The sequence below is a fragment of the Peromyscus maniculatus genome, chromosome X (genome assembly GCF_049852395.1).
Source record: "Peromyscus maniculatus bairdii isolate BWxNUB_F1_BW_parent chromosome X, HU_Pman_BW_mat_3.1, whole genome shotgun sequence".
In the NCBI taxonomy this organism is placed as follows: Eukaryota; Metazoa; Chordata; class Mammalia; order Rodentia; family Cricetidae; genus Peromyscus; species Peromyscus maniculatus.
In genome coordinates, this window is record NC_134875.1 from 83972135 (window position 1) to 84042887 (window position 70753).

Sequence of the window (70753 nt, forward strand, 5' to 3'; positions counted from 1 at the left end):
TCGAACCCCCCCCCCAAAAAAAAAATCAAAATGGAGGACTGTTAGTATTCTGCCCCGCCCCTTGGGACCCGCCCAGCATTCTGATGTCATCTTACATTAAAGGCCCCTTAAAAGGAAAAAAAAACCCGTTGAGCTCTCTCTCTCTCCCCCCCTCTCTCTCCTCTCTCTCTCTCTCCCCTTCTCCCTCACTCCTTTCCCTTTAATAACAAAACTTGCCACACAGATGTTGCTTCTGCCATGTGAGTAACTTGGCACTGCATGGCATATCTCACCTGCCCTGGGGCACCTTGGTCCAAACCCACCTTTTCACAACATTAACAATAGGTGCCCGCTCGAGCCTGGAAAGATGGCACCAGCACTGATGTCCCAGGAGCTTGGGGTGATGGCACACCAAATTGAGGAATAATGTGTTCTTCAGGAGTACCTGAGCCACCACATCTACTGTCTCTTTGGAGGTGGAGAATGCATCCATCCTGTAAAGTTGTCAATAAGAGTTAAGAAATAACAGAGCCTTTCTATTAGTGGGCATGTGGGTGAAATCAAGCTGCCAGTTGAGGTTGATGTCCTCAAAGCTGGTGCAGTGGCTGGCATATCTGGAGGGCCCCCTGTGGGTTGGCCTTGGCACATGTGTCTGGCAGGAGGACTGAACTGCAAAATACACTTGAAAATGGGTGGGAACAAATGAGGGCTCTGGAGACTGATAATAGTTTCCATCAGGCCGGATTTCTTGACACAGTAGCAGAGCTCTTTTCCCAGGAACCTGCAGGTATCTGTAAGACAGCTGGAATAGATTTACATCCTGTGCCATAGCAAAAGACTATGGCTTTGGGTTAAAAGGCATGAACATTTTTAGAAGACAACCAGAGGAAATTTGAAACACTAAACCTCCGAAGTTACATATGAAACCTGTTTATCCTGGACTCTGAAGTCTATGAACAAGGTACACCTGTCTGTACTTTTTTAACAGGAAACTTAGTTAATGAGCTACCGAGGTGCTTGTAGCCTTGGGGGTCAGAGGAGAGCTGTTAAACTGGTAAATCCAACAGTACCCTAGTCATCAAATATCATCAGATCTGAGAAGGATGAGTTTTTACCTGAGTGAGCAGAAGTGAGACAGCTTTCAGCCACCTAGGCTGTTATCCCAAGTCTCTCCATCATCTTTGGGGGACAGAAGTCCCAGAAGCAATGTTCTTCTGGAAGGTCCATCTCAAACCCCACCCCCACCCCCAGCATCCATATACCCAAAGAGTCTGGAATGTTCTGGTGGAAGCCCCACCTCAATTCCCCTCCCCCATCTCTCTCTCCCCAAACCCTGCCTCATCTCAGAGCCCGCCAAACATGTGTCCTCCCCGAGGGATGCTCAAGATCACTCCCACAGGGTATTTAATCTGCCTCTCCCCACCCGGAAACAGACATGTGGTTTTTTGGTCTCTCTTCCCCGTCTCTTTTGGGGGGGGGGGCAAAAAATCATCTAGGAGTGTTTTACCCATTAAACCTGGGTTTTTTCTTAATTTGGTTTGATTCAGTCTGATTTGGATTGCTGCATCAATGGAGAGGCTTTTCAGAGTGCAGAAACTTTTCAAGAATGTCTACTTTCTCCATCTGTTATGAGTGAAAGTTTTTCTGGTTTTATTAGTCTGGGCTGGCATCTGTGGTCTCTTAGAGTTTGCAGAACATCTGTCCAGACCCTCTGGCTTTTGGAGTCACCATTGAGAAGTCAGTTGTTATTTTAATAGGCCTGCTTTTATATGTTACTTGGTGTGGTGGTTTGAATAAAAATGCCCCCCATAGGCCCATAGAAAGTGGCACTATTAGGAGGCATAACCTTGTTGGAATAGGTGTGGTTTTGTTGGAGTAGGTGTGTAACTAGGGAATAGGCTTTGAGGTCTCAGAAGCTCAAGCCTGGCCAGGGTATCATTGTCACTTCCTGCTGCCTGCAGATCCAGATGTAAAACTTTCAACTACCTCTCCAACACCCTGCCTGCCTGCGTGCTGCCATGTTTCCTGCCATGATGATAATGGACTGAACCTCTGAACTGTAAGCCAGCCCCAATGAAATGTTTTCCTTTGGACTAGAGAGATGGCTTAGAGATTAAGAGCACTAGCTGCTCTTCCAAAGGACCTGAGTTCAATTGCCAGCAACCACGTGGTGGTTCACAACCTTATGTAATGAGATCTGGTGCCCTCTTCTGGTACGCAGGCATACATGCAGGCAGAATACTGTATATACAATAAATAATAAATCTTTTTTAAAAAAGTGTTTTCCTTTATAAAAGTTGCCATGGTCATGATGTCTCTTCATGGTGACAGAAACCCTAAGACACTGTCTTTTTCCCTTGTAGATTTTGATATTCTTTCTTTGCCTTGTACATTTAGTGTTTCAATTATTATGTCTTGAGGGGAATTTCTTTTCTTTTTTTTAAAATATCTTTTTTTAATTTATTATATATACAGTGTAATATCTGCATGTATCCTTGCAGGCCGGAAGAGGGCACCAGATCTCATTATAGATGATTGTGAGCCACCATGTGGTTGCTGGGAATTGAACTCAGGACCTCTGGAAGAACAGCCAGTGTTCTCAACTGCTGAGCCATCTCTCCAGCCCGGAATTTCTTTTCTAGGCCAGTCTATTTGGTGTTTTGTATGCTTCTTATACCTTGATAGGCATCTCCTTCTTTAAGATATTTTGTGCCAGGATTTTTATAGATTTAACATTTTCTTTGACTGAGATATCCATTTCTTCTATTGTGTCTTCAATGCCTGAGATTCTCTCTTCCATCTTTTGTATTCTGTTGGTGAGGCTTGTGTAGCCATAAGTTTCTCCAGTCCTATCTGGCCTCATGGTCCTGTGTTTCTCCAGTCCCAACCGGCCCCACGGTCCCTCAGCTGCTTATAAAATAATCATTCAATGCCGGGCGGTGGTGGCGCACGCCTTTAATCCCAGCACTCAGGAGGCAGAGCCAGGTGGATCTCTGTGAGTTCGAGGCCAACCTGGGCTACAGAGAGAGTTCCAGGAAAGGTGCAAAGCTATACAGAGAAACCCTGTCTCGAAAAAAAACAAAAAATAAAATAAAATAAAATAAATCATTCAAAAGCTTAATATTAATTGCAAATTGTATAGCCTATCAGTCACACTTCTTGCTAGCTGGTTCTTATAACTTAACCCCACCCATTTCTATTAATCTATATGTTGTTATATGGCCATGGCATTACCAATATGCTGGCATCTTGTTCCTTCGGCGGCAGGCTGGCATCTCCCTGACTCCACCCTTCTTCATCTTGTCTTTAGTTTGAATGTACCTCCTAACCTTATCCTGCCCTGCCATAGGCCAATGCAGCTTTATTTATCAACCAATCAGAGCAACACATATTCACAGCATACAGAAAGACATCCCACAGCAGGCTTGCAACTGAGGTTCTGATGAACCAGCCTAACTCCATCTTAAGGATGAAAGCTATTTTCTTACAAGGTCAGAACTAGTTCATTTCTGTTTGCTTTAATCTGTTTCTGGAATTTAACATGCTCCCCACTTAATGGAGTTTGACTCACACCTTGAATATACCTTGATAAGATAAGGTGTTTTGTCAAATAATTGTAAAGTGTTCACCCAAGTTCCTACATAATGAAAAATTCCTCTGGAAATCCCCAACCCTTGAAAAGCCCCTAGTCTTGCAGGGTTGTTGTTTTTTTTTTTTTTAAATAATATAAACCCTACCTTCTCCTGTGTTCGAGGCTATTTTTTTCCAAGCCCCACTTTAGGGAGATAGTCCTGTCTAACAGAATAAAGCTTGCTTAATTTGACTCGAGAATTTGGGTAACAGTTTACTCTCATTCAGTGGGATTAACAGTTCCTGTTCAAGTTCCTAAAGTTTTCATTTCCAGATTTCCCTCAGTTTGGGTCACCGTGATTGATTTTATTTCTACTTTCAGGTCTTGGACTGTTTTATTCATTTCCTTCTATTGTTTGTTTGTGTTTTCATAGATTTCTTTAAGGGATTTGTTCATATCCTCTTTAAGGACTTCCATTATATTCATAAAAGCTTTTTTAAGATCTTTAACCTGTACTTCAGCTATGTTGCAATTCTCAGGACCTGCCCCAGTCAGGGTTGCTGGGCTCTAGTGGAGACACATTGTCCTACTGTCATTGATTGTATTTTTATGCTGCCATCTAGGCATTTGGGTTTGGGAAGACTGTAATTGTAGGTGCTGATCTCTGGTCTTGACTTCACTGGATGGGTGTTTTGTTCCTTGATTTCTGTTGCTCTCTCTGGTTGTTAGTATGGTGTTTTGGCTGTGTGTTGCCTGGTATGGAATTCTTCTGGGATCCTGATAGGTGTGGCCACTGGGGGTTCCAGGTAGAATGTGTTCTAGGTATTGGGATCTGAAACTTAGGAATGGGATTTGATTGAAGGTACTGATGGGGTCCAGGAGGGAGGAAAGCAGGGTATTCCACAAGGAAATGCCTGGTCCTCTGGGAATGGGGACAGAGAATGAGGAGAAGACCAAACAATGTGCTACAGAGCTGGGGATGAGACTGGAGGATTGAATTGGGAGAGAGGAGGGAGAGTGAAAATCTAAAGCTTGTCTACCTACTTCACCAGCCTACTTGCTTCTCTGGCAGCCTTGGCTGGTGGGTTCCCAGGGAATGCCTGCTGGAGTTGGGGGCTGGGATAAGGCGATGGGGTGGGCTAAGAAGGTTGGAAGGGAAGATCTGTGCAGTCCACTGGAGCTGGGGGGAAGGGAGAGAGGAGACCACAGCAGGTGGTCTGCTACAGAGCTTAGGGTAAGATTGGAGACTGGATTTGGATGAGAGGAGGGAGAGGTAAAGGTCTGCAGTTAGTCTACCTGCTTGCCTGGCTGGAGTGACCTAATGGTTATAAATTTTACTTTTTCAAATGAAGATACTCTAGAGATTAGATACAGAATCTGAATATACTTAACATTACTGAACATGGAAAAATGGTTAAGATGATAATTCTTTGGTTTTAACAAATTTTCATTTAGCCTACAAACAAATGGCTTTGGTTGTAACATTTTCATTCATATAGATCATTACACAGTGTTCTTACAACCACACTACTGCCTTCCCCCATTCCCCTTCTCCTCCTTTCGCTGGTCCCTTCTCCCAAAATATCCCTTCTGTTTTCAGTTTTCATTACAACATATATACGCCATTACCCTCTCTTGCCCACCCCAAGAACTTTTCCTTTTCTCTAGTAGTCCTCTCTGTACTTCTTGTCCTACATACACACGCACACACATTTAAATACAGGTTCTTCATATGGCCCTGGCTTCCTTCAATCAATTTAAGAATCCTAAATTCTATCCATTTTCCTTCAAGTGACAGCATTTTACTCCCATTTGTATGGCTGAATAAAATTTGATTGTGTGTGAAGCTGAGTCTACTGACACATGCCTAGGATTCATCACTTGGGAGGCAAAGACAGAAGCATTGGAAGTTCAACATCATTGCAAAGCCAAGGCTAGCCTGGGCTACAGGAGACCCTGTCTTAAAACAAAACAAGATCTATTTTGTGTGCTGCTGTAGTAAAACACACCTGTAATTTCAGCACTCAAGAGTCAGAAGCAGGAGGATTGCCACAAGTTCTAGGCCAGCGTGGCCTACATAGTGAGACCCAGGCCAGCCAGGGATAGATAGGAAGACCCGAGTCAAAAGGTAAAAACAACCAACACCAACAACACCAAAGAAACGATCCATTGTCTCTGGCGTATGTTCACTTAGAATCGTTGGGGCATGTATCAAGGAGTTGTATGGCTAGCTCATGCGGTAGTTCTAGTTTTAGCAGAGCTGTTTGAGGGGAACTCTGTGCTGACTTCCACAGTGGCTGTACCAGCTGACTCCCACCAACAATGCATAAGTGATCTTCCATACATACCTGCCAGAATGTTTTCTTATATCACCCATTCATTCTGAGAGGGGTGAGATGAACTCTCAAATCAACTTAGTTTACATTTGTCTGAGAGGTAAGGATGTTGAACATTTTTTCATATCAACCATTTATATCTCTTAAGAACTGTCCATTCAGACAAGGAGACCCACACACATGTCCAGGGCGCCCTGGACACCGAGGGAAAAACATGATCAGGCACTTTTATGGTGAGCAAATGTATGGTGTAGTGTGGGAGACAGAGAGACAGAATGGTTCCTGTCCTGTGGACAGAGGCCGATCTGAAGAGGTGAAGGAGGTGAGGAGTGGCTGAGGTGGGTGGCTTCCTGCCAGCCAGGGCCATGGTGATGTGCAGGCCCGGGCTGCTGCCAAAGCCTGTGTCTGGGTCGATGGCCCTGCAGCAGCAGTGGTCTGTGTTGATGTCCATGGCTCCTAATACCACTGAAGGCAGATAGGATAGGACTGCATGGAGTGGGCCCCACCCCTCAGTGGCCTCAACACTGGGGAGAACTGGCCCTGCCCCTCACTGGCTGCAGCACTTGGAAGAGCAGGTCCTACACCTCACTTGGGCAGCTCAATAGAGCTGACTCTGTAGACAGAGGCACAGGTGAGTTGGCCCAGAGAATGTAAGCATGGGAGATCTGGTCCCACCCCTCATCTGCCATATGATGGCTTGGGCGAGGGAAAGATGCCCTCCCTCTGACACCTTGTCACCTGTGGCAGGTGGAAGAGCTGGCCCTGAGGTCATGAGAGTGGGAGAGTTGGCTCTGCCCCCCACTAGCTGCATCCCTCAGGAGAGCAGGCCCTGCAACTCGCCTGGGTAGTGCAGTAGAGCTGGCCCTGTTGGTGGGGGCATGAGTGAGCCAGCCCTAAGGGCGTGAAGTAGGGTAGTTGGTACCATCTGTTAGTATTCAGGCATTTGCACTGGCCTGCTCTTGTCAGGATACCTCATCAGCTACAGCTACACCCTGTGCACATGTACTACATCCCCTTATAAAAGGCAAGCCCCTCCTCTCTCTCTGTCTCCCTTTCCCTCCCTCTCTGTCTCCCCTCTCTCTCCTCCACTCTCACCCCCAGAGGTACTTCTGTGTCCCTTCCCCTCCCCCAGTAAACCTCTCATGTGAGTTCTGTTGTATGATGTGACTTCCCTTCTGCCACCTCCTTCATCTGCCATGTGGTGGTGAGGGCAAGGGAAAGATGCCCTCTTCCCCTCGTCCTGCCACCTGCAGCAGTCAAGGGAGCTGGCCCTCCCCCTCACCAGCTGCAGCACTCAGGAGAGCAGGCCCTGCACCTTGCCTAGGCAGCACAGTAGAGCTGTGCTGTGGGATGTCCTGTATGCTGTAAATATATGTTGCTATGATTGACTGATAAATAAAACACTGATTGGCCAGTGGCCAGGCAGGAAGGATAGGCAGGACTAGCAGAGAGAATTGGGGGATCAAGAAGGTGGAGTCAGAGAGACTTGGCCAGCCACCCTGAGGAGAAGCATGATGTAAGATACCGGTAAGCCACAAGCCACATGGCAAGGTATAGATTTATGGAAATGGGTTATTTTAAGATATAAGAACAGATAGCAAGAAGCCTGCCATGGCCATTCAGTTTATAAGTAATATAAGAGTCTGGGTGATTATTTTATAACTGGGCTGCAGGACTGTGGGGCTTGGCGGGACCTGGAGAGAAACTCTCCAGCTACAGAGCTGACCCTATTGGTAGGGGCATGGGTGAGCCAGCCCCAAGAATATGAGCATGGGAGATCTGGTCCTGACCTTCATCTGCCATATGGTGGCAAGGAAGAGATATACACCCACCCACACCCCTCAGTACCTGTAGCAGTTGGGAGAGTTGGCTCTAAGGTCATAAGAGCAGGAAAGCTGTCCCTGCCTCTCACAAACTGCTGCACTCAAGAGAGCGGGTCCTGCACTTCACCTGGGTGACACAGTAGAGCTGGCCCTGGTGGTGTGCACATGGGCGCCAGCCCTGAGGGCATGAAAGCAGGAGAACTGGCCCCTCCCCTTGCTCATTGCTGCATAGGGTGAACTAGCCAGAGCAACTCTGGAGAGCTCACCCTGGTGGTGAGGACAGGGAAGAGCTGGTGGGCTGACCAACCCTGCAACTACCCAGGTTATGAGTTGGCCCACCCCAGCATCCATCCCATCTATGATTTGCTGGAGCACATGAAGGGGCCGGTCCTGCAGATCTAAAGCTACAGAATTTCCATGACACAGGGCAACAACAGGATATCCAAGGGGAGCTGTTATTTATTTGTCGGTTGTTTACCAGGAGTGAGAGAACACGAAGTACAACAGAACCCACTATAAGAGTTTTTATTAGGGAAGGGAAAGACTAGGCATAAGTAGGCCTACTGGAGGGGGAACGTGCAGAGAGAAAGGGGGAGCAGGTGGAGTCTGCTTTTATAAGTCACCCCTCACATGTGCATATGGGCTTATGTAGCTACTCCATGCACATAGGTTATATAACCATGCTGTGCACAGATTACATAGGACGTGAGGCCCTGGAGTGACTAAGCATTTTGCCTGACTGCTGACAGTGCATGCACGGTCATGTGACTCCAGAAGTGACCAGGAATAATAACGTTCCACTCTTTTCGTTATTATAAAAAGTAAGGGGTTAGGGATGGTGGGTGAATGGAATGGGTGCTGCGTCTCTCAGAACTGCTTCTAGCTGACTTGGTGGGCATCAGTTAATTGGGGGGGAAGGGGGCTTTTCCTGAGGTAGACAGTCCTCTGAGGTAACTGGTTGTCTCTGCTGCTATTTTGAGCCCTGTGGAATCGTCCAGTGCTGTTTGGATCGTCCAGCTTGGTCCCGACAAGGTGCTGGCAAGGCAGAAGATGAAATTTAGAAAAAAAAATTCTCAGATCCTGGTACTTTTGGGAGGAAGGGGGAGATGAGATGGGGGCGGTCCCCCAGGGATCCCAGGATGAAAGAGGGGGGTCCCAGGACCAGGAGAGTTTGAATGATACTATCTGAAGTGGATCTGACCTGTTCGGATAGGTCTAAGCTGACTCCCTGGAGCTCAGAAGAATTTTTAAGTTTACGAAGGAGACAAGTTTTAGACATATTAAGAAGCAACCAACGGGAATTTAAAATCCTGAGCTGGTAGCTATGATATTATAGTGTTTAGTACTCTGCTATCAGAATTTTATTGGTTAGTGTTAAAGTTATCAAGTCATATAGCAAGAGAGGGAGAGTGAGAAATCTGGAACATGCCTTCTTTTTTTCTATTATTATCAGTTATGCTTCCTATCTTCACCTGAGACAAACCTTAAGGTACCTATTTCCTTTCATTACCATGGTATCATTTCAGCATCCAGGAGACACAGGGAATTTATCAGTAATAAACTGCTATATTAAAATCTGTTTTTGCAGAGTCCAGACCCTTTTGAGTCTGGGGGTTTGAATACCTCTGGAGTCTTACTGTTTCTTACCGCCTGGGTATATTTGTTGGTCCTTGTGCCTCCAGCGGTGGTCCTGTGATAGTCAACTGAGTAGTTAACTGGAGATTTGAATATGTTATTAGAGACACATAGAGAAACTGATGAAGCAGAATGTGATCAGTAGCAACAGGAGAACTTGGAGAAGGAATCAGGAAGAAAAATATATGGAACTGAGTAAGGTTGTGGGATGAAACCTCATTCCTCTGGAATTGGGGACAAGGCAGTTGATCTTGGTGTTCTCTGGAACTTAAGAGAGCAGGGCCCTGTTTGCATCACTGTGTATGAGGAGCAATTACCCTGAGGTGGGGGTGGGGTAAAAGGCTTCAGGTGAGACAGATGAATCCAGTGGGGAAAGCCCTCCAGCTTAGCAGCTGTGGGGGTTACAAGAATTACCTTGAAGGGTCCCTGACATTTAGGAGAAAGGGGTGAGGGGTGCTAGCCTGGAGGGGAAAGAATGACCTGATACCCAGGGGTTGTCACATGGCTGGGCTAGGGAATGGTCAGCAAAATTCCATAGAAGATAACTGAGGTAATAGAGGGGGGGGTGAGCAGGTGGTCAGGGAGAGGTGAAAGTTTGGATGGAAGGCTGGGAGTTAGAACTGGCCTCCCATACATGAGTTCAAACAGTGAGATTGAAAAGGGTTGCTTGGGAAGAGCCTGGAGCCTGAAAAGAGCCAGAGGCTATAGTTTTACCCAGTCAGGGTGAAGTTCCTGTGACATCTTAATAAGAATGTTTTTTTAAGGAGCATCAGTCCGATCTACCTTCCCTAAGAACTGAAGATGGTAAGGGATATGGAAATGCCAAGGGACGTTAAGAGCTTTAGATAGGGTTTGGAAAACCTGGGAGGTAAACTCCGGGCCATTATCAGACCAGAGAAAGGCAGGGATTCCAAATCGTGGGATGATCTCCTGGAGAAGGTCAGAGCCTGTCTGAGCCCATTTATAAGAAACCGGGAAAGTTTATAAGAAAGCTTGAGAAAAAATCCACAAGCACGAGAAAATATTTAACTCATCTTCTGATGGGCACATGGGTAAAATTGAGTTGCCAGTCAGTCCCTGGAAGGGAGCCCTTAGCCTGATGGGTGGGAAAAGGTTGGCTCTGATATTTGGAATTAGGGTCTGACTTTTGACAAATTTTACAAGAGGCAGTAATAGTTTTTAAGAACTGTAAGTCCTCAGAGGTAGGCTATAGGTGGGCTTTGACAAACTGAGACAGAGCCTGACTATTAGGGTGAAAGAGCTGGTGTAGATAAGACAGAACTTACAGAGTGTTAAGGGGTGACTGCGAGGATGTGGGTTATACTGTATAGATTCCCTGTGGTGGGTGCGGTGAGTCTGGGCCCTGGAGGGACGCTGTCCTGACTGCCTGGTCGGCCTAGTTATTTCCCTTAGAGATGATGGAGCTGTTGGTCTGATTAGACTGGCAGTGCATGTTTGCTATAGCCTTGGAGATGTGGGAAGCTTTTAACATGGCCATTATTTGGCCTGAGTTAGATATGGATCCTCCCTTTGCTAAAGGAGCCCACACTCTCTCCAAATAGCAGCATGGGACAGGAGGATATGGAAAGCATTTTTGGAGTCTGTATAAACTTTTAGGGATTGTCCCTGTGCCAATTGGAAGGCACGGGTGAGAGCTATCAGCTCAGCCTGTTGGTTAGTGGTGTGTGTGGGTAATGCCTGTGCTTCTATCACCTCAGTATCTGACACTATGGCATAACCCGCTTTACGGGTCCCTTCATGTAAGAAGGAGCTGCCATCTGTGTACCAGGTATGAGTGGTCTGAGGCGATGTGCCCTCCTGTATGTGTGAAGGATGAGGCAATAGTTCCTCTAAGGTTTCAGTGCAGGAAAGAGATGGAGAATAGTCAGCGTTAGGTCAAGGAAGGAGGCTTGAAATATTAAGAGGTGGACAAGACTGGAAAGTACATGTGCCATATTCCAGGAATGTCACCTGGAGAGAAAGAACTCGGGAAGGAGGTGGAGTCTGTAAGCCTTTGTAAGTTAAGAGATGGGGCAGGTTGTGGTGGGAGAAGATAGTGGTGGGTGACCCCAAGGTTAGCTGCTTTGATTCATGAACAAGGAGCTCAGCAGCTGCTAAAGCATGTATGCAAGGTGCCCTCCCTGAGTGGTGAGGTGTAGGTTTTTTTTTTTTGAGAGGTATGCTACAGATGTAAAGGAGGGTCCCAGCTGGTGCCCTAGGGTTCCAAGGGCATATCCCTCTCTTTCTATTACATAGAGGGAGAAGGGACAGGTTAGGTCTGGGAGGTGAAGTGCTGGGGCCTTATGAAGAGCCTGTTGTAGATTCTGGAAAGGTTTAATAATGGGGTGAATGAGGGGTTCATGTGGGGAGCCCAGAGCTGCCTCATAAAAGGGGCGAGCAAGGAGAGAAAAAGATGGAACCCAGGACCGCAAGAAGCCAGCTATTCCTAGAAAGGACAGAATCTCCTATTTAGTAGAGGGGCTACAAGAGACTGCATTAGATGCTTTCTGTCTACAGTAATAGCCTTCTGGGTTGGGGTAATGTTTAGACCCAAATAGGTGACCTGGGGAGTGGACAGCTGAACTTCAGAAGGGGATACCCTGTAACCTCAGCTGGATAAGAAATTTAGGAGAGCAGAGGTGTTAGTTTGGCTAACTTGTACTGACAGGATGCAGAGCAGAATGTCATCTACATACTGTATGAGTTTAGAGTCAGGGAGGACAAAGAGAGTAAGTCAGAGGCCAGAGCCTGACCAAATAGGCATGGGCTCTCCCTGAATCCCTGTGGCAAGACAGCCCAGGTTAGCTGTGTAGACAGGTGAGTCAGGGTCAGTCCAGATGGAAGTGAAGATATTTTGAGACTGAGGGCTAAGAGGAATAGAGAAGAAAGCCTCCTTGAGATCCAGAACTGAGAAATGGGAGGTTCCTGAAGGGATAGTGGAAAGGAGTGTATAAGGATTGGGGAACCACAGGATAGAGGGGGACCACTGCAAAATTACTGGCTTGGAGGTCTTGAGCCAGGTGGCTCCATTAGACTTCTTAACTGCAAGTATAGAAGTGTTAGAAGAAGAGGTTGGGTGAAGTAGTTTTTTCTTAGAAGGTCAGAGATGATAGGTTTAAGTCTCCTAAGGCTCTGGAGTGAGAGAAAGTACTGAGCTTGGGTGATGTACCAGATAGGGTCCTGTAACTGAATAACAATGGGGAAATGGTGCCTAGCAACAGAAGGGTTTTGAGAGTCCCAGACTTGGGGGTCCACCTGAGATGCTGGCAAGGGAAATGACATGTTAGAGCTAGTGGGGTGGGTAGCTAGGAGGAGGAGAGGAGCTTCTGAAAAGTCTAGGGTCAGGTGAATGGGGGGAGCAAATGAAATAGAAGCTCCTACCTTGGCTAAAGAAATCTCTTCCCTTTAGGGGCACAGGGCAGGTTGGCACGACCAAGAATGTGTGCATAAGAGAAATACCCCTGAAAATACAATTAAATTGTGGGGTCTAATGAGATAGGTAAGGCTGTCCCCCTATCCCAACAATAGGAAGATGAATAGAGGTGTGTCCCCAAAACTCCCTCAGGACCGAGTAAGTGGCCCCGTTGTCCATGAGGAAGGAAATGGATAGCCCCAATACTGTAATGGCTACCCAAGGCTCCCTGTGGGAGATGACTGTTGTCGGGTCAGAGCCTGGGCACCTTCAACTATCCATGGCCAAGCCTAGGAGATAGGATGGAGGGTGGTCTGTGTTTGATGTCCCCATACCACAAGGTGCATGGGGGCAGTCAGCTGACCAATGTCCCTCTTGGTGGCACTTTGGACATGGTCCAGGCAGCCCACATGGGGCAGGGCAAGTATGAGCCTAATGGCCTTCTTGACCACATTTAAAACAGGGACCTGGGGGCCCTCAGGCAGCTGGTCAGATGGCCTTGGCCAGCATTTGGCATTTTTATTTATGGGCTTTCTCATCTCTCCCATGGTACACCTTAAGAGTCAGCACTAAGACCTCTGCCTGTGGGGTCAGGGTCCCTCTCTTCAGATGCCTAAGTTTGGCCCTAATGTCAGGGAAGCTGTGTGAAAAGAAATGAGTCATAAGGAGCTGTCTGCTCTCTGGGCTCTCAGGATCTAGATTAGTATACTGTAAAAGGGCCTTTGTAAGTCGTTCTAGAAATTGAGACGATTTTCTTGTTTGTCCTGAACTATGTCTTGAAGCTTTTCATAGTTTACTGGCTTGAGGGCAGCCTTACAAAGAGAGGCTAGGAGGCAGATCATAAACTGATCCCTAGCTAGAGAGCCACCTGGGGTGTTCTAATCCCATGGTGTGCCCCAATTGGGGACTGCCTCAGCTCTGGGAGGATGTGCTGCATTAGTCTGATAGCCCTCATCTGCATGTATTCTAGCCTGTGCTCCTCAGGAAGGAGGCTGTTAGTTAGGATCATGCACACACACACACACATACACACACACACACACACACACACACACATACACACACACACACACACACACACACACACACACACACACACACACCATGAAAGGTGAGACTATAGGATTGGGTGATACATTGGAATTATTTAATAAAAAAAGGTGAGTTGGATGTATAAGAACCCAGTTTCTTTTCTGTCTGAGAGAGTTCTGCCAGTGAGAAAGGGACACGTACCTTAACCAGTCCATCCACCCTGGCTACCTCTCACAAAAGGAGAATGACTGCTGGGTTGGTTCGACTGGGATGGGGTTCCTTAGCAGCTCTAGAATATGTGACAGGAGGAGTTAAGGTGGAAGCCAGAGTCAGGTGCTTGGAGAGGCCCAGTAGCAGAGAGGAGGAAGGGGCTGGAGGAGCCAAAGGAAGAGTCGCTGGAGGAGAAGGAGCGGGAGGTCGGAAAGGCAGGGGTTCGTTAGCAGGGTCGAGAGTAGTAGTGAGAGGTCCCTCCGGTTCGGGTTGCACACCTAGGAGCTCGTGGGCAGGTGAGTAGGAGTCAAGGAGGGAGGATTTGGAGCGGAGATAGAAAAAGGCTTGGATATAAGGGAACTCTTTCCATTTGCTCACTTGCTGACAGAAGTTAGATAACTCCTATAAAATATCAGGGTCCAAGGAGCCATTATGTGGCCATTTTTATTGTTATCTAAGGGATATTTAGGCCATTTTTTAGTGCAGAGGTGGAGAAGCTTAGAAGTCTGTAAGTAGGGCATTAAGCTGAAAGGTTTGAGGGTTTCTAAAAGGCATCTCAGAGGAGATGTGGGGCTTATGGGATTGGAGGTCTTATTTCCCATGGCTGCAGCAGAGAGGAAAAAGAAAAAATAAAAGAATAAATGAGATCTAATGGCCATAATATCTCAGGTGTCCCAGAGATGAAGTGAGGATCAATAATGGCAGAAGTCGCTCAGTGTTCCGTCCAGCAAAGAGCGAGGGCTGGGGTGGTAGCCCAGGGATGAGGGTCGGAGAGGGCCTTCAGACTGCAGTTGTGGGGAATGGCCAGGGGTGATAGTCAGTGATGGGGGCCAACTGTAGCTTATAAAGACCATGAACAGGGGCACTCCCACTCCCAAGGACCCCAGAAGGATGTCAGATGATCAACAGCTGTGTCCACGGATCCAGGGAAGTGTTTTAGCTGACTGGTAAAGGGAAAACTCACCAATCAAAGTAGCCAGTATTGTGTGACGTGATCTGGTGGCTGGGCAAATGGAAAGTGGGCAGTTGTAGATGAAGCAACCTTGGTTCAGGATCCTAGCTTGGGAGCGCTGGGAGAGCCTGTTTGGTCATGGAACCATTATTATTTATTTGTCAGCATTGTTTACTGGACATGAAAGAACACAAGGTACAACAGAACCCACTACAAGAGATTTTATTAGGGAAGGGAAAGACTAGTGGTGAGTAGGCCTACTGGAGGGGGAACATGCAGAGGGAGGGGGAGGGAGTGGGGTCTGCTTTTACAAGTCACCTCGTGCATGCGCATATGGGCTTATGCAGTTACACCACACATGCACACAGATTACATGACCACACTTCTCACAGATTACATGACCATGCTGCGCATGGATTATGTAGGACATAAGGCCCTGAAGTGACTAAGCGTTTTGCCTCACTACTGAGGCGAATACATGGTCATTTGACTCCAGAAGAGGCTAGGAATAGTAACAGGAGCCCCATGAGGGTCTAGTATCTATCTATGGTGTAGCAGAAATCAGAGGCCTCAAACCAGACCAATGACTCTTTGCAATGGACACTTGCAAGTAAAGCTATATAGACAAAAGGGTATATTGTATCACATTATAGCTTCCGTGGTGAGATTTTTCTTTTTTCTCTCTCTATTTTTTTTAATTTTCTCCTAAGTTTCATTTCATTTCATTTTATTTTGAGGGTGAAGTTGAAGGGCAGAGGGCAGATACGAAGGGATAGGGAGATGAATGGGATCAAGATGCATGATGTAAAAGACACAAAGAATAAATAGAGAAAGTTTAAAAAAAAAAAGAACTGTCTTGTGGGGCCCACATAGAGCTAAGCTTGTGGCTTGTTTTCATCTTGGCTCAAGGTTAGAGTGTCCAAGCTTGTTTTCCCTGCAAGGCTGCATAATAGGATGTTTTGGCCAAAGGCATGGTTACCAGGTGTCTTATACTTCAAGGCCCAATTACAGGATGCTTTGCCATAAGGAGTGGTCACCAGATGTCTTGAGTACTAAGGAGGTGTTTACACTTGACTGTACTTTATACCTTGAACTGTGATGCCCTTGAAAGTCGGAGGTCTTTTTGCCCCCTGCCCCTTGCTTTGGGTATATAAAGGCTGTGAGTAATAAACTCAGAGGTCTGTGGTATTGACCCAGAGCCCTCCCGAAGCTGTCCTGTGTCTCTGTCCTTTTATTGATCTCCATCTATATTTCATAGCTATCATTTCCCAATTCCACACTCCCCTCTTCAGAACAGTTCGACAGGTCAAGCAGGACTCGGCACTATTCAGTTAGTTCATTAGTTCCTTATTCACAAACTTCTTACAGTCTTCATTAAATTCTTTACATTCCATTATGACCAACACAATATTTTATGGACACCTGTCTCTCAGCAGATGTCAAAATCTTGGATTAGACCAGCACATCTGAACCTGCGGGTCACAACCCCTTTGGCCTTTCACAGGGGTGTACTATGACCATCAGAAAACACAGATATTTACATTATGATTCATAGCAGTAGCAACATGCATTATGAAGGAGCAAGAAAATAATTACATGGTTGGTGGTCACCACAACCTAAGGAACTGTATTAAAGGATTGCAGCATTGGGGAGCTTAGGACTCACTGGATTAGACCATCAGAGGACACTGTGTCTTCCAGCAAGGTGCCAGGTGATATTTGTAAACGAGCTCAAAAATCCCTGACTTCCAGTCCCAGCAGGAGGGGACAAAGGTCCTAAGCTGAGTGGGGGGAGGGTCTCACACCAGAGAAAGCCACTGGTCAACACAAGGAAACAAAACTGTGTGTGTGTGTGTGTGTGTGTGTGTGTGAGAGAGAGAGAGAGAGAGAGAGAGAGAGAGAGAGAGAGAGAGAGAGAGAGAGAGAGGTGGAGGGGGGGAGAGAAGACAACCGGGGCAGCCACCACACAGTCACACACCTGACCAGACAGAGAGATCCAGTGATCCTCACATGGATCCAGACACTGGATCAACAGCTATGTCCCACCTCTCCTACGGGTCCAACCAGAAGTCCCCTTAACCAGACTCACCTCTGGAGGTGACAGACCAGGTGACTTTCAAATCTGTTTCCTTTTGGGGTGGAGGTGTCAGCTCCCTCTGAAACGTTAGGCAGCAACTGATCAAAGGGAACCCTGGGGACCTGGACCATCTCATGCTGCACACCCCCTAAGAGTCCCCTGACCATCACACTCTTCCTCACTCAAGGGGCTCTGAGAGTCTCCGTGTCTCGAGGTCTGATCTCTGGGGTCTGGGTGGGACCTCCAGAAATGTGGGGGTGTCCACCAGAGAAGACTACTTGGACGTGGTTTAAGCCTATAGGAAGTCTTTATTAGCTGGCTGGCAATTACACTTGGTGTTTGGGATCCCAGTGTAGCCCTGAGCCTTTCTCAGGGTGGGCTTTTAAGCACACAAACCATGTTCTGGGCAGACATACTTCAGTTAACAAGAACAGTTAGCCAGAAGCAGAACTACAGAAGCCAAAAAGCAAGGTTGGTACATTTAGAGACTTTCTCAGAACTACGGGCTTTGATGGACTAGGTCTTTATTTTAGTTTTGGCAGGTGGTGCTGTCCACATGCTGACTTGCACAGCCTGAATGGCACTCCTTCCACCATGGAAGTGTGCTAAGTCACTTGAGCTAAGGACTCAGGGCCTTCTAAGGTCTGGGGCGCTGTTACACTACCACACAGAGAGAAAAAAAAGAGAGCAGAGAACCAAAGCGGAAACTCATGTAGGGGAGCAGGCGGGGAGGAAGTTACTGTCGGTGACCCGGAGACAAGTTCAAAACACAAAGGAACTCGAGCACGTGTTGGCTGGTGTTTAAGTCTGGAATGGTGGCTCCTGCCTGTAACCCCAGAACTGGGGAGGCTGAGGCAGGAGGATTGCTGTGAAACACTGGGTCACCGAACACATACAAAGTAAGAAAGGAGAAGCTGGTTGCTTTGACAAAGAATGAAACTGGCAAAGGGTTTGGTGAGACACGGGAAGAAAACAGGCAAATGGGTGGGCATCTTAGAGCACATCTGTATCTCCGAACAGGGGAGGGAGGGCAGGGCATCAAAAGGTCAAGGATGGTCTGGGCTCCAGAGCAACTTTGAGGCCAGCTTAGGCTACATGAGACTCTGTCTTAAAACAACAACAAAACAAACACACAAACAAATACAATTTAAAAAGAAAAAGAAAACCAGAGCCAAAGGCAGTTTAGGATATCAATGGCCACAAAAAAAATAATTAGCACAAATCCTGCAGATATTGAAATCAACAGGATATCATGAGAGAACTGGATGTTTGTTCACACAGTATCTGTGCAAATGCAGTCGATGCATTTCTGAAGACAGAGGGAAACCAGTTCCTTCACAATGGAGTAAGCTGGCCATGCACCCTGACCACATGGGAAAAGTTGAGAATACCAGGCACCAGGCAAAATCCTGGTGTCAGGCAGGCTGGAGGAGAGCATGTTCTGCACATAGGAAGCCTGGCGAGAACATAACCCTGCTCATGACAGAGCAGTCACACTAACCCCAGGAGAGGCTCCCTGCAAAACAATCACAATCCGTCTGCACTGGGGTCCCAGTGCTGCAAGGCAGAGAAGTTATGGGCAGCTCTCTAGCTTAGAGGATCCTGAAGAGGCCGGTGGTCAGGCCAAACGCATGGCCTTGAATTGGAAAGAGGAGTTTTAGAAAGCTGCTATGAGGGGCATTACTGAGATGATGAGAAAATGTTTCCCGTGGCGATAGACGGGGCAACTGGACTGCCACAATGTTAAGTAGTAGTCCCTGTGATGCCTGCATCAGAAGTTCACGGGAAAGCATTCTTTTTCTTGGGAGATATATGCTGCCACATTTAGGAAGGATGTATCATAATGTCCTGGAGTAACAAAAATAACTCAATAGAATGACTAAATGTGCACACCCACACAGAGGCAGGGGGGGGGAGAGAGAGAGAGACCGAGAGAGAGATGAGACAGAGAGACAGAGAGGACACTAGGTACAGCAGCATTTACCTGTAGACAAAGTTACTTGGAAGGATGAGGGAAGAGCATCAGTACAGCCCAGGAGTTTGAGGTAAGATCCTCAAATCTAAAACAAATAGGATAAAATTAGATAAAATTAAAACAATAACAAAAAGTAGTGGCTGGAGTGTTAGCTCAGTGGTTAAGAGTACACACTGCCCTTGTAGAGGACCAGAGGTCAATTCCCAGCACTCACATCAGGTGGCTCACAATTGCCTGTAACTCCAGCTCCATGGCCATCGTCCAACAATTCTGGCCTCTGAGAAGGCATCGGCATTCATATGCGCACACACACACACACACACACACACACACACACACACACACACACACACACCCTCTAGGAACTATTGAAATTTTCTCCATTGAATTCTGACATATGACCTAGGAATAAATATGTTCACTTTGTACGAACTGCTGGAGACACTTGGAGGGGGGGGTCACTCCCCAGCTCAAGTTATCGGATGGGAATTACCAGGATCCAGAATGTGGGTGAGGGCAGTTTAAAAGAAAAAAGCCCCTAGCAATGTACACTAATGATACAGAAAAAAACATCCAAAGACTGGAGGCAACCTGAATCCTACCAGATTTGGCATGAGGGGAAAATCCTAACTGAACTGGATTCATTGCAGGAATATAAACCTCCTATGTTAGTTAGGGAAGAGACACCAGGACCATGGCAACCCTTACAAAGGAGAAACATTTCTCTGGGGTTGGCTTACACTTCAGAGGTTCAGTCCATTATCACCATGGCAGGGAGCATGGCAGCACGCAGACAGACATGGTGCTGGAGAAGGAGCTGAGAGTCCTCCATCTTGATCCACAGGCAGCAAAAGGAATCTGAGTACTGGGCATAACTTGAGCTTATATGAGACCTCACAGCCTGCCCCCACACTTCCTCCAACAAGGCCACACTTCCTAATAGTGCCAGTCCCTACGGGCCAAGCATTTAAACACATGAGTCTATGGGGGCATAGCTATTCAAACCACCACACCTTCCTTCAGAAAACAAGTATTTGTGCACATTTTCATGCTAGAAAAAACACACTCAGGGCTGGAGAGATGGATCAGTGGTTAAAAGAGCACTGGCTGTTCTTACAGAGGTCCTGAGTTCAATTCCCAGCCATATGGTGGCTCACAACCATCTATAATTAAGTCTGGTTCCCTCTTCTGGTCTGTAAACAGAACACTGCATACATAATAAATGAATAAAATATTAAAAAGAAAAGAAAAACAAAAAACCCACACTGTTCATATTCAGAAAATGTGAGTAGAACATTTCAATGTTCATTTAAGATTTATTGTTTACAGGTTTTTGCTAGGAAGTCGGAATGTGAAGGTAAAATTTGGTTACAGGTCGATGAGACTTTGACACTAAAAACTTTTATGTATATGTGTATGGGTGTTTTGTCTGCATGCATGTCTGTGTATACATGGGTGCCGTGTCCCCAGAGGCCAAAAGAAGGTGTTGAATGCCCTGGGACTAGAGTTAGAGACAATCCTGAGTTACCCTACGGGTGCCAGGGACTGAACCCAGGTCCTCTGAATGGTTGAGTCACCTCTTTACCTCCTGAAGGTTTTGGTTTTGTTTGCTACTTTTTAAAAGACAGACCTTATGTGCACAGGCTGCCTTGAAGTCACCCAATAACTGAGGATGACTTTGAACTTCTGATTCTTCTCTTCCTGAGTGCTGAGATTAGAGCTGTGTATCACTAAACTTGGTTTCTAAAGTTCTGGGAGACCAATCCAAGGCTTCCTTGTATGCAAGGCAAGCACTCTAGTAACTGAGTACCGCCTCAGCCCTGGAGTGCTTGTTTTGGAGTGAGTGTGTGTGTGTGTGTGTGTGTGTGTGTGTGTGTGTGTGTGTGTGTGTCTGTCTGTCTGTCTGTCTGTCTGTCTGTGTATCTTTGTGTGTGTGTGTGTGTGTGTGTGTGTGTGTGTGTTGCATGTATTCTGTGTGAATACTCCTGTGGAGGCTAGAATTTGATGTCAGGGTTTTCCATCAATCTTCTCCACTTTATTATTGTTTTACTAAAGAAGCTGAATCCTTTTAATGATTTTTTCTACTCTTAACTCTGTGTGTGTGTGTGTGTGTGTGTGTGTGTGTGTGTGTGTGTGTGTGTGTGTGCTCCCAGAAGCCAGATGCGACATATCCCTGGAGCTGGAGCTGCAGGCAGGTATGAGCTGCCTGATGTGGGTGCTGGAAACTGAACTGGGGTGCTATGCACCAGCAGTACTTGCTCTTAACCAATGAACCAGCTCTCCAGACCCTCCTCAGTGTTTTTCCGGCACTGCGTCTCTCACTGGACCTAGAGCTTGCTAACTAAGTTCGGCTAGTTGGCCAGAAAGCCCTGGAATCCATCTGTTTTCACCTACCTCCACCCCACACAGGGCTCCCAGATGTTTGTTGTCCACTCGTGGCTTTCACACCGGTCGGTGCTGGGATCCTAACTCAGCTCCTCATGCAGGCACAGTCCACACTTTATCACCGAGCCTTCGGCCCAGTCCACTTTGCATGATTTTAACAACAGCTCTTCTGCCTGGGATGCACTTCATTGGAGAGTGCTCACCAGCATTTGAGAAGCACTGGATTTGATTCCCAGCATTCAGTGGACTGGGCATGGGATCCTACCCATAAAAGTTCAGCACTCAGGATGGTCCAAAGTTCATGGTCGTCCTTAGGAAGTTCAACACCAGCCTGGGATCCGTGAGATACGGAACAAATAACTCAGAGTCTGGAGAGATGGTTTAGCAGTGAGGGGCACACACTCTCTTGGGGAGGATTTGAGTCCCAGTCCCAGTATTAGTGTATGGCTGTTCTCAACCTCTTATAACTCTAACGGCTCCTAGGGGATCAACCCCACCCCCACACCACGACCCAGGTCTCCAAAGGCACTTGCTTTCACAAGCAAATACCCACCTTCACATAACTTTAAAAAATTAGATAATCAATCAATCAATCATGATTTCACTTTATAGCTCAGACTGACCATGAAATCATAATCCTCCTGCCTCAGCTTCCTAAGTGCTGAGATTATGGACCTGCACTACCAACTCCATACAAGTCTGCAAGTTTTTAAAGCTCATACACTTAAAGAAATACCGTCACAGATGGGTGGTGGTGACACATGCCTTTAATCCCAGTACTCAGGCGCAGATACAGGTGGATCTCTGCCAGTTCCAGGCCAACATGATCTACACAGTGAGTTCCAGAACAGCCAAGGCTATACAAAGAACCTCCCCCCCAAAAAAAGAAAAGAAATATTGTCATGTTATAATAATATAGCATTTGGGACTAGAGAGATGGTAAGGGGTTAATAGCACTTGCTGGTCTTGCAAAAGACAAAGGGTAAAATCCTAGCATCACATGGGAGCACATAACCACTCATGACTTCAGTTCCAAGGGATCCAACAGGCTCTGGAGCCCTCTGCAGGTATCACGAATGTACATAGTACACAACAGGAAAACACTCATACACAGAACACAGAAATAAATGAAACATTCTTAAAAAAGAGGAATGAATGGCATTTAATTAACTCCAAATTATTCATGCCTCCTGGAGTAGACCACCTCACTCCACCTTCAGACAGACCCACATAACAACCAATTCCTTTTTCTGTCGCTAAGGTAGTCTTTCCCATGCCAGGTACCTGTGTCACAAAGAGTAGCCTTTCATATTTGGCTTCCTCCTCAGCAAGGGACACAGAGGGGACTTCTGAGGGGGCAATGCACTGTCACCGCACCTGTGACAATTCCCCAGTCTGATCACTCAGTGTAGGCACACCTGAGCAATCACAGGCTCGGGGCTCCTGCACTGGAAAATGGCATGTTCAACATGGCCTGGTTTAACCTTTCTATTGCGGTGAAGCCCATATGTCACACCAGCCATTCCTCTGCAAGTGGAAGTGAGTGATTCTTGGCAAAGGCAGAGGAGCTTTCAAAGTCAGGTGACCCCAGGAAAGCCAGGGAGGAGACAGTGGCAAACAGGGCTTCCAAGGCTGCCAGTGCTGTGCTGCTTGCTCTGACCGATGGCCACAGGGACTCTCTCATGCCCAGACACCAGGCTGCCCTTCTCGCTGTCCCCACGAGACCAGTGTGACAGGAACACTACAGGTATGACTCCCACGGTCCCATGATGGCCACAGCATCCAGGGGCACATGGCCACAGGTGGCCAACAGGAGTGTTTGCTTCCCCTTTGGAGGAAGTGGATGATGAGGACATGTGGACAGGGAAAGAGCCATCAGAAATTGAGCACAACTGGATGTAAAGTGGGTAAGAGTCACCGAGGAGCTGAAGACAGCAAACTGGAACCTGTGCAGGGACTTGCCACAGTGACTCTTACACCATGCTGTCCCCTCACAGCCCCATATGCAGAGCACTGGGCCTCTGTACAGCTGACTGTGGCTTCCTGGTTAGGTAGTGTCTGGCTGCTCTGGGTTTACTTGGACCTTGAGAAGGGGGCCATCTATTCTGTCACCAACATGCCAGGCCATGTTTGTAAAGGAACTCATGGGAGTCCTGGCTCCCAGTCCTGGTGGGATACTGCTAGGGGCTCCCTAGTGCCCGAGATTAAAGGGCAGGCACACAGCTCAGCCACCATGCAAGGCCCTCCCTGAGCTGAGTAGCAGCAGGAGGCAGGACAGAGCCTGGGTGCTCTCTGGGGCACCCCTCTTCTGGCTGAGAAAGGGTGGGGGAAAGATCGAAGGGAACCATCCCACCTCCTCCTGTCCAATGGGGCCCTCGCTTATGTATTTTTCAGACCTGAGCCTGGGAATCTGCAATTCCTCCCCTAGAGGCAGCAGGGTCAGCCCACCAACAACAGTATTTGGCAGCAGTAGGTCTGAATGCAGAGGAGAGAGGCTGTGTGCTCAGAGGACAGAGGCAGGGCTGGCAAGTCACTGTCACAGGGCTGTTGGTGTCCTGCCATGGCTTCAGCATGCAGCTGCACTGGAGATAGCTGCCCGGGACATGCAAGAACAGTGCCTGGTGCTGGAATGCACCACAGCCAGGACTGGCTTGCTTGTGCAAGCTGCCAGAAGCCCAGCTGTGGAGTCTGCCAGCTGTCACTCAGCTCTTACCCCTGCCAGAAGTAGCCATGTGACTCAGGATGAGAGCCACATGGTGAGGAACAGAGACCATCTTCTCAGGGAGGGGCTCTGAGTGGATGGTTTAAGTCCCCACTGTCCATTCAGGCTCTCAGGTCAATGGTTGTCCTATCACAAGTGATATTCACTGTCTCCCTAAGTCAATCCATGAGGCCCAGAGGTGAACCCCTGAGCATCGGGGACTATGGAGGGCCAGCCCCTTCATAGTGCCTTTCCAAGGTCCGTGAAGAATCTACAACCAGCTGATAATTGATCTTTGATGAAAAGAAATGAATCTATGTACATGAAACTCCTTAGTCCATATACTTCATTGTTCTGTGTCAGTTACAAGCTTATATTCTGCTCTCATAGATAGCTCCTTCTACGTTCTCATCCATCTAGTTCTTTCCCAAACCAGCTCCTCTCCCATCTCGTTCTCTCTCATCTTATTCTTCCCCATCTGGCTCTTCCTCATCTTCCATCTTGTTCCTCTGGTACTCTATTTTAGCTCTTCAATCTAGTTCTTCCCCATCTCAGTTTGTTCCTCTCAAGTTCTTACCCATCTAGTTCTTCCATTCTCTTTTGTCTTCTCTGTCCTCTCATGCCCTGGGAGTCCCAGCATATATACACTTACAAGCAATAATCCCTTGGTAGTGCAAATCCAGGCTTCCAGGGTCAAACGGAGGGGTGATAAGAATCACATAAAGAGGCAAAAACTGTTAATTATCTTTTGTCACCCCAAAGGGAAGTGACCAATGGGGGAAAGAATTAACTAAAGGCTAAATTCAGGTAATATCTAAGAGGAGGGATCTTATGTGCTCCACTATAGTCTTAAACGTGATTGGTAGAAAATGTTAAGAATCTCTAAGTTGCTGGGTAAATCGAGAAATTAAAACTGCCTTTTTTCCTGTGGCTCCTATCTGTTCAAACTATCTGCCGTTTTTCTGCAGGGTGGGGGAACTGTGCTCGGTTGCTAGGCAACCTGTGTGCAGCTAGATGCCTCTGGTGATAGTTAAAGGGAGATCTGGAACTAGAGGTCAGATTTGGGAAAGGAGCAAGGTAAGCTTAATTGGCACATCCGCCAGGCCTTCTCAAACAGGTAGCCCGGATGCTTAAGTCTGTTCTTAGAGAGTACAGAAGTTTCTCTGATAAGGTGCTTTCCTCCATCTAGGGATGGACCTGGACGGATGCTGCCAATGATGATAATTACAGGGAGGCTTGAACTGGGGTTCTGGCTGAGCATAGCTGTCAGCGCACAAGGTTATCTAAATATTCCTTTAGTAGAGGGGAAATGGTGCCCAATCAATGATGGAAAAGCTACAACAGCACACAAGAAACTCATAGCAGGAAACGGCTGATAATCAAAAGCCAAATATCACCAAGAGTCCTTGAACCTTAGCTTGACCTCTGGAAGGCCCTTGGCTACTGCCAGGTATTAGCTTTGTCATAATCCACTGAAATCCCACTTTGTATATTTTTGTGGCTTGCAGCACCTGAGACTGTGGGAAACGGTGCTGCCAGACCTGCCCCCTCTGCAAGGCAGCTGACCCGCCTAGTTTCTCGGTCACTGAACTCCTACTACCTGGCTCTCCTTAGCTTCGGGTATTCCGGGTCCCAGGAGAGCTCCTGCTTCCCAGGCAGGAGTAAACTGGCTAATCTGAGGAACGCAGCTTGCACATCCTTCCCTGCTCACGTCAGAACTAAAAACACTTTTATTTTAGTTGTAATTGTGTATGAATGGTTTGTCTGCATGTGTGTCTATGGACCATGTTTGTGCCTAGTGCCCAAGGAGGCCAGAAGAGGGCCTCTGATGCCCTGGAACTGGAGTTACAGATGGTTATGAGCTGGATATTGGTGCTAGGAATCAATCCCCGGTCCTCTGCCAGAGCAGCCATGATCTTAGCTGCTGAGCCATCTCTCCAGGCCCTCAGGGCAGGACTTTTCAGAGTACAGTCCAGGGTAGGAGCCAGAGCCTACTTTGGCAACTCCAACCTTTTGACAGCCCTAACACAGTGACTTTTGTGACTTACACTTCCTACCACACCACGACCTCCTGTGGTTTAAGACTGGAAAACCACCTCTAATAGAAGGTCAGCACCAACCTCTCCTTGTGAGCTTTGCATCCCTCACAGGCTCAGGTGTCACCTCCTGCTGCCACTGGCTGAGTCTGAGCTTTCCACGCCAAGGACAACTGTATTCCAATCTCAGATTCACAGGCAGACCCGGCCATAGCAAGGGACGGAGTCCATGGGACCAGATGCTTTGTGGTCACCAGCACCCTACATCAAACGTGAAAATCCCCGCCTCTCAGGAATGCAAGCTGGCAGAACCCACACCTGCCTCACCCACCCCACATCTCAGATCCTGTCTGGCACTTGGTCCCAGCTCAAAGCTGGAAGCCATCCTGTCTCTCTCCACACTAGAATGTGGAGTCAGGAGGAAGTGGGGAAGATGGACCTGGAACACACAAATATCATTTGTGCCATGTGGGAAGGTGAGCAGGGACCTGTGGAAGACCTTCCATGCATGTATGGATGCATCATCTTGAACACCAAATGGACAAGTCAACAAGATGGTTCAAGCCTGAAAAATCTGAGCTCACTCTTTGAACTCATGTAAAATCTGGATGCCAGTGCTCGAGAGATGGCTGGGGGTTAAGAGCAGTGTGCTGCTCCTCTGGAGGATATCAGTTTACTTCCCGGCACCCACGTCAGGCAGCTCACATCACTTCTAAGTCTGGCTTCAGGGAGATCCAATGGACTGGTCTCAAACAGAAACTACTGCACTGATGTGGAAACACCCACGCATTTCCATGCAAGCACACACACACACACACACACACACACACACACACACACACACACACACACACACAGACATATCATTTAAACTAAATCTTGAACCCGGGCGGTGGTGGCACACGCCTTTAATCCCAGCACTCGGGAGGCAGAGCCAGGCGGATCTCTGTGAGTTCGTTCGAGGCCAGCCTGGGCTACCAAGTGAGTTCCAGGAAAGGCGCAAAGCTACACAGAGAAACCCTGTCTCGTAAAACCACACACACACAAAAAAAACCTAAATCTTGAAAAGCTTCTAGACCTGATGATACCAGGTGTCCCACAGCAGGATGGGAGAAAAGAGAGAGAAGAACCCCGAAGCTCCCGGGCCGGCTAGGCAGGTGTACAAAGCATAGGCAGAAACAAGACACACCCCCAACTATTTATTGCTCTGACCACCACACACACACCATGGCTCAGGAGCCTCTTACTTCCCTCTCTTCCTCTTGCTCTCCCTTTCTCCCCCACCTCTCTATCTCTTTCTCCATCCCCCTTCCCTCTCTCCCCCGACTCTCACACACAGATACCCCAACCTCTCCAAAACCGGAACTTTTCAAATGCGGTCTGGATGAGAGCACCTGTGACCAGGACCTGAAGATGCGGAGCTTTGGGTCCTAGACCTTCTCTTCCACTGCCCTGGGACATCGACCCTGTCGGCCCGCAGAACCACTGAAGATTGACTTCTCACCACCAACCCAGAGACAAGCAGGTGATATTCCGTGTTCCTACAGCCCGTGTGCAGAGTCTTTGGGGCTCACTCACTCTACCAACCACGGGCATGTGATCGTGCCCTCCACCCCTCTACTGAAATGGTCCAGGGGCAAATCAGGGGACTTGGCAACTCACTTCAAAGGGGAGGGCTATGCAGGAGCCCAAAGATGAAGTGCCAATTCTAGGCCACTACTCCCCGAGTGCCACACCTCCCGGGGAGAGAATGATCTGGAAGAAGGTCAGGGACTGGGATGGGAAAACCCCAGGAAAGTAGAAAACACTGCTGAATGCAGGGGCCAGGAGGCAAAAATGGGTTTCCTGAAACTGTCCTGGCGATGGCAGGACTCAGGGCAGGGACGGGGCCTCTGGGAAAGGGAGGAAATGCTGGCTGTGTCAGCCCTGGCGCCAGCGCAGCTGGAGAAGCTTGGCTGTGTGGAGCCTGCTCAGAAGCAGGACCACATCCCACTGAGGACTACTGTTCCCTTTTTCCCACAAAATACTTTATTTAGATTTTGGAAACCTCATGCATGGGAGCTGTGTGGGGGAGACAGAGTGTACAGGAGGGCTAGTGTTCTTTGAAGGGTGGGAAAGGAACAGTTTCCACCACCCTGTTGCTATACCTCATCCCCCACCAAAAGAGAAAGGGCGGACCATACACAGGACAAAACTACTTAGTGGGCGACAGCTGTCCCCAGGGGTAGGCGAGGGGCAAAGTCGGGGCACAAAGTGGGCTCTGGCTGGAGAGCACAGGTTCTCAGCTTGTGGGAGAGTTACATTAAAATTCCTAACAGTCGCTAATTTACAGGCAGGACAGTAACAATGAGATAATCTTATTCTGGGGGTCACATCAACAAGAGGAATGGTATAAAAGGGGGCAGCATCAGGAAGGTTGAGAACCAATGCTGTAGAGTGCCGGGAAGGGAGCAGGATCCATGGGGAGTAGCCTGGCCTCTTCTGCAGGGATGCCGGGTCCAACCTGTCAGGCAGAGCAGAGTCAGGCCAGCTCTGGCTTCCTGAGCACTCAGGAGCCTGGGCAGGGCTGTGGGAAGCAGAGCACTCACTTCAAAGGGCCTGTGGGCAGCAGAGCATCATTTCAAAGATCCTGGAACTTTTCGTTGAGGGCCTGCATGATGGCTGAAACACAAGAGGTACCAATGGGTCTCCAGACACAGACATCCAGGACCCCACCGGCCGGAGCCCCATTCTCTGTGCCACAGAACTCCAGGCCAGCCGCCCACTGCCCTCCAGCCCCTGTGCAAGGAGCCTCGGGACAGACTCCTCCCCCCATCCCCGAGCTCTATGTGCAAACGTTTCTACAGGAGAACAGCACGGACAGGCAGTCCTCAAACGCTGGACCACAGCAGTGCCAACCCTACTTGTAAAACGAACAGACACGTAACAACAAACACCTCACAAGTCGCAACTGCGGCACTCCAAGGGAAACTAAAGGAGGACTGACCGTGTCAATGCCCAGAGAGAAGGGAACCTGGGGGACTCATCTGCACAGCGCACGGGACAGCATTGCTTCTTGGTGCAAGTCCCCGCACTCAATGCACAGAGGGCTCCCAGCCTGGCCTGCTTGAGGTCCCTTCCCACTGAGAACCGCCCCTCAGCCCACCCCAGTCACCTGCACACAAACACTAGGCTCTCCCTCTGGCCCTGTTCCCATCGATCCCCTGCCCTGGCTCGGTCATACCTAGTTGTTCCTTGAGTTCCTCTATTTCCTTCCGTAGCATCAGACACTGGCCCAGCAGACACGGGACCAAAGGAAAGAAAGAAAGATTATCATTCAATGTCCTGGCCTTCTCTCTGCTTCATTCACACTTCTTCCTAGTCCTTACACCTCCCACCCGCCACAGTCCTCTGACAGACTGCCAAAGAACCTCCAACAGGAAGGAGGTGCCCTCTCTCTGTGGATGTGGGATAGGAGGTTAGCTGTCAGCTCAGGAGCTGGCTGGGGCTGGCATCTGTGAGCTGAGAAAGCCGTACCTGTTGGCAACCCATTGTTACTGGTGTTTGAGACTGCCTCTCTCCAGCCGTGAATGGGAGACGTAGAGATGGTTCCTGGTCACCTGAAAACACACACACACACATACATGCAAGACAGAGAGACAGAGACAGAATGCAACCTCTAGGCTTGTGATCCAAGTGGGAAGGGACTGGTGGGGTCTAAAACGAGACAGCAATACCCTCTGCTTGCAGCCACTTGTACTTAGTAGGTCCTGAGATCTGCCCAGCTCTCCTCCTCAACCCCAGCCCAGAGACAGCATAAAAGCGCTTAGAGCTCCCAAGACTTTGGCCCTGAGCCAATGCTCTCAGGACTATCACCCCCGGCTAGATCCAGGAAGGAACCCAGTGCCTGAGCAAGGCTCACCAGCTTACAAACAGTTTCTGGAGTTGGAGTTGTCCCACCCATTCACCGTCATGCATTCCACAGTCCCACTCATTTCCCAATGTGGTCTGGGGCCAGCCCTGCCCACACCCAGTCTCCTGTGGACTCCGGCCTCCCTAGACAGGGAAGCCCAAGGAACAAGGCTGCAATCCACCAGAGGAACAGAGCCTGAGGCTTCCTGCCTTTCCCCATCTCAAACCCCAAAGACTGCTGCTCTCAAACCCCAAAGACTCACCAGCCGGTGCAGGTGCTCTGGGTCTGGCACTTCTCTGGCTCAAGGACAAGAACTGAGAGTTCCCTGCAACTTGGGGTGCTCTGGTGTTGGGGTCTCCACTGCTCATTTCTCCACGATGCGTGCACGTGCAAGGCTGCTCTGCCCTGTGTGTTGGAAGCTCACACAAAAATTCCTCACTAAGTACACGTTGTGGAGGGCTGAGGGGCCGCTGGGGGAACAAACTGGAGGCCTGTGAGGCCCATCCCATCTGTACTTTCTGTTCCTGGGTCAGCCTCAGGTCAGGAGGCAGAGCTCAGCCAGGAAGGGGCCCACAGGCACTGGAAAGGCTCAGGATCTGGCCTGGCTTCCTTGGGGAAGAGCCAGGAGGGAGGAATCAGGAGGCCCTTGAGGCTGACTACACGTCCAAGTTGTGCAGCCCACACTGTAAGGGCTCTGGACTCAAATCACCCCAACTGTCAGCCAGGCCCACTTCCCAGCCCAGCCTGGCTAGAGACAGGAAATGCACAGGGAGGGGAATAGTAACCAACACCTCACTGAGCCTCCTTCATATCCACCCTCACTTACTACAAGGACCCCACACTGCACATCCTAAGCAGGATGAGTGTCCACTGACAAGCCCCAAGCCAAGGCAGGGGCAGAGGGAGCGGGGCAACGTTATGTGCTGGGGAGGGAAAGGGCAGGGTGAGAGGAGACAGAGGGTGCTCTCTCTACTCACTTGGGCCTGCAGGCCAGGATCTCTGGTTGGGTCATTATCTTCTTTGGCCCCTGGCTGGGATTCCTTTGTCTTCCTTGCCATGGATCTCTTCCCAGTGCAGAAAGGCTTGCACTCTTTGGGTCCCGAAGGCAGTGAGCATTTACTGGCCTTCCCAAGCAGGGCAACCCCGGAGATGGGGGGGAAAGTAGCTGGTTCTACAGGAGCTGACTTAAGTCTCTGTCCCCATGGTGGGAAGGTTCTTCCCAGGGATCCTCTTGAGGCATCCCACTGAGTCGGCTTCTCCTTGGCCGCTCCCTTCTTTCTAGGACTGGTCTTGGTCGGGGAGGCACCTGAAGCACTAGCAACAGGGGCAGGGGCAGCAGCAGAGCTGGCAACGGCAGCTCCTGGGTAGCTGGGTCTGCTCCCTTCTTTTCCCCAGACCCCACTTGGCTTTTTCTTAGACAGAGAGCCCTCCAGCTCGCCCAAAGCCTGCTTCTCCCCGCCTGAGCTGAGTCCTCTCGGAGTAGTGACCAGCAGAGAGGGGGGCATATGGACGAAGCTTCCCCTGCCACGGACATTCGTGCGTCTGCCTGTGTCTTCCAGCTCAGTGAGGCCAGTGGACTTGGCCTGGCCTCCTTCTTTGAGGCAAATGGTCACCCTCATCAATTCCGTCTCACTGAATTCGTCAGAAGACTCGGGGTCGGAAGACAGAAATTGAAAATCCTCACTGGCTATTATCCTACTTGTGGCTCCTCTTCTTGGGGTCACCCAGGCCCGGCCCCGCCCCAGACCCCTGGGGTGCTGTTGGCTAGCTGACACCTGCTTCCCTTCCACGGAGGTGGGGGGCCGCATGCCCCTCCGGCTCGTGCCTGCGTCCGAGTCTCCCCAAATGCCCAGGGGCTCAGCAGGGCCGCTTTTGGGGGACGGATGTCTGCGGACACCCCAGGCCTCCCGGTTGGCTACATGCTGCCCGAAGCTTGTACCCTCTATCGTCAGCTGGGGTACAAAGTCCAAACTGTCCCCCCTCTCATCCACGGGAGTGCCGGGGCGACCTTCGCAGCCCCAGACGACGGACCTTCCCTCCATCTCATCCCTGTCTAACCAGGAGTCGTACTGGAACGTCTTGGAGACCGGGAGGCACGTCTTGTCCTCACTGCTCCGCAACGACCTCTCGTCAGGGCCCAGGCCGTGTCTCCTCGGGGACCCATGGCTAAAGCGGCGGCGTCCTTCCGAGTGCTCCCCGCTTTCGGGCCCAAACCCGCTTCCCCGAACCGACACCTCATCAGGAGAGCTCATGTTTCCACCCCCCCGCAGACGCCACCCGCCCGAGGGGACGCTGTTTCCCCCTTCACCGCATTCTCAGCTAGGTCTTCGCCAAGGTAACCGCCCCCGCCACAGGCGCCCCACGCGCGCGCCTCAAACAACGCGAGACTTCGCGCCCCCTCGAGGGCCGTTCTCATTGGTCCGCCGCTCGGCGGGCCACCAATCAGAGCGGCTGTTGTTTGGCCATTACTCAAGGCCCTAGCCAATAGAGACGAGGGTGCGTAGTTCGCCACCGTTAAAAGGGCGGGGTTTGGGGCGTAAGTGCGAGGAACTTTCGAGACGTCCAGGTCTCGGGGAGTCACGTGTCCTCTGAGCTAACCGCTTGCAGCGCCTGAGGTGAAAGGCTCGGGGGTGACTTAGCGGGAATTGTCTCCCCTCAACCCGTGCCTCCCCGGCTGACGCCATGAGCTCCCCCGATGAGGTGGCAGCCCCTGGAGTCCGTGGTGACAAGGACGCCGCCTCTACCGGTGACATGAATTCCCGGGATCAGGGGTCTGCTCCTGAAGCTCACTTGGGCCAGGAGGGCAGGGAGCACTTAGGGGACCCCCTGATCAGCCCTAGAGTACCGAGGGGTTCAAGCCTCATCCAAGGTCCTCGGGAGATTGGAGAGGGTGAGGGCGGCCGCCCAGGTATGGAAGGCTGCGAGGTGGAATCGGGGCGGAAATTGGAAGCGACACAGGAAGGAGAAGGGGTGCTTAGGGACCCGGAAGGCCGGCCCAGTTCTCCCGTGGACCAAGAAGAGGTCGGTCTGGACTTTCTGCCCCAGCTCAGTATTGAGGCTAAGGCAATGATGCGCGAGCTGACCAACCTGCAGACCCGAAAAGTCTGCAGGTACCAGTCCCCACAAACCTGTGCCGCTGAACTGGCTGCCCTTTGGGGATGCATGGATGAAGGCTCCAACAGAGGGGCCCTGTCCCTGAGCTCTGTAGAAGGGAAGCAGACCTCTGCAGGCTCCCTGTACCCCCGGGGCCTGGGACGAGGCAGAGCCTGGGTGACCCCGCGGAGAGGAACCACAAGTAGGATAGTGAGCAGTGAAGCTGTCCAGTGTCCCTCCTACAACCCTACGTCTTCTGATGAGTCCAATGAGACAAGGGTGATGAGGGTGACCATTTGCCTCAAAGAAGGAGGCCAGGCCAAGTCCACTGGCAGCACCGAGCGGGAAGACACAGGCAAACACGCGAGTGTCCATGGCAGGGGAAGTTTCGTCCATGTGCCCCACTCTGTACTGTCCAGTGCGAACCGGACACTCAGCTCAGGCGGGGAGAAGCAGGCTTTGGGTGAGCTGGAGGGCTCTCTGTCTAAGAAAAAGCCAAGTGTTGTCTGGGGCACCGAAGGGAGCAGACCCAGCTTCCCAGGAGCGACTTCTGCTGCCCCAGCTGCTGGAGCGGCAGCCTCTGCTGCTGTCCCCGCACCTACTCCTGCTGCTTCAGGGGCCTTGCCCAAGACCAGTCCTAGAAAGAAGGCACCCCAGGAGAAGAAGCCCTTGACAGATGTCTCAAGAGGATCCCTGGGAGGAACCTTCCCACCATGGGGACAGAGACTTAAGTCAGCTCCTGTAAGGTCAGCCACCCTTCCCCCAATCTCCGGGGTTGCCCTGCTTGGGAAGGCCACTAAACGCCCAATGATTTCCGGGCCAAAAGAGTGCAAGCCTTTCTGCACTGGGAAGAGATCCATGGCAAGGAAGACAAAGGAATCCCAGCCAGGGGCCAAAGAAGATAATGACCCAACCAGAGATCCTGGCCTGCAGGCCCAAGTGAGTAGAGAGAGCACCCTCTGTCTCCTCTCACCCTGCCCTTTCCCTCCCCAGCACATAACATTGCCCCGCTCCCTCTGCCCCTGCCTTGGCTTGGGGCTTGTCAGTGGACACTCATCCTCTTAGGATGTGCAGTGCGGGGTCCTTGTAGTAAGTGAGGGTGGATATGAAGGAGGCTCAGTGAGGTGTTGGTTACTATTCCCCTCCCTGTGCATTTCCTGTCTCTAGCCAGGCTGGGCTGGGAAGTGGGCCTGGCTGACAGTTGGGGTGATTTGAGTCCAGAGCCCTTACAGTGTGGGCTGCACAACTTGAACGTGTAGTCGGCCTCAAGGGCCTCCTGATTCCTCCCTCCTGGCTCTTCCCCAAGGAAGCCAGGCCAGATCCTGAGCCTTTCCAGTGCCTGTGGGCCCCTTCCTGGCTGAGCTCTGCCTCCTGACCTGAGGCTGACCCAGGAACAGAAAGTACAGATGGGATGGGCCTCACAGGCCTCCAGTTTGTTCCCCCAGCGGCCCCTCAGCCCTCCACAACGTGTACTTAGTGAGGAATTTTTGTGTGAGCTTCCAACACACAGGGCAGAGCAGCCTTGCACGTGCACGCATCGTGGAGAAATGAGCAGTGGAGACCCCAACACCAGAGCACCCCAAGTTGCAGGGAACTCTCAGTTCTTGTCCTTGAGCCAGAGAAGTGCCAGACCCAGAGCACCTGCACCGGCTGGTGAGTCTTTGGGGTTTGAGAGCAGCAGTCTTTGGGGTTTGAGATGGGGAAAGGCAGGAAGCCTCAGGCTCTGTTCCTCTGGTGGATTGCAGCCTTGTTCCTTGGGCTTCCCTGTCTAGGGAGGCCGGAGTCCACAGGAGACTGGGTGTGGGCAGGGCTGGCCCCAGACCACATTGGGAAATGAGTGGGACTGTGGAATGCATGACGGTGAATGGGTGGGACAACTCCAACTCCAGAAACGGATTTTTAGCACACCAGAGTTTATACTGGAGAGCTCTGCTCAGGCACTGAGTTCATCGCGGGTTCTGGATTTGGCAAGCAATCATCCTAGGGTACAAAGAGCCTCCAGGCTGCCTGGGAGCAACAGGGAAGCAAGGCTCAGAGCTTATTGGAACAGATGTACCAATATATACAAGTTGCTGCCAGCAGAGGGGGAAATTGAACCATTTTTGATTTCACAGGACCCTTACCATCTGCATCCAAAGACTAGAAGCTGCATAATACATTTAATCAATCATTCATTCATCATTGCTTTATTTGTTTGTTTGTTTGTTATTTATATTTATTGTTTTCAGGTGACCAGGATATACTTGTGTGTCCTTTATTACCTGCTGAAGAGGGTGAACCAGTATTACAAGGCACACCAGGCTGTCCTCAGGTACAACTTTCTTAGCTCACAGATGCCAGCCCCTGCCAGCTCCTGAGCTGACAGCTAACCTCCTATCCCACATCCACAGAGAGAGGGCACCTCCTTCCTGTTGGAGGTTCTTTGGCAGTCTGTCAGTGGACTGTGGTGGGTGGGAGGTGTAAGGACTAGGAAGAAGTGTGAATGAAGCAGAGAGAAGGCCAGGACAGTGAATGATAATCTTTCTTTCTTTCTTTCCTTTGGTCCCCTGTCTGCTGGGCCAGTGTCTGATGCTACGGAAGGAAATAGAGGAACTCAAGGAACAACTAGGTATGACCGAGCCAGGGCAGGGGAGCGATGGGAACAGGGCCAGAGGGAGAGCCTAGGGTTTGGGTGCAGGTGACTGGGGTGGGCTGAGGGGCGGTTCTCAGTGGGAAGGGACCTCAAGCAGGCCAGGCTGGGAGCCCTCTGTGCATTGAGTGCGGGGACTTGCACCAAGAAGCAATGCTGTCCCGTGCGCTGTGCAGATGAGTCCCCCAGGTTCCCCTCTCTCTGGGCATTGACACGGTCAGTCCTCCTTTAGTTTCCCTTGGAGTGCCGGCAGTTGCGAATTGTGAGGTGTTTGTTGTCAAGTGTTTGTTCGTTTTACAAGTAGGGCTTGCACTGCTGTGGTCCAGCGTTTGAGGACTGCCTGTCCGTGCTGTTCTCCTGTAGAAACGTTTGCACATAGAGCTCAGGGATGGGGGGAGGAGTCTGTCCCGAGGCTCCTTGCACAGGGGCTGGAGGGCAGTGGGCAGCTGGCCTGGAGTTCTGTGGCACAGAGAATAGGGCTCCGGCCGGTGGGGTCCTGGATGTCTGTGTCTGGAGACCCATTGGTACCTCTTGTGTTTCAGCCATCATGCAGGCCCTCAACGAAAAGTTCCAGGATCTTTGAAATGATGCTCTGCTGTCCACAGGCCCTTTGAAGTGAGTGTTCTGCTTCCCACAGCCCTGCCCAGGCTCCTGAGTGCTCAGGAAGCCAGGGCTGGCCTGACTCTGCTCTGCCTGACAGGTTGGACCCGGCATCCCTGCAGAAGAGGCCAGGCTACTCCCCATGGATCCTGCTCCCTTCCCGGCACTCTACAGCACTGGTTCTCAACCTTCCTGATGCTGCCCCCTTTTATACCATTCCTCTTGTTGATGTGACCCCCAGAATAAGATTATCTCACTGTTACTGTCCTGCCTGTAAATTAGCGACTGTTAGGAATTTTAATGTAACTCTCCCACAGGCTGAGAACCTGTGCTCTCCAGCCAGAGCCCACTTTGTGCCCCGACTTTGGCCCTCGCCTACCCCTGGGGACAGCTGTCACCCACTAAGTAGTTTTGTCCTGTGTATGGTCTGCCCTTTCTCTTTTGGTGGGGGATGAGGTACAGCAACAGGGTGGTGGAAACTGTTCCTTCCCCACCCTTCAAAGAACACTAGCCCTCCTGTACACTCTGTTTCCCCCACACAGCTCCCATGCATGAGGTTTCCAAAAGCTAAATAAAGTATTTTGTGGGAAAAAGGGAACAGTAGTCCTCAGTGGGATGTGGTCCCGCTTCTGAGCAGGCTCCACACAGCCAAGCTTCTCCAGGTGCGCTGGTGCCAGGACTGGCACAGCCAGCATTTCCTCCCTTTCCCAGAGGCCCCGTCCCTGCCCTGAGTCCTGCCATCTCCAGGACAGTTTCAGGAAACCCATCTTTGCCTCCTGGCCCCTGGATTGCTTTTCCCATCCCAGTCCCTGACGTTCTTCCAGATCATTCTCTCCCCAGGAGGTGTGGCACTCGGGGAGTAGTGGCCTAGAGTTGGCACTTCATCTTTGGGCTCCTGCATAGCCCTCCCCTTTGAAGTGAGTTGCCAAGTCCCCTGATTTGCCCCTGGACCATTTCAGTAGAGGGTGGAGGGCACGATCACAGGCCCATGGTTGGTAGAGTGAGTGAGCCCCAAAGACTGCACACGGGCTGTAGGAACAAGGAATATCACCTGTTTGTCTCTGGGTTGGTGGTGAGAAGTGAGTCTTCAGTGGTTCTGCGGGCCAGCAGGGCCGATGTCCCAGGGCGGTGGAAGAGAAGGTCTAGGACCCAAAGCTCCGCATCTTCAGGTCCTGGTCTGACAGGTGCTCTCATCCAGCCCGCATTTGAAAAGTTCCGGTTTTGGAGAGGTTGGGGTATTTGTGTGTGAGAGTGGGGGAGAGGGAAGGAGGATGGAGAAAGAGATAGAGAGGTGGAGGAGAAAGGGAGAGCAAGAGGAAGAGAGGGAAGTAAGAGGCTCCTGAGCCATGGTGTGTGTGTGGTGGTCAGAGCAATAAATAGTTGGGGGTGTGTCTTGTTTCTGCCTATGCTTTGTACACCTGCCTAGCTGGCCCGGGAGTTTCGGGGTTCTTCTCTCTCTTTTCTCCCATCCTGCTGTGGGACACCTGGTATCATCAGGTCTAGAAGCTTTTCAAGATTTAGGGGTTTTTTTGTGTGTGTGTGGTTTTATGAGACAGGGTTTCTCTGTGTAGCTTTGCGCCTTTCCTGGAACTCACTTGGTAGCCCAGGCTGGCCTCTAACGAACTCACAGAGATCCGCCTGGCTCTGCCTCCCGAGTGCTGGGATTAAAGGCGTGTGCCACCACCGCCCGGGTTCAAGATTTAGTTTAAATGATGTGTGTGTGTGTGTGTGTGTGTGTGTGTGTGTGTGTGTGTGTGTGTGTGTGTGCTTGCATGGAAATGTGTGGGTGTTCCCACATCAGTGCAGTTTCTGTTTGAGACCAGTCCATTGGATCTCCCTGAAGCCAGACTTAGAAGTGATGTGAGCTGCCTGACATGGGTGCTGGGAAGTAAACTGATATCGTCCAGAGGGGCAGCACACTGCTCTTAACCCCCAGCCATCTCTCTAGCACTGGCATCCAGATTTTACATGAGTTCCAAAGAGTGAGCTCAGATTTTTCAGGCTTGAACCATCTTGTTGACTTGTCCATTTGGTGTTCAAGATGATGCATCCACACATGCATGGAAGGTCTTCCACAGGTCCCTGCTCACCTTCCCACATGGCACAAATGATATTTGTGTGTTCCAGGTCCATCTTCCCCACTTGCTCCTGACTCCACATTCTAGTGTGGAGAGAGACAGGATGGCTTCCAGCTTTGAGCTGGGACCAAGTGCCAGACAGGATCTGAGATGTGGGGTGGGTGAGGCAGGTGTGGGTTCTGCCAGCTTGCATTCCTGAGAGGCAGGGCTTTTCACATTTGATGTAGGGTGCTGGTGATCACAAAGCATCTGGTCCCGTGGACTCCGTCCCTTGCTATGGCCGGGTGTGCCTGTGAATCTGAGAGTGTAGTACAGTTGTCCTTGGTGTGGAAAGCTCAGTCTCAGCGAGTGGCAGCAGGAGGTGACACCTGAGCCTGTGAGGGATGCAAAGCTCACAAGGAGAGGTTGGTGCTGACCTTCTATTAGAGGTGGTTTTCCAGTCTTAAACCACAGGAGGTCGTGGTGTGGTAGGAAGTGTAAGTCACAAAAGTCACTGTGTTAGGGCTGTCAAAAGGTTGGAGTTGCCAAAGTAGGCTCTGGCTCCTACCCTGGACTGTACTCTGAAAAGTCCTGCCCTGAGGGCCTGGAGAGATGGTTCAGCAGCTAAGATCATGGCTGCTCTGGCAGAGGACCGGGGATTGATTCCTAGCACCAATATCCAGCTCATAACCATCTGTAACTCCAGTTCCAGGGCATCAGAGGCCCTCTTCTGGCCTCCTTGGGCACTAGGCACAAACATGGTCCATAGACACTCATGCAGACAAACCATTCATACACAATTACAACTAAAATAAAAGTGTTTTTAGTTCTGACGTGGGCAGGGAAGGATGTGCAAGCTGCGTTCCTCAGATTAGCCAGTTTACTCCTGCCTGGGAAGCAGGAGCTCTCCTGGGACCTGAAATACCCGAAGCTAAGGAGAGCCAGGTAGTAGGAGTTCAGTGACCGTGAAACTAGGCGGGTCAGCTGCCTTGCAGAGGGGGCAGGTCTGGCAGCACCGTTTCCCACAGTCTCAGGTGCTGCAAGCCACAAAAATATACAAAGTGGGATTTCAGTGGATTATGACTAAGCTAATACCTGGCAGTAGCCAAGGGCCTTCCAGAAGTCAAGCTAAGTTTCAAGGAGCCTTGGTGATATTTGGCTTTTGATTATCAGCCGTTTCCTGCTATGAGTTTCTTGTGTGCTGTTGTAGCTTTTCCATCATTGATTGGGCACCATTTCCCCTCTACTAAAGGAATATTTAGATAACCTTGTGCGCTGACAGCTATGCACAGCCAGAACCCCAGTTCAAGCCTCCCTGTAATTATCATCATTAGCAGCATCCGGCCAGGTGCATCCCCAGACAGAGGAAAGCACCTTATCAGAGATACCTCCGTACTCTCTAAGAACAGACTTAAGCATCCGGGCTACCTGTTTGAGAAGGCCTGGTGGATGTGCCAATTAAGATTACCTTGCTCCTTTCCCAAATCTGACCTCTAGTTCCAGATCTCCCTTTAACTATCACCAGAGGCATCTAGCTGTACACAGGTTGCCTAGCGACCGAGCACACTTTCCCCCAACCCTGCAGAAAAATGGCAGATAGCTTGAACAGATAGGAGCCACAGGAAAAAAGAAGGCAGTTTTATTTTCTCCCAATGACCTAGCAACTTATAGATTCTTAACATTTTCCACCAATCACGTTTAAGACTATAGTGGAGCACATAAGATCCCTCCTCTTAGATATTACCCCAATTTAGCCTTTAGTTAATTCATTCCCCCATTGGTCACTTCCCTTTGGGGTGACAAATGATAATTAACAGTTTTTGCCTCTTTATGTGATTCTTATCACCCCTCCGTTTGACCCTGGAAGCCTGGATTTAACTGCCAAGGGATTATTGCTTGTAAGTGTATATATGCTGGGACTCCCAGGGCATGAGAGGACAGAGAAGAGAGAAGAGAATGGAAGAACTAGATGGGTAAGAACTTGAGAGGAACAAACTGAGATGGGGAAGAACTAGATTTAAGGGCTAAAAGAGAGTACCAGAGGAACGAGATGGAAGATGAGTAAGAGCCAGATGGGGAAGAAAAAGATGAGAGAGAACGAGATGGGAGAGGAGCTGGTTTGGGAAAGAACTAGATGGATGAGAACGTAGAAGGAGCTATCTATGAGAGCAGAATATAACCTTGTAACTGACACAGAATAATAAAGTATATGGACTAAGGAGTTTCGTGTACATAGATTCATTTCTTTTCATCAAAGATCAATTATCAGCTGGTTGTAGATTCTTCACGGACCTTGGAAAGGCACTATCAAGGGGCTGGCCCTCCATAGTCCCCGATGCTCAGGGGGTCACCTCTGGGCCTCATGGATTGACTTAGGGAGACAGTGCATATCACTTGTGATAGGACAACCATTGACCTGAGAGCCTGAATGGACAGTGGGGACTTAAACCATCCACTCAGAGCCCCTCCCTGAGAAGATGGTCTCTGTTCCTCACCATGTGGCTCTCATCCTGAGTCACATGGCTACTTCTGGCAGGGGTAAGAGCTGAGTGACAGCTGGCAGACTCCACAGCTGGGCTTCTGGCAGCTTGCACAAGCAAGCCAGTCCTGGCTGTGGTGCATTCCAGCACCAGGCACTGTTCTTGCATGTCCCGGGCAGCTATCTCCAGTGCAGCTGCATGCTGAAGCCATGGCAGGACACCAACAGCCCTGGGACAGTGACTTGCCAGCCCTGCCTCTGTCCTCTGAGCACATAGCCTCTCTCCTCTGCATTCAGACCTACTGCTGCCCAATACTGTTGTGTGGTGGGCTGACCCTGCTGCCTCTAGGGAGGAAGTGCAGATTCCCAGGCTCAGGTCTGAAAAATACATAAGCGAGGGCCCCTTTGGACAGGAGGAGGTGGGATGGTTCCCTTCGATCTTTCCCCCACCCTTTCTCAGCCAGAAGAGGGGTGCCCCAGAGAGCACCCAGGCTCTGTCCTGCCTCCTGCTGCTACTCAGCTCAGGGAGGGCCTTGCAGGGTGGCTGAGCTGTGTGCTTGTCCTTGATTCTCGGGCACTAGGGATCCCCTAGTAATATCCCACCAGGACTTGGAGCCAGGACTCCCATGAGTTCCTTTACAAACATGGCCTGGCATGTTGGTGACAGAATAGATGGCCCTCTTCTCAAGGTCCAAGTAAACCCAGAGCAGCCAGACACTCCCTAGTCAGGAAGCCACAGTCAGCTGTGCAGAGGCCCAGTGCTCTGCATATGGGGCTGTGAGGGGACAGCATGGTGTAAGAGTCACTGTGGCAAGTCCCTGCACAGATTCCAGTTTGCTGTCTTCAGCTCCTCGGTGACTCTTACCCACTTTACATCCAGTTGTGCTCAATTTCTGATGGCTCTTTCCCTGTCCACATGTCCTCATCATCCACTTCCTCCAAAGGGGAAGCAAACACTCCTGTTGGCCACCTGTGGCCATGTGCCCCTGGATGCTGTGGCCATCGTGGGACCGTGGGAGTCATACCTGTAGTGTTCCTGTCACACTGGTCTCGTGGGGACAGCGAGAAGGGCAGCCTGGAGTCTGGGCATGAGAGAGTCCCTGTGGCCATCGGTCAGAGCAAGCAGCACAGCACTGGCAGCCTTGGAAGCCCTGTTTGCCACTGTCCCCAACCACTGTCTCCTCCCTGGCTTTCCTGGGGTCACCTGACTTTGAAAGCTCCTCTGCCTTTGCCAAGAATCGCTCACTTCCACTTGCAGATGAATGGCTGGTGTGACATATGGGCTTCACCGCAATAGAAAGGTTAAACCAGGCCATGTTGAACATGCATTTTCCAGTGCAGGAACCCCGAGCCTGTGATTCCTCAGGTGTGCCTACACTGAGTGATCAGACTGGGGAATTGTGTCACAGGTGGGGTGACAGTGCATTGTCCCCTCAGAAGTCCCCTCTGTGTCCCTTGCTGACGAGGAAGCCAAATATGAAAGGCTACCCTTTGTGACACAGGTACCTGGCGTGGGAAAGACTAGCTTAGCGACAGAAAAAGGAATTGGTTGTTATGTGGGTCTATCTGAATGTGGAGTGAGGTGGTCTACTCCAGGAGGCATGAATAATTTGGAGTTAATTAAATGCCATTCATTCCCCCCCCCCTTTTTTTTTTTGGTTTTTTCGAGACAGGGTTTCTTTGTGTAGCTTTGCGCCTTTCCTGGAACTCACTTGGTAGACCAGGCTGGCCTCGAACTCACAGAGATCCCCCTGGCTCTGCCTCCCAAGTGCTGGGATTAAAGGCGTGAACCACCACCGCCACCTTTTTTAAGAATTTTTCATTTATTTCTGTGTTCTGTGTATGAGTGTTTTCCTGTTGTGTACTATGTACATTCCTGATGCCTGCAGAGGGCTCCAGAGCATGTTGGATCCCTTGGAACTGAAGTCATGATTGGTTATCAGCTCCCATGTGATGCTGGGGTTTCACCCTTTGTTTTTGCAAGACCAGCAAGTGCTATTAACCCCTTACCATCTCTCTAGTCCCAAATGCTATATAATTATAACATGACAATATTTCTTTTCTTTTTTTGGGGGGTGGGGGTTCTTTGTGTAGCCTTGGCTGTTCTGGAACTCACTGTGTAGATCATGTTGGCCTGGAACTGGCAGAGATCCACCTGTATCTGCCCCTGAGTACTGGGATTAAAGGCATGTGTCACCACCACCCATCTGTGATGGTATTTCTTTAAGTGTATGAGCTTTAAAAACTTGCAGACTTGTATGGAGTTGGTAGTGCAGGTCCATAATCTCAGCACTTAGGAAGCTGAGGCAGGAGGATTATGATTTCATGGTCAGTCTGAGCTATAAAGTGAAATCATGATTGATTGATTGATTATCTAATTTTTTAAAGTTATGTGAAGGTGGGTATTTGCTTGTGAAAGCAAGTGCCTTTGGAGACCTGGGTCGTGGTGTGGGGGTGGGGTTGATCCCCTAGGAGCCGTTAGAGTTATAAGAGGTTGAGAACGGCCATACACTAATACTGGGACTGGGACTCAAATCCTCCCCAAGAGTAGTGTGTGCCCCTCACTGCTAAACCATCTCTCCAGACTCTGAGTTATTTGTTCCATATCTCACGGATCCCAGGCTGGTGTTGAACTTCCTAAGGATGACAATGAACTTTGGACCATCCTGAGTGCTGAACTTTTATGGGTAGGATCCCATGCCCAGTCCACTGAATGCTGGGAATCAAATCCAGTGCTTCTCAAATGCTGGTGAGCACTCTCCAATGAAGTGCATCCCAGGCAGAAGAGCTGTTGTTAAAATCATGCAAAGTGGACTAGGCCGAAGGCTCGGTGATAAAGTGTGGACTGTGCCTGCATGAGGAGCTGAGTTAGGATCCCAGCACGGACCGGTGTGAAAGCCACGAGTGGACAACAAACATCTGGGAGCCCTGTGTGGGGTGGAGGTAGGTGAAAACAGATGGATTCCGGGGCTTTCTGGCCAACTAGCCGAACTTAGTTAGCAAGCTCTAGGTCCAGTGAGAGACACAGTGCCGAAAAACACTGAGGAGGGTCTGGAGAGCTGGTTCATTGGTTAAGAGCAAGTACTGCTGGTGCATAGCACCCCAGTTCAGTTTCCAGCACCCACATCAGGCAGCTCATACCTGCCTGCAGCTCCAGCTCCAGGGATATGTCGCATCTGGCTTCTGGGAGCGCGCGCGCGCGCGCGCACACACACACACACACACACACACACACACAGAGTTAAGAGTAGAAAAAATCATTAAAAGGATTCAGCTTCTTTAGTAAAACAATAATAAAGTGGAGAAGATTGATGGAAAACCCTGACATCAAATTCTAGCCTCCACAGGAGTATTCACACAGAATACATGCAACACACACACACACACACACACACACACAAAGATACACAGACAGACAGACAGACAGACACACACACACACACACACACACTCACTCCAAAACAAGCACTCCAGGGCTGAGGCGGTACTCAGTTACTAGAGTGCTTGCCTTGCATACAAGGAAGCCTTGGTTGGTCTCCCAGAACTTTAGAAACCAAGTTTAGTGATACACAGCTCTAATCTCAGCACTCAGGAAGAGAAGAATCAGAAGTTCAAAGTCATCCTCAGTTATTGGGTGACTTCAAGGCAGCCTGTGCACATAAGGTCTGTCTTTTAAAAAGTAGCAAACAAAACCAAAACCTTCAGGAGGTAAAGAGGTGACTCAACCGTTCAGAGGACCTGGGTTCAGTTCCTGGCACCCATAGGGTAACTCAGGATTGTCTCTAACTCTAGTCCCAGGGCATTCAACACCTTCTTTTGGCCTCTGAGGACACGGCACCCATGTATACACAGACATGCATGCAGACAAAACACCCATACACATATACATAAAAGTTTTTAGTGTCAAAGTCTCATCAACCTGTAACCAAATTTTACCTCCACATTCCTACTTCCTAGCAAAAACCTGTGAACAATAAATCTTAAATGAACATTGAAATGTTCTACTCACATTTTCTGAATATGAACAGTGTGGGTTTTTTGTTTTTCTTTTCTTTTTATAATTTATTCATTTATTATGTATTCAGTGTTCTGTTTACAGACCGGAAGAGGGAACCAGACTTAATTATAGATGGTTGTGAGCCACCATATGGCTGGGAATTGAACTCAGGACCTCTGTAAGAGCAGCCAGTGCTCTTAACCACTGAGCCATCTCTCCAGCCCTGAGTGTGTTTTTTCTAGCATGTAAATGTGCACAAATACTTGTTTTCTGAAGGAAGGTGTGGTGGTTTGAATAGCTATACCCCCATAGACTCGTGTGTTTAAATGCTTGGCCCATAGGAACTGGCACTATTAGGAAGTGTGGCCTTGTTGGAGGAAGTGTGTCAGTCACTGTGGGGGCAGGCTGTGAGGTCTCATATAAGCTCAAGTTATGCCCAGTACTCAGATTCCTTCTGCTGCCTGTGGATCAAGATGGAGGACTCTCAGCTCCTTCTCCAGCACCATGTCTGTCTGGGTGCTGCCATGCTCCCTGCCATGGTGATAATGGACTGAACCTCTGAAGTGTAAGCCAACCCCAGTGAAATGTTTCTCCTTTGTAAGGGTTGCCATGGTCCTGGTGTCTCTTCCCTAGCTAATATAGGAGGTTTATATTCCTGCAATGAATCCAGTTCAGTTAGGATTTCCCCTCATGTCAGATCTGGTAGGATTCAGGTTGCCTCCAGTCTTTGGATGATTTCCTTCTGTATCAGTAGTGTAAAATTGCCTCGGGGCTTTTTTCTTTTAAACCGCCCTCACCCGCATTCTGGATCCTGGTAATTCCCATCCGATAACTTGAGCTGGGGAGTGACCCCCCCTCCAAGTGTCTCCAGCAGTTCGTACAAAGTGAACATATTTATTCCTAGGTCATATGTCAGAATTCAATGGAGAAAATTTCAATAGTTCCTAGAGGGTGTGTGTGTGTGTGTGTGTGTGTGTGTGTGTGTGTGTGTGTGTGTGTGTGCATATGAATGCCGATGCCTTCTCAGAGGCCAGAATTGTTGGATCGATGTCCATGGAGCTGGAGTTACAGGCAATTGTGAGCCACCTGATGTGAGTGCTGGGAATTGACCTCTGGTCCTCTACAAGGGCAGTACATGCTCTTAACCACTCAGCCAACACTCCAGCCCCTACTTTTTGTTGTTGTTTTAATTTTTATCTCATTTTATCCTTTTTGTTCTAGATTTGAGGATCTTACCTCAAACTCCTGGGCTGTACTGATGCTCTTTCCTCATCCTTCCAAGTAACTTTGACTACAGGTAAATGCTGCTGTACCTAGTGTCCTCTCTGTCTCTGTCTCTCTCTGTCTCTGTCTCTGTCTCTCTCTGTCTCTGTCTCTTTTTCTCTCTGTCTCTGTCTCTGTCTCTGTCTCTCTCTCTTGTCTCTGTGTGGGTGTGCACATTTAGTCATTCTACTGAGTTATTTTTGTTACTCCAGGACATTATGATACATCCTTCCTAAATGTGGCAGCATATATCTCCCAAGAAAAAGAATGCTTTCCCGTGAACTTCTGATGCAGGCATCACACGGATTACTTAACATTGTGGCAGTCCAGTTGCCCCGTCTATCGCCATGGGAAACATTTTCTCATCATCTCAGTAATGCCCCTCATAGCAGCTTTCTAAAACTCCTCTTTCCAATTCAAGGCCATGCATTTGGCCTGACCACCGGCCTCTTCAGGATCCTCTAAGCTAGAGTGCTGCCCATAACTTCTCTGCCTTGCAGCACTCGGACCCCAGTGCAGACGGATTGTGATTGTTTTGCAGGGAGCCTCTCCTGGGGTTAGTGTGACTGCTCTGTCATGAGCAGGGTTATGTTCTCGCCAGGCTTCCTGTGTGCAGAACATGCTCTCCTCCAGCCTGCCTGACACCAGGATTTACCTTGTGCCTGGTACTCTCAACTTTTCCCATGTGGTCAGGGTGCATGGCCAGCTTACTCCATTGGGAAGGAACTGGTTTCCCTCTGTATTCAGAAATGCATCCACTGCATTTGCACAGATACTGTGTGAACGAACATCCAGTTCTCTCATGATATCCTGTTGATTTCAATATCTGCAGGATTTGTGCTAATTATTTTTTTGTGGCCATTGATATCCTAAACTACCTTTGGCTCTGGTTTTCTTTTTCTTTTTAAATTGTATTTGTTTGTGTGTTTGTTTTGTTGTTGTTTTAAGACAGAGTCTCATGTAGCCTAAGCTGGCCTCAAAGTTGCTCTGGAGCCCAGACCATCCTTGACCTTTTGATCCCCTGCCCTCCCTCCCCTGTTCGGAGATACAGATGTGCTCTAAGATGCCCACCCATTTGCCTGTTTTCTTCCCGCGTCTCACCAAACCCTTCGCCAGTTTCATTCTTTGTCAAAGCAACCAGCTTCTCCTTTCTTACTTTGTATGTGTTCGGTGGCCCAGAGTTTCCCAGCAATCCTCCTGCCTCAGCCTCCCCAGTTCTGGGGTTACAGGCAGGAGCCACCATTCCAGGCTTAAACACCAGCCAACACATGCTTGAGTTCCTTTGTGTTTTGACCTTGTCTCCGGGTCACCGACAGTAACTTCCTCCCCGCCTGCTCCCCTACATGAGTTTCTGCTTTGGTTCTCTGCTCTCTCTTTCTTTTCTCTCTGTGTGGTAGTATAACAGGTCCCCGGACCTTAGAAGGCCTGAGTCCTTAGCACAAGTGACTTCCATGGTGGAAGAAGTGCCATTCAGGCTGTGCAAGTCAGCATGTGGACAGCACCACCTGCCAAAACTAAAACAAAGACCTAATCCATCAAAGCCCGTAGTTCTGAGAAAGTCTCTAAATGTACCAACCTTGCCTTTTGGCTTCTGTAGTTCTGCTTCTGGCTAACTTCTTGTTAACTGAACTATGTCTGCCCAGAACATGCTTTTTGTACTTAAAAGCTCACCCTGAGAAAGGCTGAACACCCAGTGTAGTAGTCGGTCAGCTAATAAAGACTTCCTGTAGGCTTAAACCCACATCTGCGTAGAATTATCTGGTGAATACCCTACCATAGTATTGGGGATCAAATTCAGGGCCCCACACATAGGACAGGTGCATTCCACCACTGATTTTCTTTCCAGTCTTGCTGTTCTTTTTTCTAACTTCTCATTATATTTAAAATAATGGGTAAGCAAACAGCTGCTTAAGAGAGCTATGTGGGCCATTGTCTCAATCCACTTGTGTAGGACTGTGTTAATACATCATAGTGCATTCATTCAATGGCATGCTTAACCATTGATGGAGATAGAGTGTACTCTCACACAGAACAATAGGAATTCATCTTACGAGAATGACATTTGGAAGGGCTGTTTTCATAGCACAGTGGTTACCATATTTGCATCATGAGAATGACAATGAGTCACCAGTGAGGTGGCTCAAGAGAATAAAGGTACTTGTTGCCAAGCCTGGTGATCTGAATTCAATCCACAAAATTCAAAGAGAGAACTGACTCCTCAAAGCTGTCCTCTGGCCTCCATCCATGTACTGTAGCACACACATGCCCACACACATACATACATAAAGAAAAAAATAATGAGAAAATTATTGCTAAGGCAAACAACACCCCTGTAAAAATATTATGCATATTTTATAATGAAAAGCATGACTAAAATGACTCATAGACGATCTCATTGAGACTAGAAATAGCATGTCATTTGTAGATATAGCTTAGTTTTCTTTTTTTGTTTGTTTTGTTTGTGTGTGTGAGAGGGAGATGGAGACAGAGAGACAGAGTCAGAGAGAGAGAGAAGGGGAATCACTCTCCATCTTAGTGTAACCTTGAACAACTATGTAACTGAGACTAGTCTTGAACTCTCAAACCTCCTGCCTCTACTTCCCAAGTGCTGGTACTATACTGTGGGAGTCTGTCAGAGTCCAGCTCCGACCTGTTCCCACCTTTTGAAGGGTTCTTAGGTGGAAAAGAGAAGAATGAGGAAATATTAGGTAGAAATATAGAAAGAGACAATAAGAAAGACAGAGACACAGGATAGCTTTGGGAGGGCCTGGGTCAATACCCACCGCCCAGAGCTTTATTCAAAAGGGCTTTTTATAATATGCCAAGGGGAGAGGCAAAAGACCTCCCCCTTGCAAGATCAAAGCACCAAGTACAGCCAAGTGTAGATACTTCCAAACACCTGGCAAAAACGCCCCAGCCAAATCATCCCATTATGCAGCCCTGCTGGGTAAAGCAAGTCCAGATTATCTGTCCCTGAGTAAAGTCTCACTAGGAAACCTCTGTGAGCCTCCACACTACAGAATACTACTCAGACATGGGTTTAAACCAATATAAAGTCTTTATTAGCTGGCCAGCCACTATACTGGATATTCAGGATCCCAGTGTAGCACTGAGCCTTTCTTAGGGCAAGTTTTTAAGCATAAAACCATGTTCTGGCCTGGCAGTGGTGATACATGCCTTTAATCCCAGAACTTGGGAGGCAGTGACAGGTAGATCTCTTAGTTTGAAGCCAGCTTGATCTACAGAGTGAATTCCAGGACAGTCAGGGCTACAGAGAGAAACCCTTGTCTCACAAAACAAAAGCAACAAAACAAAAACAAACAAAAAAGTCCTGGGTTGACATGTTTCAGTTAACAAGAACAGTTAGCCAGAAGCAGAATTACAGAAGCCAAAAAGCAAGGTTGTGCATTTAGAGACTTTGCCAGAACTATGGGCTTTGATGGAGTAGGTCTTTGTTTTTATTTTGGCAGGTGGCACTGTCTGTGTGCTGAGTGTTACAGTCTGAATGGCACTTCCATCATGGAGTCAGTTGTGCTAAAGTCTGGGGCATACTAAGGTCTGGGGGCCTGTTCTATTTCCCATTGGTCTTAGTGAATGAGTCAAATTGTGGACTCATCCTGTTTAAAGAGGTGTGGTTGGTCCTAAGGACCATTAATTTTACTGAATTGACATATAGTTGGCCATGTAGTTTACGGATGCAGCACCCCACCCAGTAATTCAATCAGAATGAGAATTAAAGGCCCAACCAGTGTTGATAACAAAATTGTTAGCCAGGAGGGCCAAGAGAACTTGTATCAGTTTTTTGATTATGTCTTGTGGGGGCCCACAGAGACCCAAGCTTATGGCTTGTTTTCAGCTTGGCTCAAGGTCAGAGTGTCCAAGCTTGTTTTCCCTGCAAGGCTGCATAATAGGATGTTTTGGCCAAAGGCATGGTTACCAGGTGTCTTATACTTCAAGGCCCAATTACAGGATGCTTTGCCATAAGGAGTGGTCACCAGATGTCTTGAGTACTAAGGAGGTGTTTACACTTGACTGTACTTTATACCTTGAACTGTGATGCCCTTGAAAGTCGGAGGTCTTTTTGCCCTCTGCCCCTTGCTTTGGGTATATAAAGGCTGTGAGTAATAAACTCAGAGGTCTGTGGTATTGACCCAGGGCCTTCCCAAAGCTATCCTGTGTCTCTGTCCTTTTATTGATCTCCGTCTATATTTCATAGCTATCATTTCTAAATTCCACACTCCACACTTCAGAACAGTTCGACAGGTCGAGTGGGACTCTTTCTCTTTTTGAGTTATTTTTTCAACCATGACAAGAATTTTTCTAATTACTCCTGATCAATTAGCATAGAAACAACAGGTTGCTCCCCAAACCATAAATTGTCCCCTTTATCTCATGAGAAGAAAGTCTAAATCTCTCCAACTTTTTAGGACCATTTCTGCAAGGCAATCTAATTGTTGTTTTAATTCAGGAACTGAACTTTTTTATGCACCCTGATCACACTTGCTTCCCATTCCTCCCAGGCCCACCCTCCCACCGTTGTGTCTCCTCTCAAAACATCCCACCAAGTCACCCATATACCCATCAGAATCCTTCCCCATCCACCTCACCCACAACACCACCATCAACTGTGAAGAGTTTTTTTTTTTTCAAAGACTTTCAGAAACTGAAACTTTTAATACCTCCCTATCAACCTGTCTACTTAGTTGGGAAAGCATTAGAAGAGGTACATTTAGTCAAACCATTGGTACATGCCCATCATGTAGTCCCAGAGGCTTGGTAATATTGCTGTTATCCAGATGAATTAACCCATAAGGTAGAATTGCAGGCATCAGAATAAGGGGGAGTGCCTAGGTTAAAGGTTTAGGATGTTAGACAAGTTTCAGCCCCTTGTAAGTCTTCTAGTGTTAATTTGGGCTGCCCCCAGTCACAATGAGTTTTGTCAGTCAGTGGGCTGACAGTCTGGTTAGTTCCTATCCCTGTACAGTACAGGGGCTGGGTATCTAAGCATAACCAGCAATCCTGGCTGATTTCTGGCTGGGAATGATTAACTCTATCTCTAGAGTCCCTGTGGTAGAGAGTCTGATTCCTCATTCCTCAGGTTTTTCCCTGTTTACCTAAGGCCAGGATCTTTTTTAAGGAATTTCTAGATTTTTAATTTTATGAGCATTGGATTACATTTTCCTACTGTGTATTTCTTGGGATGGTATTTCTTTCTATATAGTCATCCCTGGGTTTTTAGGAAGCCTCTGCTTTACAACCCCAATTTTTCTAATGGAAACTCTGTTCCTGGCAAATAGAGGGCCCAGCTGCAGGGCATGCATAGAATTATAAACTCTGCATTTTTATATCAAAAGATAAATCCCATATCTTTCCTTTCTTCATACAACCAGACATTTAAAGTAGACATCAGTAAGCAAAAGTCAAGATGAATATGGGTTGCTGGTCTGTAATCACACCTTCCCTGTATCTGTCTTCCTCAGTTTCCAGTCCAGGCCTGAGGGCAGTGGGGGTTGGATCATGACCCACAGTGCAAACCACAAGACTCAGGAGGAGGTAGAGGGGCAGGGAGTGGAAGGGCCAGGCGTTGGTTAGGCGGCAGTGCTCGTGGCTAGTGGTGGTGCTTGGGGCTGCCCACAGCGGCCATGCCAACAGAGGAGAGTGCTGGATGTATCTGTGACAGAAGAGTAACAAGCCATAGTTACCTTTCTAGAGCTTTATTGAGAGAGAGAGAGGGAGAGAGGGGGGAGAGAGAGAGAAAGAGAGAGGCAGGAGAGGGAGGGGGAGAGAGGAGGAGAGAAGAGGAGAGAGAGAGAGAAAGAGACTGCATGGATGGGGGAGAATACAGAAGGAGAGTGTAGCTAGTTTTTCTCTCCAGATCCCGTCAAGCCCTGGCAGTCCCGTAGCCCATTTATAAAATAAACATACAGACACTTATATTATTTAAACTGCTCGGCCATTAGCTCAGGCCTACCATCGTCTAGCTCTTACTCTTATACTCAGCCCATTTCTGTTAATCTATATGTCGCCACGTGTTCCGTGGCTTTACCTGCTGCCTTTACATGATGCTCCCTGGATGGCAGGCTAGTATCTCCTCCTCTCTACTTTCCTATTCTCCCAATTCTCCTCTCTGCTAGTCCTGCCTATACTTCCTGCCTGGCTACTGGCCAATCAGTGTTTTATTTATCAATTAATCATCCACATCAGAAGAGAGTGCAGAAAGAGAGAACACAGAGAGAGCATGTCCACTTTTTAGGCAGGAATGCCGTCGCAGGCTGGTGATGTAATTAAAGACATAATCCTTACATCCCAGACTTTCACTTATTATTTTAAAAAAAGCAGGTAGATGGGAATAGGGGCGTTGTTTCTCTCACAAGCTGCTTCCAGCTGACTACTGGATGTTGGTTGGCTCTTGGGGGAATGGGGAAGGGGAGTCTTCTGAGGTAGATAGACGTTGTGGGATACTGTCTGCCTTCCATTGTTCTGGAGACATATATCCCTCTTGGCTGTGGCTGGGAACCTTCTGTCTGACAAGATGCTGGTAACATAGAGAAAAGCTTTTAGCTGTTACAGTTTTTACTTGATGACCTCTGGCTTCCAATTCTGTGGTGGCCCTGTACCATTAGCTGAACAGTGAGTTAGAACAGGGAACTGGGAAGAGAAAAGCTTGTGGTGTATGAGAATTTATTTTTTTGGAACTAGGGACAAGGCAAAGATCAGGGCCCTGTTTGTATGCACATGAGAAACACAGGCAGTAGATCTGGAGTGAGACAATGAGCTCTTATCTTAGCTGGAAATCTTTTTTCATTAAGTAACTCTGAAAGTGCAATTAAATCTGGTGAGGTGGGTAAGGCTGTCCTCTGTACCCGATGATAGAGAAAGGAAAGGTGACATCCCAAAACTCCCAGGACTGAGTCAGTGGTTCTGGTGTCCAGAAGGACAGAAACGGATCGCTTCCCTGCTGCGTTCTGGGTTCCCTGCCATGACTGTAGCCAAGCCTAGGTCTGCTGGAGGTCTTAGCTTGATGTACCCATGTGTCTTGGTGCCTGGGGGCAGTCAGCTGACTCGTTGTCTTTCTAGGCACCACTTTTAACAAGGCTATTGGATTGTTAGCTTATTAAATAATGTTGTTGCTAAGATAAACCCATAAAAATAATCTCTTACTGATAAAGAGGTTAAAAAATTATTTTCCAGTAAATAAAATACAGATAAATTGTTTGGTCCACATTGTTAATAATTGGCAATTTACATTAATGTGTTACTTGGGATCTATAAAAAAGGATCCTCTTTTTAAGATTTTATAAAAAATACTCTAGAAGAGTATTACCTAAAGTTACCTCTTCAAATCCTATAGAGATTGTATTTAATGCTTCTATAATTGGCATATGTAAAAAGGACCATGGAAGCTGGTGATAGAATTGCTCAATTATTATTGCTTTCATATTTTAAATGCAAAATGGTGCCTATATGTAGAACTGGAGGCTTTGGAAGTACAGGAGAAAAGGTGTTTTGACAAACAGTTATCAATGATAAACAGCCTAAATTAAAAATAAAATTATATGGGATTGAGATTGAAAGATTACTGGATTCTGGTGCTAGATATATCTATAATTTCACAAGAATCCTGAGATCCCAACTGACCTCTACAAGAAGTCAGGAAAATGGAGGCTATTACAGGATCTTAGAGCTGTAAATAAAACCATGCTTCTTATGAGAGCCTGGTTTGCCTGCCCCTGTGGCAATTCCTAAACATTGGCATTTAATTGTGGTTGACTTATATTTTATTGGCTGCTAAAGATAAAAAAAACTTGTTTTTGATGCCTTTTTCTAAATTACAGGAGGTTCTTAGCCTAGCTAATTTACAAATAGCCCCAGTAAAGGTACAGGTAACCTTTCCCTATCATTATTTAGGTCATGAATATTTTGTTTTACTCATTCACCTACTGGAGTGTTTTGGCAAATAGGTCCTATACTATGGGTACATTCCCCAGCTTCTCCAGTGAAAACCATTACTCTTTATCCACGGGCCGTTGCTCAGATTATATTTAAGGGAATCAAGATCAGTGTTCAAACTTTTGGTAAGGAGCCAGATATTGTGGTGACCCCATACACCCAGTCTCAAATAGCATGGTTACAAGCTAATGATAATGATTGGGCCATATTGATATGCTCCATGCAGGATCAGTTTGATACTCACTACTCCTCCAATGAAGTGTGTCCATTTTTTAAATTGCATCCTGTTATATTTCCCAAGAAAGTACAGATGACTCCTATTCCTCAGGCCCATGTGGTATTTACTGATGGCACTTCACGTGGTTTTGCTGTGGTAGTTTCTGGTAACACAGAGAAGAGAATGAAAAGTCCAGGGCACTTCTGCCCAGGTGGCAGAGGTACAGGCACTGTTGCTTGCTTTACGGATGTTTTCTGATGAGAGTGTAAATATTTATACTGATAGTCAATATGTGGCACATGCCATTATGCCTTTGGAGACAGCAGCCTACATACCATCCATTCTTCCCATTCATGAATATTTATTGCAAGTGCAAGGACTCATATGGTCCCACTCACATAACCTTTATGTGGACCATATTAGAGCTCATACTCAATTGCCTGGGCCTCTAAGTGAAGGTAATCAGAGGGCTGATGCCGTTACTCGTATGGCTGTCACATTAGTCTGTTCTGCCTTTGAAAAGGCTACTCAGTTGCATCAATGTTATCATCTTAATGCTGGATCTGTTATCATACAGGCATAACCCGGGAAAAGTCATCCAGATACTTAAATCATGTCCTATTTGTGTTGAATTTTAACCTGTTCCTCATTTGGGAGTTAATTCCCGAGGACTTTTACCTAATCATGTGTGGCAGATGGACATCACACACGTGTCTTCCTTTGGAAAATTACAGTATGTCCATGTGTCTATTGATACATATTCCTAATTTTTGCCTCTGCCCATTCAGGTGAAAAGGTTAAGGATGTAAAGAATCATTGTCTTCATGCTTTTGCTTATATGGGGAGTGCCAAAATACATAAAAAACTGATAATGGTCCTGCCTACAGCAGTACGGGATTTTCAAAATTCTGCCAAGATTTTTCTATTGTTAATAAGACTGGTATTCCTTATAATCCTCAAGGACAGGCTATAGTAGAATGCTGCCATTGTACCTTAAAAACATATTTTGCTAAAGTAAAAAGGGGGGAGCTAGGGGCTCATCTCTCCTCTCCACATTCTATTCTTTCCCTTGTTTTATGTATTTTAAATTTTTTATCAGTGGATTCTGCTGGAGTGTCTGCTGCAGATAAGCATTGGAGGGCTCCTGTTACAAATCATCCTCTGGTGTGATGGAAGGATCTTTCTACTGGCACTTGGAGGGGACCCGATCTGGTGTTGGTGTGGGCCTGGGGATCTGTTTGTTTCTTTCCACAGGACAATGAGGTTCCTCTTTGGATTCCTGAGCGCTGTGTGTGCCTTGTGGCTGCTTCCGAAGCCCAACATGGCAGAGACCTATTGGGCCTTCGTGAAAAACTCTCTCCTTCTGATGCCAATGGGGATTGAGAGCCCAATACGGCCAGCCTTGGCAAGCATTAACGTAAGCCTAGGTACTGTAGCCATGCGGTTGGATTCTTCAGAAGGTAATGTATGGTAACTACTTTTTCAAGTATGTTTGAGAATGTGTCACCCAGACACCTTGGAGATTAAGGATAACCCTGAAGGTCACTGACCTCCATTTGTTAACAGTAGCATGCCAGCTAAGCCTTTTCACATTTTGCAACCCTCTTCAAGCTGGTGTAGTACCTACTTGTCAGGAGTGGCTCTGTGCAACATTTATTGGCCTCCTGAAATTCATCTAACCCCTTTTGAAGATACCTTAAAATTTGTGAGCCTGAATGTAGCCATTATGAGACCATTAGTTCTGCTCCTTGTGTGCTATCTGTTTTTTCTTTGTGGTTCTTAATTGTTCTTTACAGAGCTGCCAGTTTAAGTCATGCTGGGATCAACAAAAATGGGCCTTGGTGGTTTGTGTTCCTGGAGTTGTGTCCATGCCAGTGGACCATGGCACTAAGACACAGATGGTGCTCACACTCTCCAGAAGAGAATTTGACATCACTGCTGCTGTTGTTGCTGTTATAGCAGTGGTGGCCACTGTTGCTACTGTTTCTGGGCTAGTACAGTGGAGACCCTGGCAGCAAAAGTAGCTACCACAGTTAGTTAATCTTTCATTCTATTGGACATGATAAATTTAATTCAGTAGTTATATACATTTCAGTTGGCTTTGAAAGTTATAAATGTATAAACTCAAGTTCCATTTGCTTTTGGGATACCATCTTACAAGGACTCCAATTTGCAGTAAGGCTTGTTAAAGAAGGGAATGGCTCAGTTGCCTTTAGCCTACTGGCTATGGGTGAGTTAGGACTTCTGTTGGTCTTTTCTGTGTTCAAACACACAGATTGCAAGCCCAGCGCCACTTTGAGATCTTTGGCAGCAATTAACTCTGCAGCTCACGTGGTTGAGCCTGTATGATAACGAGTATTCAGAGATGGGTAATGCCTGGAGGGCATTCACCAACCTAAGACAGGGTGCCTGTGTGGCCTGGGCAGGCATCTCCATGACAGGTAAGGTGACCTGCTGACATCCCACACAACCTAAGTCAGAAGCTCATTTTTTAGTAAAAAGGGGGGACCTGTAGGGTCCTGGCCCCTGTTTTGGGTAACTGTCGCCTTGCTTGCTGACCTTGACCTTGTATCCTCCCTATGCTAATTCTCTCCTGGGTTCCACCCTCCTGAATGATTAAGGGAAGTTCCTTGTCTGTGTATCCTGCACAATGGGCATTAACAGCTTAGATGCAAGATTGTAAAACATCGGTAGTGAACTTCTGCCCTCTGGGGTTCTCCCATTGTGCTGTAAGCCTGTATTTAAGCCCGCCTCCCTCCTTCAATAAATGGCATTCGGCAGTCTGCTGAGGTGAATGACCCGCTGTCTCTTGTCTCTGTTTTTTTTATCCACAGCCACTTGCTCAGACATGGTGAATGGGTGGTGGTAGCATGGATGTTACCGCTACACATCAGGGGCCTAATAATAAAACCTTAATGTCAATGGTCCATAGTCAGGAGACAGTCCATTTGGCAGCAGTGGTTGTGGCTTTTGCTTTCTTGACCTGGATGTGGTAGATCCACAGTGTAATGCCAGCTATCTTCACCATAGGAGTAGAGAGAATCACCAGTGTAGGATCCTTTCCAGGTTGGTTTCAGTGCCCCTTTGGCTACCTGCCTGACCCAGACTATGTCCTGGACTGGAACATGGAGAAACTGGTGGTGGACTTGGAGGTTGGCTGTGTCTCTCAGATAGTCCAATGAATACTTTTATGGAGAACTTGAGTGCTTGTAATGACTCAAGAAAGGGATGGTTAGAGAGTTCTGCCAATTGCTGATCTCTGAGCCTAGGAAGCAGTAGGGGAGGTCTTCCAAATGTAATCTCATAGTATGGTAAATCCCTCCCTATGTGGGGTGCAGTGGACCAAAGCAAAACAAAGGAAGGAGGCCTATCCATATTTGCTGGACTCTAATGAGAGTTTTGTTATAGTTTCTTTTAATGCCTTGTTTATTCTTTTTACCTGGCCAGAACTCTAGGGTCTATTATTGGTGAAATTATTAAGGCCACTCGACATAGTTAAAAGGGAGGTTTATTTAGTGGGGTAACTTACAAGTGAAGGGATAGGTAGGTTGCAGGGTCTGGGAAAGGTGTAGTGCAGTCTGGCGGTGTTCTCTGGAGAACTCTGCTCAGTCTACCTCCAGTGTCCAGGATCCAGGAACCAAGAGAGCCCCTGCATCTGGAACTTGGGTTTTCAGCATCCTCTCTCAGCCCTGCCTTGTAGGCGTGACCATTACCGAAGCCTCAATGGAGGTTGGAACTTCCAGGTCAAAGCTGGAATAGCTACCCACTACAGTCTATATGCACAATTAAGTTTTTAATCTATGTCTAAATCTTTAGCTATTAATTGAGAGGTTTTGTGTTGGAGCCCACCTAAGTTTCCTAGTGGTTTTACCCAGCAGGACTACATAAGAGGATGATTGGACCCCGGGGCCTGAGTACCAGGTGTTTGGAAGGGTCTACACTTGGCTGTATCTAGCAAGGGCGTTCTTTGCCCCTCCCCTTGGTATTGTTATAAAAAGTCCTTTTGAATAAAGTTCTGGGCCAGTGGAGAAGGATCCAGGCCCATCCTAGGCTATCCTGTGTTTCTATCTGTTTCTCTCCCCTCTATTTCTATCTAAGTCTCTTATCCCTCACTCCTCAAGAGTCCCTGGGGGTTTCTCAGAAAATTAGGAATCGAACTACCTCAAGACCCAGCCATTCCACTCTTGGGCATATACCCAAGGAATGCTGATTCATACCATAAAGATACATGCTCAGCTATGTTCATAGCAGCACTATTTGTAATAGCCAGAACCTGGAAACAACCTAGATGCCCATCAACGGAAGAATGGATGAAAAAAATGTGGTACATCTACACAATGGAGTACTACTCAGAAGAGAAAAACAATGAAAGCATGAAATTTGCAGGCAAATGGATGGAACTAGAAAAAATCATCCTGAGTGAGGTAACCCAAACCCAGAAAGACAGTCATGGTATGTACTCACTGATAAGTGGATTCTAGATATAAAATAAAGAACAATCAGACCACAACCCATAGAACCATGGAGGCTATATATATAGCATGGAGGTCCCTAGGACAACTGTGGCTTATAATAAATTTCGGTTTTACTCAATTATTGAAAAAAAAATAGCCAAACGAATGGAAACACATGAACTATGAACCAAAGGCTGAGGGGTCCCCAGCTGGATCAGGCCCTCTGAATAGGTGAGACAGTTGATTGCCTTGATCAGTTTGGGAGGCAACTAGGCAGTGGGACCGAGTCCTGTGCTCATTGCATGAGTTGGCTGTTTGAAACCTGGGGCTTATGCAGGGACGCTTGGCTCAGTCTGGGAGGAGGGGACTGGACCTGCCTGGACTGAGTCTACCAGGTTGATCACAGTCCTTGGGGGAGGCTTTGCCCTGGAGGAGGTGGGAATGGGGGGTAGGCTGGGGGTAAGGGGAGGGGGGGAGGGGGGAGAACAGGGGAACCTGTGGCTGATATGTAGAACTGAATGGTATTGTAAAATAAAAGGAAAAAAAATTAAAAAAAAATTGAATGTTCCATTATACAAAATGTATTTTAAAATAAAGATCACAAATTCCTTGAAAAAAAAAAAAACAGAGTCCCTGGGGTAAGTAAATGTGGGAGCTGGTCTCCCACAGTTTTGGCTATGAATGCCAGGCCATTATCTGACCCCATTTTTAGGAGAAGGCCAAATCAGGGGATCAGTTCCTGGAGGAGCTTTTAAGCTACTATTTGAGCAGTTTCTATCCAGTTGGGGAACACTTCTATGCACCTGGAAAAGGTCTGGGGGCCTTAGACTTTGTAGTAAGGCCTTATTCCATCTTGACTCAGGGTCAGAGAGTCTGAGTTTGCTTTGCCCTGCAAGGTTGCATAATAGGATGTTTTGGCCAAAGGTGTGGTTATCAGATGTCTTATACTCAAGGCCTAATTACAAGATACTTTGCTATAAGGCATGGTTACCAAGTGTTTTGAAAATTAAGGACGAGTCTACACTTGTTTGTACTTTGTACCTTGACCTTGAAAGAGGGAGGTCTTTTGCCTCTCCCCTGGCTGGTGTATTAAAAGCCCATTAGAAATAAACCAGAGCCCTCCTGAAGCTATCCTGTATCTCTTTTTCTTTTACATCTATTACACAAGGTGTTAGTCTTTATGTCTCTATTTTTCATTATTATTTCTTAATCCTCACTCCTTCATTCAAGGACTGTTTGACAGGATGGTCTGATGTGGTGGCCCAGAGGCTTCCTAGTGAGACTTTACTCAGGGACAGATAATCTGAGCTTGCTTTACCCAGCAGGGCTGCATAATGGGATGATTTGACCAGGGACATGTTTGCCAGGTGTGTGGAAGGGTCTACACTTGTCGGTACTTTGTGCTTTGATCTTGCAAAGGGGAGTTCTTTTGCCCCACCCCTTGGCATATTATAAAAAGCCCTTTTGAATAAAGCTCTGGGCAGCTGGGTATTGACCCGGGCCCTCCCAAAGCTGTCCTGTGTCTCTGTCTTTCTTATAGTCTCTTTCTATCTTCCTAATATTTCCTCATTCTTCTCTCCTCCACCCAAGAACCCACCCAATAAAGCTCTAAAAAGGTAACCATGGCCTGTGATTCCTCCCCCAGCACTTTCCTCTGTCAGCATGGTCACGTGGGTGGCCGCCAGCCACGAGCAGCAGCGATGTTTAACCAACAGGCCCACCACCCAGCTCCCAAATAAATCATACACGGAGGCTTATTCTTACTTTGAATGCCTGGCCTTCACTTGGCTTCATTTCTAGCCAGCTTTTCTTAACTTAAATTATCCCGTCTACCTTTTGCCTCTGGAATTTTCCTGTTCTCTTACTTCTGTAAATCTTACTCTTTCTCCGTGGCTTGCTGTGTAGCTGGGTGGCTGGCCCCTGGAGTCCTCCTCCTTCTCTGCCTGCTAGATCTCCTTCTCCCAGATTTCCCCTTCTATCTAGTCTCTCTGCCTGCCAGCCCCGCCTATCCTTTCTCCTACCCTGCTATTGGCCATTCAGCTCTTTATTAGACCATGAGGTGTTTTAGACAGGCACAGTAACACAGCTTCACAGAGTTAAACAAATGCAGCATAAACAAAAGTAACACACCTTAAAATAATGTTCTACCACACCTGTGGGTTGTCATCAGGCAAGAAGGTAGCTGGATTGATGGCAGTGAGTTTCTCAAAGCAGACTCAGAGGTGGGCCAGGAGCAGGGCCTGGTCCTGGTCACACAGGCATTAGAGAGCCTGCGTTCTGGTGCTCCTCAGGGAGCCTCAACTGTGTCATGGGGCACTGTAAGTATAAGATCTTAACCCAAAGTTAACTAGTTTTCTTTTATTGAACTAGCAGTAGCTGCCACAGCTCTTAGATAGGTGGGCCATCCTGCGGATATGGTGTCCAATTGTCATAGGGCACTTTCTTGACCCCACAGTTTGGGTTAAAGCCCCTTTTGTCTGGAAATTCTAGGGCTGGAGCTGAGATCAGAGCTGTTTTTAAAACCTTAAATGTTGTTTATTTAGTCTCAGTCCATATTATGGGCTCAGTGCCCCACTTTGTGCTGGTGTATAGAGGCCTTGCTATTTCCACAAATCCTGGTATCCAGAGGCAGCAATACCTAGCTGCACCTAGGAACTCTTGAGCCTGTCTCTCAGCCTTTGGAGCTGGGATCTGAAGGATGATGGCAGCAGTCCTCCTCTGAGACAGGCTCCTTTTGCCTCTGCTCAGCTGGTAGCCAAGATAGGTGGCCTCTGATGTATACAGTTGGGCTTTCTTAGCTGACAATGCTCTGTTCTATAAACCAATGTCTGTAACTCTTACAGCATTCCCTCAGGGGCCCTTTTAAAATCTGTTTTACAAGAAACCTCTGACAGAAGGGCAGGAAACCTGCATTTAGTGTCTTTAAATCCTGTGGCAACCTGGTCCAGAAAGGCTGCCTGCTGTGACTCCCAACTGGGTCTGTCCATTTAAAAGCAAAGATGGGTTGACTTGCCTCTGCCAATGGGAAGCTGAAGAATGCATCCTCTGGTCCAAGACAGTGTACACCTATTTCTCTGAAAGAATCAGACTCATGAGAATTAGAGGTCCCAGGTTTCTTCACAGGCAGGAGAAGCATATTCCAGGGTGAGTGGCAGGGCACCAGGATGCCTATCTCTCCAAACCAGGCATTATGGACTGCAATTTCCCTTTTTGTTTCCAGGGTCATTGGGTGTTGTTTAATCTGAACAGGGTGTGTGGGGGCGGGGGGGGGGGGGGGTAGCCGAACTGGTTAGTTGAACAGTTATAGGATTTTGGTGTTGGGCCAGTGTAGTGGGTAGCCATTCCAGCTTTGATCTGGAAGGGCCACCCCCATTGAGGCTTTGGTAACTGTCACGCCTACAAGGCGGAGCCTAGAGAGGACCAGTGAAGACCTGAGAGCTGGATGGGGGAGCTCTCTTGGTTCCTGGACCCTGGATGCTGAAGGTAGAACAAGCAGAGTTCTCCAGAGAACACCACTGGACTGCGCCACACCTTTCCCAGACCCTGTAAACTATCCATTCACTTGTAAGTTACCCTACAAAATAAACCTCCCTTTAAACTACATGGAGTTGCCTTAATATTTTATCCAATAGGCCAGTCCTGGGGGTTGGTTTCTGCCCAGACCACTCAGGAATCTTTGATTCCTATGAGAGATAGGCCAACTGTATCTTCTGATTGGAGGCAGAACTTTCAGTTAGGAGATAGTCTTCTTTTTTTTTTTTTTTTTTTTTTTTTTTTTTTTTTTTTTTTTCTCGAGACAGGGTTTCTCTGTGTAGCTTTGCACCTTTCCTGGAACTCACTTGGTAGCCCAGGCTGGCCTCGAACTCACAGAGATCCGCCTGGCTCTGCCTCCCGAATGCTGGGATTAAAGGCGTGCGCCACCAACGCCCGGCTGAGATAGTCTTCTGATAGAGGGTGAGACACCAAAATTTTTCTGTATCTATAAATCTGTGTCTCATCATCAGAGGTGATGATGGCATTCAGTTTGTGCAAAAGGTCTTGTCCCAATCAGTCCTCTGTTGATAAACACCCTTTAAGCTACCTCCAGCAACTGGGACCTACTTATACCTTTAAATTGTTTGTAACTTTTATAACTTTTTTTCTAATATCTGGGGCCGACTGGGTAACAAAGAAAATCTTTTTAAGCGGCTGTCTTTAATCCTTCTAAAAAGGACCTAGTGAAATTGTTTAAAATCTCCTTGATCAGTGTTGAACAGAAAGAAGATCTGTTCTGTCCAGGCCGTGTTGCCTGGCAGCAATCTGCCTGCTCAGCCCAGGGGCGGTTGTATTTTTTTAGCTTTTTTTCAGAGAAGGGTGAGTTTTGAGTTTTCCAGGTATACAGATCACTAGTTAAAAGGAAACATAAATCATGAAAAAGGAAGGAGTGGAGCTTTCTCTTTTCCTTCAGGCTCAGCCCTGGAGAACTTATCCCCTTCCCTGGGGCTGCTTAGAGCAGGCAGGAGCAGAGGGAACGTTCACCTGGGGGACTGTCTCCCCCTCCCTGTGTGCTTTCCACTTAGACGTCGGGGGGGGGGGGGGGGCTGGACGAGAGGCCTGCCCCCCCCTCCACACAGGGACCAACCCTGACTGAGCAGGAGTCAAGGAACAAAACACGCAGGCAGGCGCTCCTGCTCCCAGAGTGAGACAGGTGGGTGGGCTGTTTGTTTGTTTGTTTGTTTGTTTGTTTTGTTTTGTTTCTCTGGGTGACCTGGCAGAGCCAAAAGTATTTGAGTCCCCAGCAAGAGGGGACACAGATCCGAAGCTGAGTGGGTGGGAGGGTCTCACACCAGAGAAAGCCACTGGTCAACACAAGGAAACAAAACTCTGTGTGTGTGTGTGTGTGTGTGTGTGTGTGAGAGAGAGAGAGAGAGAGAGAGAGAGAGAGAGAGAGAGAGAGAGAGAGAGAGAGAGAGAGAGAGAGAGAAGACAACCGGGGCAGCCACCACACAATCACACTCCTGACCAGACAGAGATCCAGTGATCCTCAGATGGATCCAGACACTGGATCAACAGCTATGTCCCACCCCTCCTACGGGTCCAAACAGAAGTCCCCTTAACCAGACTCGCCTATGGAGGTGACAGACCAGGTGACTTTCTAATCTGTTTCCTTTTGGGGTGGAGGTGTCAGCTCCCTCTGAAACGTTAGGCAGCAGTTGATCAAAGGGAACCCTGGGGACCTGGACCATCTCATGCTGCACACCCCCTAAGAGTCCCCTGACCATCACACTCTTCCTCACTCAAGGGGCTCGGAGAGTCTCCGTCTCTCGAGGTCTGATTTCTGGGGTCTGGGTGAGACCTCCAGAAATGTGGGGGTGTCCACCAGAAAAGACTACTTTGACCTGGTTTAAGCCTATAGGAAGTCTTTATTAGCTGGCCGGCAACTACACTTGGTGTTTGGGATCCCACTGTAGTCCTGAGCCTTTCTCAGGGTAGGCTTTTAAGCACACAAACCATGTCCCGGGTTGACATACTTCAGTTAACAAGAATTTTAGCCAGAAGCAGAACTACAGATGCCAGAAAGCCAGGTTAGACACTAAGAGACTTTTCCAGAACTATTGACATTGATGGACTAGGTCTTTGTTTTAGTTTTGGAAGGTGGTGCTGTCCACGTGCTGACTTTTACAGCCTGAATGACACTTCTCCCACCATGGAGTCAGTTGTGACAAGGTCTGGGGGTCTACTAACATCTAGGACCCTGTTACCAAGAGCCAGGAATCTGACAAAAAGAAATGAAGGGGGCTGACAGATGGCTCAGCAGTTAAGAGCACTGGCTGCTCTTACAGAGGTCCTGGATTCAATTCCCAGCACCCACATGGTGGTTTGCTACCATCCCTAACTCCAGTTCCAAGGGATCCAATGCCGCCTTCTTACCTCTGAGGGCATCAGGCACACATGGAGTAAAACACACATACAATAAAAGGAATAAATCTCCCCGCCCCCGCCCCCGCCCTGAGACAGGGCCTCCCTGTGTAGCCTTGGTTGTCCTGGAACTCACTCTGTCGTCCAGGCTGGCCTCGAACTGAGAGATCCACCTGCCTCTGCCTCCCAATGTGAATGCTACCACTGCCCAGCTAATTTTATTTTTTAATGAAGAAAAAAAAAACACCTAAATGATGGCAAATGAAATAAGGCAAGCACAGAAAAACAAATACAATAGTTCTCACTCGTATGTGGATGCTGAATGAATTTGTCTAGTCAGAAAACAATAAAATGGTTGCCAGAAACTGGGAACAGTGGGATGATGGGAGTAGAGATAGGCTGGTTCTGCTGGCTTAGGGGTGCATGTCTGTAACCCCAGCACTCAGGAGGGCAGCTGCTTCCTAGGCAGCCTGAGCTGCATAGTGAGACCTTAACACATTCCCCCCAAAAGAGAGGGTGCTTGGTGAGCACTGTGTCAGCACTAGATAGTAGAGCTAAGTTCTCCCCTCACAGTAGTATAACTGCGCTTTACGATGTCATTTCAAAATGCTAGAAGAAAGAATTTTGAATGTTTGCAACACAAATAAATGATAAGTATTGCTCACTTCCTTGATTTTATCATTACATATTGTTACATGAAATATCAGTTTCCAGGGGCCAGGTGTGGTGGCGCACACCTTTAATCCACAACACTCTGGAGGCAGAGGCAGGCCTGTGAATTTGAGACCAGCCTGGTTAAAAAGAAAAAGGAAGGAAAGAAGAGAAAAAATATATATCATTTTCCCCTGTGTCAATATCTTAAATCACCTACATTTTAATGCCCCTTTTAATTGTTTTGTCTGCGGTACTGGTGATTGAAACCAGGGTCTTGCACCCGGTAAGCAAGCACTCTCTAGCACTGGGCTGTCCCAGCCAGCCTTGTAATACTCTTCTATAACCAGCAGAGGGCAGGGCCGCTTAGACTGTTGGTTGGAAAACAATGGCAGCTGGGGATTTCCTGCCGTTCAGTTCTTCAAGCTACAAGTTGACTCTGAGGTGGGTTACTGGAGTCAATTTAAAGGCGGCAGTGGAGGACGGTGATGGTCGTCATGGTTCTGATGCTGCATCTCGATTGCCCCTTTGACAGTTCAGAACACCGGCCTCCTACCTCCGCTTGTCTTGCAACAGTTCCCTGTTCTCTCCAGACAGAAACTGAGCCTACTGATTGACACGCTAGGCCAGGGGTGAGGCCCCTCAGAGAGAGGGATGTGTGCACTTTCGAGGCTTTGTTGTTTATGGGGAGCAAAGCCAGTGGAATTTTGTCTGAAATATTATCAGCCTCCAGACCAAGACCACAATGAGTCTCACTTGCTTTTTCTGTTAGTGATGTGAGTAAAGACTCCATAGTTATTTGTGACGTTATCAGGGAAAGTAGGAAGAAAGTCTAATTATTTATTAATTCAGCTGATCAAATAAAAAGTGATTATCTCAGACCATCCCCTTTCCTAAAGATAAATAGCATTTCCTATTATAATCACCATTTCATTCTCTCACTCCATAGAAACAGAGCTACTGAGAGCCAAGGGTGGACCTCAGTTGATAGAATGCCCCCCCACACACACATACACATACTTAAAGACCTCCATTTGATCCCCCGACAGCAAAGTGCTGTGCACTAGATGTCACCTGGTTTGTCCTAGGGAACTGTCCCAGGCAAAGAAGCAGCCATCTGCTTTACCCCCTGTCCAGGATCTGGGGTATGCTTGTTCACCAGGGATGCTTGTCTCATACTATTCTAAGGTTCTTGGCAGGCCTAACAGATGATGGGGTGAGGGAGGTGAGCACAGGATGAAGAATCAGGAGACCTGCTTCCTTTCTGACCTGCTGCAGCTCATTTCCCCTTTCTGAACCTTCATTTCTGCATCTGTGAAAAGAGGAAGATAGCCTAAGGCGGTTCCTCTCAAGTTGGGGCCAGTGAACTTCCTGAAATTCTGTAGAGGTGTAGGAGGTGATGCAGGAGTCTCCTTAGGGACAGGTTGCAGAGCTTTCATGGGTGTCTCAGAGATGTCCCTCTATAGTCAAAGCATGTCTCTAAAATAGAGCAGACGAAGCAAGCCCTAACCGCTAATTTGACTGTGGATATGACAGAGCTTTTAGAAAAGTAATGAGGGCAGGGACCTGATCTGCTAGGACTGGCATAAAGAAGAAATGCTAGGCTGCACTGGGTGGTACATATCTGTAGTTCCAACACTTGGGAAGTAGAGCCAAGAGCATTGAGAGTTCAAGAACTCCGTCGGGAGGACGGAGAGGGGGAGAGGAAGAGAGAGACGAGACAACCATCCATAAGCCAGGAAGTAGACCTTCACCAGGAACCAAACGTGTGTGATAATTGTGAGAAAATTAATTTCTGTTGGTTAAGTCCCCCAGTCTGTGGTATTTTGTTATGGCATCCCAGCAAATTAATCCAGGCCCTGGAACTCAAAATACAGCTGCTGGACCTGCAGGGCTCCAGAAATCACTGCATGATGTTCTCAGACATTTTTCAGACTCCTTGAACTTTTAACTTTTCTTTTACATAGCTATGATTACAATGTGTTTACAGATCTATTTTCCTCTTTATACTTAAAATTGTGCAGTGTATTTATCAGAGTTTTCCCAGGGGTCTGCCCTGAGAAAATTTCTCCCCGAGTCCTAGGAAAGACGCTATGTCTGGCATGGGGTTATTTGAGGGAAAAGAATCTATGTACACCATGCTCTTTCATCCATTTACTTTATTCCTCTAAGACAAAATCCTGTCTATATAGTTGCAGTTCCATCCTCACACTCAGCTCCTCTCTGTACCTACTTTTCCTGTACTCTCATAGCCCTAACTAAGCTCTTCTACTATCGATCTCATCTTTGTCTTTTGTTCCTCCATCGCCCATGTTTCCTTCCTCTCTTCCTCTCCTGACCTCACTCAAATCCACCTACAATCTGCAAAAACTTTTCCTTGTTCCTCTCTCCTTGGGCTGTGCCACACTCACCCTACCATCGTCTACAGAAAACTCTGCTTTGTTTTCTCCTCTCCAGCCACATGACTCTGCCTGGACCAGGAATTCTGCCCCATCTTCATTGCACCTGGTTATGCAAAAAGCCCTTCTGTCCTGAGTCAATAGCTCTTCAGGCCCCTAGGCCTGAAGGAAAGGGATGGTCTGAGCTTCAATTTGCACAAGACACAAAGCTATGCATATACAATCTGCCTGTCTCCTAGGCTCTGTAGGGGTGTTACCTAGTTCAGATCAGCAGTAGGTCTGAGAAGCTTATATTGTTTGCCATTGAGGTCTAGTAGTATATGGGCCCACAAGAAATTCATAGCAGAAGACAACTGATATATTAAAAGTTGAATAACATCAAATATTCCCTGATATATGGCTTCCCTCTAGAAAGATTCCTTGACTTGTCTAGGTATAGCTTTATTATATATAGCTGAATCTCTATAATATATTCTTACAGCTTGCAGCATGTATTTATTATTGTGACTGTATTTTCTGGTACAGACATTTATTGCCTTGTGACCAGGATCCATTCTGAGGCAGGTGTCATTAGGCAATTTAGTGCAATCATCAAAGCGAACACTTTCATAAACCAGGAGAGCAACAGCATCATTAGGCAATGTAATTTAATGGGAACAGCCTCATACAGGAGGTTTATTGTTGACCAAAAACTGTTATGCAGCATGTGTCTGTACTTGCATAACAGTCTGATGCTACCATGTGCTAGCTATGTGACAGTGAACAAGTTAGCATGTCTATGTCATGTATATAAAACAAGGATAATTAATATGAAAATAAAATTTGTGAGTAGCTGAGGCAATCTGAGCTAAATTAGCAATACTGGGGGTGGGTCATAATGCCTGAGTTAATTATATTTCAGACCAGCTGGTGATGTAGCTCAGTGGGGAGAGTGCTTGCCTAGAATGCAAAAAGACAAAGCTTGATCCCCAGTACTGCATGAAGCAGGCACAGTGGCTCGCTCATACTTGTTACCCAGCACTTGAGGATCAGAAGTTCAAGGTCATTCTCAGCTACATTGCATATTGGAAGCCAGTGGGGATCCAGCAGGCAGATTCTCTCTCTCTCTCTCTCTTTCTCTCTCTCTCTCTCTCTCTCTCTCTCTCTCTCTCTCTCTCTCTCTCTCTCTCTCTGTGTGTGTGTGTGTGTGTGTGTGTGTGTGTGTGTGTGTGTGTTATAGGACACACATCTATACCAGCACTTGGGAGTGGAAGCAGAGGGATCAAATTAAGGCCAGCCTCAGCTACCTAGTGAAATTGAGGCCAGCCTGGGCTATGTAGTACATTGAAACACTTCAACACAGAGAAAGAAATAATCAACAAAGTGAAGAGACAGCCTGCAAAATGGAGAAAAAATATTTCCCACATAATTACTTGGAAGGCAACTTATATTTAGAATAATGAAAATGTAAAAGCCAGTCCTAATGACACACCCTGAGATCCCAGCTACTGGGCGTGGGGGTTGAGGCAAAAAAATTGAAAGCTCAAAGGCTGACTAGGCCCTTGACTTAAGATTTAAGACCAGGGCCTAAATCAAAAGTAAAAAGGCTGGGGATACAGCACAGTGGCACATCACTTGCCTGGTAGATGTAAGGGCCTACGTTCAATCCCCAGCATTAAAAAAAATAGTAATAGAGAACTGAAAAACAGCTGAAGGAAACAGTAAACAGTACAAACCATGGGCAGAGGAAGCAACAGCAGACATTTCCAATGAAGACAGACAACTGATCAGCACAGACATGGAAAGTGTTTGTTACCCTGCCACTGGGGAAATTCAGATCAAAGCTGCATACACCATGGAGTGGGGATGCAGACAGTTGGGAGAGCTCTTGCCTGGCATGCTTGAGTCCCTGATTCAACATCTAAAAGCACAGCAAAATATTTTGAACTGGGCATAGTGATCCATACCTGTAATCTCCACACAGGAGGTTTTCCAGGGCCTTGGGCTTGTTCTCTCTCTCTCTCTCTCTCTCTCTCTCTCTCTCTCTCTCTCTCTCTCTCTCTGGTTTTTCAAGACAGGGTTTCTCTGTGTAGCTTTGCGCCTTTCCTGGATCATCGCTCTGTAGACCAGGCTGGCCTTGAACTCACAAAGATCCGCCTGCCTCTGCCTCCCGAGTGCTGGGATTAAAGGCATGCACCACCACCGCCCAGCTTTTTTTTTTTTTCTCTTATATACAGAAGGCAGGGAGGAAAGGACATAAAAATATAAGGGAAAATGCTAGAGATGAAGAGAAGGCTAGAAAAAGGACAATGGTGGGGAAGGATGCTAACAGGAATAGAAGGAGTGAATGTGGTCAGGTTGTCAGGCTTGGTAACAGGAGTCTTTACTTGCTGAGCAATTTTGCTGGCCTAAAAAAAAATTAACAGAAAAAAGCTAAAGAAGTGAGCAGGCCAGGCCATCATGGTGCCACACATCTTAATCCCAGCACTCAGGAGGTGGAGGCATAAGGAGCATTTGAAGTACAGGGCTGTTTGAAGTACAGGGCCAGTCTCAACTACATAGCAAATAGACCCTTTTCAGAACCACAAAAAGAAAAAAAAAGTGAGCAGGCAATAAGTAGGTCAAGAAGCCATGGAGACTATTCTTTGAAGTTCAAGGAGAGATGAGTCAGCCATAGAAGGCTGTCTGGAGTGGAGAGCTGAGAAGGCAGTTGTAGAATGAAGGAGCTGAGTGTATTCAACGCTGACGGGAAGAAGATGGCAGAGGAAAAAGTACCTGAGACAAAAATGGAGGACGGTCTCTGAAGCAAGCCTGGAGCAAGCACTGGGGGTGGGGTGCCGGCAGGAGGAGGCTGCAAAGAGGCAGAAGCTTTTCTGATGCTAAAGGTGACCCTACAGGAGGAAATAACTTGTTCTCCCACAAATTTGCCAAGCAAGACAAATTTGCCAGGCCTGGAGAGCATTCAGAGAGAGGCGTGGAGGGATGTCAGGTGATCAAGGGCACGTTGGTGAAGCTGGCCACGGCTTCTGGCTTGGCAGAGACGGGGTGGAAACCAGATGCTCTGGGGTAAT

The 70753-nt window shown here is 48.1% G+C and overlaps 2 protein-coding genes across 2 annotated transcripts; one reads left to right on the top strand and one right to left on the bottom strand.

The window, feature by feature from the left end:
• Positions 1–28134: 28134 nt before the first annotated feature.
• On the bottom strand, positions 28135–32385 carry LOC143270720 (uncharacterized protein CXorf49 homolog). The gene is made up of 6 exons (XM_076561706.1): positions 30994–32385; positions 30279–30435; positions 29641–29723; positions 29348–29393; positions 28713–28785; positions 28135–28627 (listed from the first exon to the last, which is right to left on the bottom strand). The coding sequence occupies exons 1-5, from the start codon at positions 32266–32268 to the stop codon at positions 28745–28747; spliced, it is 1602 nt and encodes a 533-aa protein (XP_076417821.1). The 5' UTR covers positions 32269–32385; the 3' UTR covers positions 28135–28627; positions 28713–28744.
• A 175-nt stretch (positions 32386–32560) lies between these two features.
• Positions 32561–36931, top strand: LOC102907440 (uncharacterized protein CXorf49 homolog). The gene is made up of 6 exons (XM_015999614.3): positions 32561–34048; positions 34606–34762; positions 35338–35420; positions 35672–35717; positions 36281–36353; positions 36439–36931. Exons 1-5 carry the CDS (start codon positions 32699–32701, stop codon positions 36319–36321), a joined length of 1677 nt encoding a protein of 558 aa, XP_015855100.2. The 5' UTR covers positions 32561–32698; the 3' UTR covers positions 36322–36353; positions 36439–36931.
• Positions 36932–70753: the final 33822 nt, after the last annotated feature.

Bases quoted from the DNA above. Each gene is read 5' to 3' on its own strand.
- LOC143270720 (XM_076561706.1), bottom strand. From the start codon at position 32,268: ATGAGCTCTCCTGATGAGGTGTCGGTTCGGGGAAGCGGGTTTGGGCCC. The intron at 29,724-30,278 runs GTGAGTCTTTGG...GTGTGTTTTCAG, and splicing joins CAGAGCACCTGCACCGGCTG to GTGACCAGGAACCATCTCTA. The intron at 29,394-29,640 runs GTACGGCTTTCT...CTGCTGGGCCAG, and splicing joins TAACAATGGGTTGCCAACAG to TGTCTGATGCTACGGAAGGA.
- LOC102907440 (XM_015999614.3), top strand. From the start codon at position 32,699: ATGAGCTCCCCCGATGAGGTGGCAGCCCCTGGAGTCCGTGGTGACAAG. The intron at 34,763-35,337 runs GTGAGTCTTTGG...TATTGTTTTCAG, and splicing joins CAGAGCACCTGCACCGGCTG to GTGACCAGGATATACTTGTG. The intron at 35,421-35,671 runs GTACAACTTTCT...CTGCTGGGCCAG, and splicing joins GCACACCAGGCTGTCCTCAG to TGTCTGATGCTACGGAAGGA.